Raw genomic sequence first — 55,717 nt, 5'->3', positions numbered from 1 at the left:
ACCTCCCTCCGCTGGCGGTGTTTTTGATTAATGGTTTTAATGTTGGTCCGTGGTGGATAGCCTAAAATATGAAATGTATGATGTAAAATATGAAAATTGTTCCCTCTCCCCCCCCTCCGTATATTCACTTCCCCCCCTCTCTTTCCTTTTCTCCCTTCACCTTATACTCCCCCCTATCTCTCCTATCCCTCCCCCCCTACCCGGGCATTCTCTTCATCCGCACCGTGGTCTTGATAATCAGAGCTGCGATGTTCCTCCACTTTGGCATCACATGCCTGACTCGTACCTTCCAGTCCGCTACAACACACACACAACACCACACACACAACACACACACACACACACACACACACACACACACACACACACACACACACACACACACACACACACACACACACACACACACACACACACACACACACACACAGTTTGTTTTACTATCCTTGTGGGGACCAAACAATTGATTCCTATTTTTCCTAACCCTAACACTTAGCCTAATCCATACCTTAACCCCTAACCTAACCTAACCCTAACTCCTAACCCTAACTGCTAACCCTAGTTCTAACCCTAATTGTAACCCTAAACCTCTTAAGCTTCAAATAGCCTTTTTCCTTGTAGGGACCGACAACATGTCCCCACTTGTCTGAATTTTCCTTATTTTACTATCCTTGTGGGGACTTCTGGTCCCGACAAAGATAGTAAAACCCAACCCAACCAACCCACACACACAGTATCAAATATCTTAGGAAATTCAAGACAATAGCTGAAACACTGTAGTATTGGCATCGGTTTCCAGAGAGAAGTTAAGTTATCCAATGTCATCATGATTTCTGTAATCAGAAGAGAATAAGCTAGGAGGGAATCATCCTACCAGGAATCCTGAAAGTTTCCGGAATTTTGCAACCCTACATTTACCTGAGTATATACAGTGTAGTGTCCACACAACCCTACATTTACCTGAGTATATACAGTGTAGTGTCCATACAACCCTACATTTACCTGAGTATATACAGTGTAGTGTCCACACAACCCTACATTTACCTGAGTATATACAGTGTAGTGTCCATACAACCTACGTTTACCTGAGTATTTGGGCAGCTCTTCAACTGGTCCCGGCCCGACTCCCAGGATTGGTTGACTCTTCCCGGCCGCTCTCGAGTGATTGGCCGCTCTCTAGTACCCCGCCCAGAGGGTAGGTGCTGTGTTTGGAGCCCACCTGGTCTGACGTCTCACACAGCTGCAGGAAGGCTTTCTCCAGGGTCTGCAGTGGGTGGATGGGGCAGTAGAGGAGATAGACAACACAGTCAATTGAACACACAGATAACACAGTCAAGGGTTTATATGATCAGTGGTCAACACAGAACGAACTAAGCACGGACCGACGCAGGCGTCTTTTGGACTTCTTTTTTTGTCCAGACCGGCCTTGATTTCAACGTCCACGGACATTCATTTTTGGTCAGGTTCAGACCGGACCAAATCTGAGCCAATCATAGACATCTATTTTTCACAAGTTTGGATAGAACAGCACAGTACAGTGGAACACAGCAGAGTACATTACAGTACAGTAGAGCACAGCAGAGTACATTACAGTACAGTAGAGCACAGCAGAGTACATTACAGTACAGTAGAGCACACTATATTACAGTACGGTAGAGCTCAGTAGAGTACACAACATTACAGTACAGTAGAGCATAGCAGAGTACAGTACATGAAAGAAAAGTAGACGTATTTTCAATATAATGTTGCCTACTGGGAAGGCAGTCAACAGTCAGACGTCTCACACAGCAGTAGGAAAGCTTTCTCCAGAGTCTACAGTGACTTGGTGGGTGGATGGTAGGAGGCAATAGGGTCAATGTAGTGCTACTGCCTGCAGGGCTGATTGTCTAGTGGTAACACTCCTGTCACATTAAATATACTCTAGTATATACCGCCATTCAATCCCCGCTTCTACTGTACTCCCGCTTGCCTGTCCCCCTGTCTCACCCCCTCTGTTTCCAAATGTCTGAATAAAGTGCGAAATGTACAAAATATTCTTATAAGTAAATTGTATCCACTGTTGTTAGCTACTCACCACAGCACTGTTCTGTTTCATCAAGGTTTCTGGTTCCCCCTCTGCCAACATTCGGCCATTCCTCATCAGACCCACCTGGAGAGATAGAAAACAGCAGTGTCATTCCAAATAATATAATAATAATATAATATATATAATATATAATATAGAGACAGTATAGAGACTGTTATAAAGTATAGACAGTATAGAGCCTGTTATAGAGTATAGAGACAGTATAGAGACTGTTATAGAGTATAGAGACAGTATAGATACTGTTATAGTGTATAGAGACAGTATAGAGACTGTTATAGGTACAGAGACAGTATAGAGACTGTTATAGAGTATAGAGACTGGTATAGAGTAAGAGACAGTATAGCGCTGTATAGAGTATAGAGACAGTATAGAGACTGTTATAGAGTATAGAGACAGTATAGAGACTGTTATAGAGTATAGACGTATAGAGACTGTTATTAGAGTATAGAGACAGTATAGATACTGTTATAGAGTATAGAGACAGTATAGAGACTGTTATAGATATAGAGACTGTTATAGAGTATAGAGACAGTATAGCGGACTGTTATAGAGTATAGAGACAGTATAGAGACTGTTATAGAGTAAGAGACAGTTATAGGACTGTTATAGAGTATAGAGACAGTATAGAGACTGTTATAGAGTATAGAGACAGTATAGATACTGTTATAGAGTATAGAGACAGTATAGAGACTGTTGTAGAGTATAGAGACAGTATAGAGACTGTTGTAGAGCATAGAGACAGTATAGCGACTGTTATAGAGTATAGAGACTGTTGTAGAGCATAGAGACAGTATAGCGACTGTTATAGAGTATAGAGACAGTATAGAGACTGTTATAGAGTATAGAGACAGTATAGATACTGTTATAGAGTATAGAGACAGTATAGAGACTGTTGTAGAGTATAGAGACAGTATAGAGACTGTTGTAGAGCATAGAGACAGTATAGCGACTGTTATAGAGTATAGAGACAGTATAGAGACTGTTATAGAGTATAGACAGTATAGAGACTGTTATAGAGTATAGAGACAGTATAGAGACTGTTATAGAGTATTATAGACAGTATAGAGACTGTTATAGAGTATAGAGACTGTTATAGAGTATAGACAGTATAGAGACTGTTATAGAGTATAGAGACCAGTATAGCGAACTGTTATAGAGTATAGACAGAAATATAGAGACTGTTATAGAGTATAGAGACAGTATAGAGGACTGTTATAGAGTATAGAGACAGTATAGATACTGTTATAGAGGATAGAGACAGTATAGAGACTGTTGTAGAGCATAGAGACAGTATAGCGACTGTTATAGAGTATAGGACAGTATAGAGAATGTTATAGAGTATAGAGACAGTATAGAGACTGTTATAGAGTATAGAGACAGTATAAGATACTGTTACACATTAGCTAAAACACATGATGGTTAAAACCAACAGTCGACGACCCCTTGGTTAAAACACATGTTGGTTAAAAGCAACAGTCGACGACCCTTGGTTAAAACACATGATGGTTAAAAGCAACAGTCGACGACCCCTTGGTTAAAAACACATGTGGTTAAACAACAGTCGACGACCCCTTGGTTTAAAACACATGTTGGTTAAAAGCAACAGTCGACGACCCCTTGGTTAAAACACATGTTGGTTAAAAGCAAACAGTCGACGACCCCTTGGTTAAAACACATGTTGGTTAAAAGCAACAGTCCGACCCCTTGGTTAAAACACATGATGGTTAAAAGCAACAGTCGACGACCCTTGGCTAAAACACATGATGGTTAAAACCAACAGTCGACGACCCCTTGGCTAAAACACATGATGGTTAAAACAACAGTCGACGACCCTTGGCTAAAACACATGTTGGTTAAAAGCAACAGTCGACGACCCCTTGGTTAAAACACATGTTGGTTAAAAGCAACAGTCGACGACCCCTTTCGGCCTTTTCCCCTGCTGCACATACTGTTGATGTTATTTACTGTTACAAACTGCCTTTCTATTTATGCAAATAAACGAAACAAAGTCCAAGGCAGAGCTGTAACGTTACACCGGCTCCAATCACAACCGGTTGGAATCCTACAACACGACAGCTGAACAGAGGTCAACATGACTTCTGAACAGAGGTCAACATGACTTCTGAACAGAGGTCAACAAGACTTCTGAACGGACGGTAAACACTGGACAGCACCACTTTCAAGGCTCTCAAACATGTCAAGGCTGTCTTCAGTAGAAACTGTTCTGTAATCAGTCCATCAGTACGATCCCTTCATGTCAAGGCTGTCTTCAGTAGAAACTGTTCTGTAATCAGTCCATCAGTACGATCCCTTCATGTCAAGGCCGTCTTCAGTAGAAACTGTTCTGTAATCAGTCCATCAGTACGATCCCTTCATGTCAAGGCTGTCTTCAGTAGAAACTGTTCTGTAATCAGTCCATCAGTACGATCCCTTCATGTCAAGGCTGTCTTCAGTAGAAACTGTTCTGTAATCAGTCCGATCCCTTCATGTCAAGGCCGTCTTCAGTAGAAACTGTTCTGTAATCAGTCCATCAGTACGATCCCTTCATGTCAAGGCTGTCTTCAGTAGAAACTGTTCTGTAATCAGTCCGATCCCTTCATGTCAAGGCCGTCTTCAGTAGAAACTGTTCTGTAATCAGTCCATCAGTACGATCCCTTCATGTCAAGGCTGTCTTCAGTAGAAACTGTTCTGTAATCAGTCCATCAGTACGATCCCTTCATGTCAAGGCTGTCTTCAGTAGAAACTGTTCTGTAATCAGTCCATCAGTCCGATCCCTTCATGTCAAGGCTGTCTTCAGTAGAAACTGTTCTGTAATCAGTCCATCAGTACGATCCCTTCATGTCAAGGCTGTCTTCAGTAGAAACTGTTCTGTAATCAGTCCATCAGTACGATCCCTTCATGTCAAGGCTGTCTTCAGTAGAAACTGTTCTGTAATCAGTCCATCAGTCCGATCCCTTCATGTCAAGGCTGTCTTCAGTAGAAACTGTTCTGTAATCAGTCCATCAGTACGATCCCTTCATGTCAAGGCTGTCTTCAGTAGAAACTGTTCTGTAATCAGTACGATCCCTTCATGTCAAGGCTGTCTTCAGTAGAAACTGTTCTGTAATCAGTCCATCAGTACGATCCCTTCATGTCAAGGCTGTCTTCAGTAGAAACTGTTCTGTAATCAGTCCATCAGTACGATCCCTTCATGTCAAGGCTGTCTTCAGTAGAAACTGTTCTGTAATCAGTCCATCAGTACGATCCCTTCATGTCAAGGCTGTCTTCAGTAGAAACTGTTCTGTAATCAGTACGATCCCTTCATGTCAAGGCCGTCTTCAGTAGAAACTGTTCTGTAATCAGTCCGATCCCTTCATGTCAAGGCTGTCTTCAGTAGAAACTGTTCTGTAATCAGTCCATCAGTACGATCCCTTCATGTCAAGGCCGTCTTCAGTAGAAACTGTTCTGTAATCAGTCCGATCCCTTCATGTCAAGGCCGTCTTCAGTAGAAACTGTTCTGTAATCAGTCCGATCCCTTCATGTCAAGGCCGTCTTCAGTAGAAACTGTTCTGTAATCAGTCCATCAGTACGATCCCTTCATGTTAAGAGCGTAGGATCCTTACCCTTTGAAATCCTCCAGAAGTATTTGTCAACATGTTATTGTGAGGTTGTCAGAATAAAGGCAGGTTGTGGGTAGCTAGAGAGGTAGTCTGAATAAAGGCAGGTTGTGGGTAGCCAGATAGTATAAAGACCATCTCCTGCTGAAGTAGAGGTCAAGGAGGGGGAAGAAAAGGCCTGGACAAAAATACGTCTTGAAACCTGACCCACCCTAAATGTGGATGATTTCTGACAGCTGGGAGTTAGGTGGGGTCATGTAGCTCTGTTATAACAGTTAGGTGGGGTCATGTAGCTCTGTTATAACAGTTAGGTGGGGTCATGCAGCTCTGTTATAACAGTTAGGTGGGGTCATGCAGCTCTGTTATAACAGTTAGGTGGGGTCATGCAGCTCTGGTATAACAGTTAGGTGGGGTCATGTAGCTCTGTTATAACAGTTAGGTGGGGTCATGTAGCTCTGTTATAACAGTTAGGTGGGGTCATGTAGCTCTGTTATAACAGTTAGGTGGGGTCATGTAGCTCTGTTATAACAGTTAGGTGGGGTCATGTAGCTCTGTTATAACAGTTAGGTGGGGTCATGCAGCTCTGTTATAACAGCTAGGTGGGGTCATGCAGCTCTGTTATAACAGTTAGGTGGGGTCATGTAGCTCTGTTATAACAGTTAGGTGGGGTCATGTAGCTCTGTTATAACAGTTAGGTGGGGTCATGCAGCTCTGTTATAACAGTTAGGTGGGGTCATGCAGCTCTGTTATAACAGTTAGGTGGGGTCATGCAGCTCTGTGCCACTTAGCTAATGCCGGACCACTGGGACATATAGTAGGTCATATGATTGAGTATAGTCTGGCCCAGGAGTGTGAAGGTGAACGGAAAGGCTCTGGAGCAACGAACCGCCCTTGCTGTCTCTGCCTGGCCGGTTCCCCTCTCTCCACTGGGATTCTCTGCCTCTAACCCTATTACAGGGGCTGAGTCACTGGCTTACTGGTGCTCTTTCATGCTGTCACTTGAGTGGGTTGAGTTACTGTCGTGATCTTCCTGTCTGGGTTGGCGCCCCCCCTTGGTTTGTGCTGTGGTGGAGATCTTTGTGGGCTATACTCGGCCTTGTCTCAGGATTGTAAGTTGGTGGTTGAAGATTTCCCTCTAGTGGTGCGGGGGCTGTGCTTTGGCAAAGTGGGTGGGGTTATATCCTTCCTGTTTGGCCCTGTCCGGGGGTATCATCGGATGGGGCCACAGTGTCTCCTGACCCCTCCTGTCTCAGCCTCCAGTATTTATGCTGCAGTAGTTTATGTGTCGGGGGGCTAGGGTCAGTTGGTTATATCTGGAGTACTTCTCCTGTCTTATCCAGTGTCCTGTGTGAATTTAAGTATGCTCTCTCTAATTCTCTCCTTTTCTCTTTCTTTCTTTCTCTCGGAGGACCTGAGCCCTAGGACCATACGTCAGGACTACCGGGCATGATGACTCCTTGCTGTCCCCAGTCCACCTGGCCTTGCTGCTGTTCCAGTTTCAACTGTTCTGCCTGCGGTTATGGAACCCCTACCTGTCCCAGACCTGCTGTTTTCAACTCTTAATGATCGGCTATGAAAAGCCAACTGACATTTATTCCTGATTATTATTTGACCATGCTTGTCATTTATGAACATTTTGAACATCTTGGCCATGTTCTGTTATAATCTCCACCCGGCACAGCCAGAAGAGGACTGGCCACCCCTCATAGCCTGGTTCCTCTCTAGGTTTCTTCCTAGGTTCTGGCCTTTCTAGGGAGTTTTTCCAAGCCACCGTGCTTCTACACCTGCATTGCTTGCTGTTTGGGGTTTTAGGCTGGGTTTCTGTACAGCACTTCGAGATATTAGCTGATGTACGAAGGGCTATATAAAATAAACTTGATATAGATAGAACACAATAACTTGGGCACTATGCCATCTAAGGCATGTCCAAATACTGTTCACTCTTTCAGAGATCTCCTTCACTCTTTTCCTACTTTAATAATGTCTCCTTAATAATGTTTACATATCCCGCATTACTCATCTCATATGTATATACAGTATTCTATTCTACTGTATCTTATTCTATGTATTACTCATCTCATATATATATACTGTATTCTATTCTACTGTATCTTAGTCTATGCATTACTCATCTCATATGTATATACTGTATTCTATTCTACTGTATCTTAGTCTATGTATTACTCATCTCATATGTATATACTGTATTCTATCCTATTCTACTGTATCTTAGTCTATGTATTACTCATCTCATATGTATATACTGTATTCTATCCTATTCTACTGTATCTTAGTCTATGTATTACTCATCTCATATGAATATACTGTATTCTATCCTATTCTACTGTATCTTAGTCTATGTATTACTCATCTCATATGTATATACTGTATTCTATCCTATTCTACTGTATCTTAGTCTATGTATTACTCATCTCATATGTATATACTGTATTCTATACTATTCTACTGTATCTTAGTCTATGTATTACTCATCTCATATGTATATACTGTATTCTATCCTACTGTATCTTAGTCTATGCATTACTCATCTCATATGTATATACTGTATTCTATCCTATTCTACTGTATCTTAGTCTATGTATTACTCATCTCATATGTATATACTGTATTCTATACTATTCTACTGTATCTTAGTCTATACATTACTCATCTCATATGTATATACTGTATTCTATACTATTCTACTGTATCTTAGTCTATGCCGCTATGACATTGCTCATCCATATATTTATATATTCTTAATTCCTACTTTGTGTGTATTGGGTATATGTTGTGGAAATGTTAGATTACATGTTTGATAATTGCTGCACTGTCGGAGCTAGAAACACAAGCATTTCGCTACACCCGCAATAACATCTGCTAAACACGTGTTGATTTGACAGTGAACTATATCGTGTTATGCTTGACAACAACGGTGAAAACCAGACCCCGGAAACTCACCAGGCATGATGCTGCTACCAGGCTCGTTCTCAGGCAGACAGAGTTCTCCCAGGCCAGAGCGGGGCCCGGACCGTAACTTACTCACCAGGCATGATGCTGCTACCAGGCTCGTTCTCAGGCAGACAGAGTTCTCCCAGGCCAGAGCGGGGCCCGGACCCCAGGAAGCGGATATCGTTGGCGATCTTCATCATACTGACGGCCACCGTGTTCAACGCTCCGCTCAGCTCCACCAGAGCATCGTGGGCCGCCAGAGCCTCAAATTTGTTGGGAGCCGTCACGAAAGGCAGACCTGGAGACAGGATATGACATCATGTAGACAGGTCTTGATAACATTAGAAACAATTCAAGCTTGACAGTGTATGTAATGTATGACTCATGATAACAGCTGGGAGGGTGAACTGTAGCCATAATACCACACTGTAAACCCTCTGACAGAACCAAGTGACTTGGTGTACAGAGAAAACAGGAGAGGACCTAGTACAGAGCCCTGAGGGACACCAGTGGTGAGACATTAAAGAGGACCCAGTACAGAGCCCTGGGGGACACCAGTGGTGAGACATTAAAGAGGACCTAGTGCAGAGCCCTGGGAGACACCAGTGGTGAGACATTAAAGAGGACCTAGTACAGAGCCCTGAGGGACACCAGTAGTGATACATTAAAGAGGACCCAGTACAGAGCCCTGGGGGACACCAGTAGTGAGACATTAAAGAGGACCTAGTACAGAGCCCTGAGGGACACCAGTGGTGAGACATTAAAGAGGACCTAGTGCAGAGCCCTGGGGGACACCAGTGGTGAGACATTAAAGAGGACCTAGTGCAGAGCCCTGGGGGACACCAGTGGTGAGACATTAAAGAGGACCTAGTGCAGAGCCCTGGGGGACACCAGTGGTGAGACATTAAAGAGGACCTAGTGCAGAGCCCTGAGGGACACCAGTGGTGAGACATTAAAGAGGACCTAGTGCAGAGCCCTGAGGGACACCAGTGGTGAGACATTAAAGAGGACCTAGTGCAGAGCCCTGGGGGACACCAGTGGTGAGACATTAAAGAGGACCTAGTACAGAGCCCTGAGGGACACCAGTGGTGAGACATTAAAGAGGACCTAGTGCAGAGCCCTGGCGGACACCAGTAGTGATACATTAAAGAGGACCTAGTACAGAGCCCTGAGGGACACCAGTGGTGAGACATTAAAGAGGACCTAGTGCAGAGCCCTGGCGGACACCAGTAGTGATACATTAAAGAGGACCTAGTACAGAGCCCTGAGGGACACCAGTGGTGAGACATTAAAGAGGACCTAGTGCAGAGCCCTGGGGGACACCAGTAGTGAGACATTAAAGAGGACCTAGTGCAGAGCCCTGAGGGACACCAGTGGTGAGACATTAAAGAGGACCTAGTGCAGAGCCCTGGGGGACACCAGTGGTGAGACATTAAAGAGGACCTAGTGCAGAGCCCTGAGGGACACCAGTGGTGAGACATTAAAGAGGACCTAGTGCAGAGCCCTGAGGGACACCAGTGGTGAGACATTAAAGAGGACCTAGTGCAGAGCCCTGGGGGACACCAGTGGTGAGACATTAAAGAGGACCTAGTACAGAGCCCTGAGGGACACCAGTGGTGAGACATTAAAGAGGACCTAGTGCAGAGCCCTGGCGGACACCAGTAGTGATACATTAAAGAGGACCTAGTACAGAGCCCTGAGGGACACCAGTGGTGAGACATTAAAGAGGACCTAGTGCAGAGCCCTGGCGGACACCAGTAGTGATACATTAAAGAGGACCTAGTACAGAGCCCTGAGGGACACCAGTGGTGAGACATTAAAGAGGACCTAGTGCAGAGCCCTGGGGGACACCAGTAGTGAGACATTAAAGAGGACCTAGTGCAGAGCCCTGAGGGACACCAGTGGTGAGACATTAAAGAGGACCTAGTACAGAGCCCTGAGGGACACCAGTGGTGAGACATTAAAGAGGACCTAGTGCAGAGCCCTGGGGGACACCAGTGGTGAGACATTAAAGAGGACCTAGTGCAGAGCCCTGGGGGACACCAGTGGTGAGACATTAAAGAGGACCTAGTGCAGAGCCCTGGGGGACACCAGTAGTGAGAAAACATGGACCATACATGACCATGATAACCATTATGAAATGTGTGTGTGTGTGTGTGTGTAGCCTCCTGTACCTGTGAGAGACGCGACAGTAGCTGCTACTTTCTCAGCGAAGCCGATGCGTGTGTTGAGGCCTGTGCCCACGGCAGTACCTCCCGCTGCCAGCTCATATATTCTGGGCATGGCCGTCTTCACTCGCACAATACTGTACTTTACCTGCTGCACGTACCCACCGAACTCCTGTAAAACGCAGAGAAACAGGACAGTTAGTTGCCTGGTAGAAATACATTTTAAAACGTCTCATTAGGATAGTTTGACATCTAGCAGACTGGTATGTTACTTGTGTTGCACGTACAGGACACCGAAACATCTGCGCTTTTCCAATACAACACGAAAAACGGGTCGGTACAATTTTATTTTGTAACTTTCGTTTCTTCTATCAAAAATGTGTCTCACGTTTGTAAACCAAGTTAAATGCTTTGAAATTAATTAAATTTGTCCAAGTTTATCATAAAACCATCAACAGTTATTCGTATTCCCTGCAACTTTCTCAAGAGGCAACGGCAAGGGAATGCCCGTCTGCCGGTAGCTGGAAAGGCGATAATGAGGCGATAATGCTAATGACAACCGTCTGCCGGTAGCTGGAAAGGCGATAATGCTAATGACAACCGTCTGCCGGTAGCTGGAAAGGCTAATGAGGCGATAATGCTAATGACAACCGTCTGCCGGTAGCTGGAAAGGCTAATGAGGCGATAATGCTAATGACAACTGTCTGCAGGTAGCTGGAAAGGCTAATGAGGCGATAATGCTAATGAAAACCGTCTGCCGGTAGCTGGAAAGGCTAATGAGGCGATAATGCTAATGACAACCGTCTGCCGGTAGCTGGAAAGGCTAATGAGGCGATAATGCTAATGACAACCGTCTGCTGGTAGCTGGAAAGGCTAATGAGGCGATAATGCTAATGACAACCGTCTGCTGGTAGCTGGAAAGGCTAATGAGGCGATAATGCTAATGACAACCGTCTGCTGGTAGCTGGAAAGGCTAATGAGGCGATAATGCTAATGACAACCGTCTGCTGGTAGCTGGAAAGGCTAATGAGGCGATAATGCTAATGACAACCGTCTGCCGGTAGCTGGAAAGGCTAATGAGGCGATAATGCATCATGATTATTTACATCAATCCAGTGGCCATTTGTTTTGTTAAGCTAAATACAGTGTGACAGAGCGAGAAGCTGCTTTCTCTGCCATGGTATCATTTCTGGTATCGAGTGCGTGTGTGTACTGTACCTGTCCCAGAGACAACGGCACAGCGTCCTGTGTGTGTGTACTGTACCTGTCCCAGAGACAACGGCACAGCGTCCTGTGTGTGTGTGTGTACTGTACCTGTCCCAGAGACAACGGTACAGCGACCTGTGTGTGTGTACTGTACCTGTCCCAGAGACAACGGCACAGCGTCCTGTGTGTGTGTGTGTACTGTACCTGTCCCAGAGACAACGGTACAGCGACCTGTGTGTGTGTACTGTACCTGTCCCAGAGACAACGGTACAGCGACCTGTGTGTGTGTACTGTACCTGTCCCAGAGTCAACGGTACAGCGTCCTGTGTGTGTACTGTACCTGTCCCAGAGACAACGGTACAGCGTCCTGTGTGTGTGTACTGTACCTGTCCCAGAGACAACGGTACAGCGTCCTGTGTGTGTGTACTGTACCTGTCCCAGAGACAACGGTACAGCGTCCTGTGTGTGTGTACTGTACCTGTCCCAGAGACAACGGTACAGCGTCCTGTGTGTGTGTGTACTGTACCTGTCCCAGAGACAACGGTACAGCGTCCTGTGTGTGTGTACTGTACCTGTCCCAGAGACAACGGTACAGCGTCCTGTGTGTGTGTACTGTACCTGTCCCAGAGACAACGGCACAGCGTCCTGTGTGTGTACTGTACCTGTCCCAGAGACAACGGCACAGCGTCCTGTGTGTGTGTGTCCTGTACCTGTCCCAGAGACAACGGCACAGCGTCCTGTGTGTGTGTGTCCTGTACCTGTCCCAGAGACAACGGCACAGCGTCCTGTGTGTGTGTGTCCTGTACCTGTCCCAGAGACAACGGCACAGCGTCCTGTGTGTGTGTGTCCTGTACCTGTCCCAGAGACAACGGCACAGCGTCCTGTGTGTGTGTGTCCTGTACCTGTCCCAGAGACAACGGCACAGCGTCCTGTGTGTGTGTGTCCTGTACCTGTCCCAGAGACAACGGCACAGCGTCCTGTGTGTGTGTACTGTACCTGTCCCAGAGACAACGGTACAGCGTCCTGTGTGTGTGTACTGTACCTGTCCCAGAGACAACGGTACAGCGTCCTGTGTGTGTGTACTGTACCTGTCCCAGAGACAACGGCACAGCGTCCTGTGTGTGTGTGTGTACTGTACCTGTCCCAGAGACAACGCTACAGCGTCCTGTGTGTGTGTGTGTGTGTACTGTACCTGTCCCAGAGACAACGGCACAGCGTCCTGTGTGTGTGTGTACTGTACCTGTCCCAGAGACAACGGCACAGCGTCCTGTGTGTGTGTGTGTACTGTACCTGTCCCAGAGACAACGGCACAGCGTCCTGTGTGTGTGTGTGTACTGTACCTGTCCCAGAGACAACGGTACAGCGTCCTGTGTGTGTGTACTGTACCTGTCCCAGAGACAACGGTACAGCGTCCTGTGTGTGTGTCCTGTACCTGTCCCAGAGACAACGGTACAGCGTCCTGTGTGTGTGTCCTGTACCTGTCCCAGAGACAACGGTACAGCGTCCTGTGTGTGTGTCCTGTACCTGTCCCAGAGACAACGGTACAGCGTCCTGTGTGTGTGTGTACTGTACCTGTCCCAGAGACAACGGTACAGCGTCCTGTGTGTGTGTACTGTACCTGTCCCAGAGACAACGGCACAGCGTCCTGTGTGTGTGTACTGTACCTGTCCCAGAGACAACGGTACAGCGTCCTGTGTGTGTGTGTGTACTGTACCTGTCCCAGAGACAACGGCACAGCGTCCTGTGTGTGTGTGTGTGTGTACTGTACCTGTCCCAGAGACAACGGTACAGCGTCCTGTGTGTGTGTACTGTACCTGTCCCAGAGACAACGGTACAGCGTCCTGTGTGTGTGTACTGTACCTGTCCCAGAGACAACGGTACAGCGTCCTGTGTGTGTGTGTGTACTGTACCTGTCCCAGAGACAACGGTACAGCGTCCTGTGTGTGTGTACTGTACCTGTCCCAGAGACAACGGTACAGCGTCCTGTGTGTGTGTACTGTACCTGTCCCAGAGACAACGGTACAGCGTCCTGTGTGTGTGTACTGTACCTGTCCCAGAGACAACGGTACAGCGTCCTGTGTGTGTGTACTGTACCTGTCCCAGAGACAACGGCACAGCGTCCTGTGTGTGTGTACTGTACCTGTCCCAGAGACAACGGTACAGCGTCCTGTGTGTGTACTGTACCTGTCCCAGAGACAACGGTACAGCGTCCTGTGTGTGTGTCCTGTACCTGTCCCAGAGACAACGGTACAGCGTCCTGTGTGTGTGTCCTGTACCTGTCCCAGAGACAACGGTACAGCGTCCTGTGTGTGTGTCCTGTACCTGTCCCAGAGACAACGGTACAGCGTCCTGTGTGTGTGTGTACTGTACCTGTCCCAGAGACAACGGTACAGCGTCCTGTGTGTGTGTACTGTACCTGTCCCAGAGACAACGGCACAGCGTCCTGTGTGTGTGTACTGTACCTGTCCCAGAGACAACGGTACAGCGTCCTGTGTGTGTGTGTGTGTACTGTACCTGTCCCAGAGACAACGGCACAGCGTCCTGTGTGTGTGTGTACTGTACCTGTCCCAGAGACAACGGTACAGCGTCCTGTGTGTGTGTACTGTACCTGTCCCAGAGACAACGGTACAGCGTCCTGTGTGTGTGTGTGTGTGTACTGTACCTGTCCCAGAGACAACGGTACAGCGTCCTGTGTGTGTGTACTGTACCTGTCCCAGAGACAACGGCACAGCGTCCTGTGTGTGTGTACTGTACCTGTCCCAGAGACAACGGTACAGCGTCCTGTGTGTGTACTGTACCTGTCCCAGAGACAACGGCACAGCGTCCTGTGTGTGTGTGTACTGTACCTGTCCCAGAGACAACGGTACAGCGTCCTGTGTGTGTGTACTGTACCTGTCCCAGAGACAACGGTACAGCGTCCTGTGTGTGTGTGTACTGTACCTGTCCCAGAGACAACGGTACAGCGTCCTGTGTGTGTGTGTACTGTACCTGTCCCAGAGACAACGGTACAGCGTCCTGTGTGTGTACTGTACCTGTCCCAGAGACAACGGTACAGCGTCCTGTGTGTGTACTGTACCTGTCCCAGAGACAACGGTACAGCGTCCTGTGTGTGTACTGTACCTGTCCCAGAGACAACGGTACAGCGTCCTGTGTGTGTGTGTACTGTACCTGTCCCAGAGACAACGGTACAGCGTCCTGTGTGTGTGTGTACTGTACCTGTCCCAGAGACAACGGTACAGCGTCCTGTGTGTGTGTACTGTACCTGTCCCAGAGACAACGGTACAGCGTCCTGTGTGTGTGTACTGTACCTGTCCCAGAGACAACGGTACAGCGTCCTGTGTGTGTGTACTGTACCTGTCCCAGAGACAACGGTACAGCGTCCTGTGTGTGTGTACTGTACCTGTCCCAGAGACAACGGCACAGCGTCCTGTGTGTGTGTACTGTACCTGTCCCAGAGACACCGGTACAGCGTCCTGTGTGTGTGTCCTGTACCTGTCCCAGAGACAACGGTACAGCGTCCTGTGTGTGTGTCCTGTACCTGTCCCAGAGACAACGGTACAGCGTCCTGTGTGTGTACTGTACCTGTCCCAGAGACAACGGTACAGCGTCCTGTGTGTGTGTACTGTACCTGTCCCAGAGACAACGGTACAGCGTCCTGTGTGTGTGTACTGTACCTGTCCCAGAGACAACGGTACAGCGTCCTGTGTGTGTGTCCTGTACCTGTCCCAGAGACAACGGTACAGCGTCCTGTGTGTGTGTCCTGTACCTGTCCCAGAGACAACGGTACAGCGTCCTGTGTGTGTGTCCTGTACCTGTCCCAGAGACAACGGTACAGCGTCCTGTGTGTGTGTACTGTACCTGTCCCAGAGACAACGGTACAGCGTCCTGTGTGTGTGTACTGTACCTGTCCCAGAGACAACGGTACAGCGTCCTGTGTGTGTGTACTGTACCTGTCCCAGAGACAACGGTACAGCGTCCTGTGTGTGTGTGTACTGTACCTGTCCCAGAGACAACGGCACAGCGTCCTGTGTGTGTACTGTACCTGTCCCAGAGACAACGGTACAGCGTCCTGTGTGTGTGTACTGTACCTGTCCCAGAGACAACGGTACAGCGTCCTGTGTGTGTGTACTGTACCTGTCCCAGAGACAACGGCACAGCGTCCTGTGTGTGTGTCCTGTACCTGTCCCAGAGACAACGGCACAGCGTCCTGTGTGTGTGTACTGTACCTGTCCCAGAGACAACGGTACAGCGTCCTGTGTGTGTACTGTACCTGTCCCAGAGACAACGGTACAGCGTCCTGTGTGTGTGTACTGTACCTGTCCCAGAGACAACGGTACAGCGTCCTGTGTGTGTGTACTGTACCTGTCCCAGAGACAACGGTACAGCGTCCTGTGTGTGTGTCCTGTACCTGTCCCAGAGACAACGGTACAGCGTCCTGTGTGTGTGTACTGTACCTGTCCCAGAGACAACGGTACAGCGTCCTGTGTGTGTACTGTACCTGTCCCAGAGACAACGGTACAGCGTCCTGTGTGTGTGTGTACTGTACCTGTCCCAGAGACAACGGTACAGCGTCCTGTGTGTGTGTGTACTGTACCTGTCCGAGACAACGGCACAGCGTCCTGTGTGTGTACTGTACCTGTCCCAGAGACAACGGTACAGCGTCCTGTGTGTGTGTACTGTACCTGTCCCAGAGACAACGGTACAGCGTCCTGTGTGTGTGTACTGTACCTGTCCCAGAGACAACGGTACAGCGTCCTGTGTGTGTGTCCTGTACCTGTCCCAGAGACAACGGTACAGCGTCCTGTGTGTGTGTACTGTACCTGTCCCAGAGACAACGGTACAGCGTCCTGTGTGTGTGTACTGTACCTGTCCCAGAGACAACGGTACAGCGTCCTGTGTGTGTGTACTGTACCTGTCCCAGAGACAACGGCACAGCGTCCTGTGTGTGTACTGTACCTGTCCCAGAGACAACGGTACAGCGTCCTGTGTGTGTGTACTGTACCTGTCCCAGAGACAACGGTACAGCGTCCTGTGTGTGTGTACTGTACCTGTCCCAGAGACAACGGTACAGCGTCCTGTGTGTGTGTACTGTACCTGTCCCAGAGACAACGGTACAGCGTCCTGTGTGTGTGTCCTGTACCTGTCCCAGAGACAACGGTACAGCGTCCTGTGTGTGTGTGTCCTGTACCTGTCCCAGAGACAACGGCACAGCGTCCTGTGTGTGTGTGTACTGTACCTGTCCCAGAGACAACGGTACAGCATCCTGTGTGTGTGTACTGTACCTGTCCCAGAGACAACGGCACAGCATCCTGTGTGTGTGTGCGTCCGATCTTGATGATGTCTTTAAACTCCACAGCCTTGGAGTGCAGGGCGTCGTGGAGGTGTTGTAGACCGGGCAGCAGAACCTCGTGGACCTCTTTGGCTGCTGCGATGTGCATGGCTGTGGGGAACGTATCGTTGGAGCTCTGCAAGACCCAAATACTTACATTAAATACAGATTGATTGATATTTAAAAACTCTTTACCTGAGCTTATCAGATACCAATAAATCAAAACATTTAACTAAACGCTGCCGTCCGTTACCCTTCTGAGGGCAAACGCTGCCGTCCGTTACCCTTCTGAGGGGAAATGCTGCCGTCTGTTACCCTTCTGAGGGCAAACGCTGCCGTCCGTTACCCTTCTGGGGGCAAAGAGAGGTCTGGTACCCTTCTGGGGGCAAAGAGAGGTCTGTTACCCTTCTGGGGGCAAAGAGAGGTCTGTTACCCTTCTGAGGGCAAACGCTGCCGTCCGTTACCCTTCTGAGGACAAAGAGAGGTCTGTTACCCTTCTGAGGGCAAACGCTGCCGTCCGTTACCCTTCTGAGGGCAAAGAGAGGTCTGTTACCCTTCTGAGGGCAAACGCTGCCGTCCGTTACCCTTCTGAGGACAAAGAGAGGTCTGTTACCCTTCTGAGGGCAAACGCTGCCGTCCGTTACCCTTCTGAGGGCAGACGCTGCCGTCCGTTACCCTTCTGAGGGCAAACGCTGCCGTCCGTTACCCTTCTGAGGGCAAACGCTGCCGTCCGTTACCCTTCTGAGGGCAAACGCTGCCGTCCGTTACCCTTCTGAGGGCAAACGCTGCCGTCCGTTACCCTTCTGAGGGCAAACGCTGCCGTCCGTTACCCTTCTGAGGGCAAACGCTGCCGTCCGTTACCCTTCTCAGGGTCCAAATAAAACACTGTCACTTGCTACTTCTATCTTGGTGAAAAACTGTTTATTTCCTTCTTCAACATTTTGTATGAAATGAGAAAGTGTTTCTGAATGGTTAGCCTACCTGGCTTTTGTTGACGTGGTCGTTGGGGTGAACAGGGTCCTTGCTCCCCAGCTTCCCTCCGAGGATCTCGATGGCCCTGTTGCTGATCACCTCGTTAACGTTCATGTTGGACTGAGTTCCTGACCCGGTCTGCCACACCACCAGAGGGAAGTGGTCATCCAGCTTACCAGCTGCCACCTGGTAAAGGAACAGGTACATCAGAACAGAGAGGTCAACATGCCTTAGTCTGGTCCAAGGAACACAGACACCAGACCAGAGAGGTCAACAAGTCTTAGTCTGGTCCAAGGAACATGGACATCAGACCAGAGAGGTCAACATGCCTTAGTCTGGTCCAAGGAACATGGACATCAGACCAGAGAGGTCAACATGCCTTAGTCTGGTCCAAGGAACACGGACACCAGATTGAGAGGTCAACATGCCTTAGTCTGGTCCAAGGAACATGGACATCAGACCAGAGAGGTCAACATGCCTTAGTCTGGTCCAAGGAACATGGACATCAGACCAGAGAGGTCAACATGCCTTAGTCTGGTCCAAGGAACACGGACATCAGACCAGAGAGGTCAACATGCCTTAGTCTGGTCCAACATCTGTTTGTGCCATCTCTAACTCCTATTGTCATTGCGGCGCCATGTTTGGGACCATCTGGGACGAGGCTAAGACTGGCTATAATGTTACATTTAGGTAATTACATTGTTCAGTATTGTACCAAGACCAGTACCAAGGCCGGTACCAAGGCCAAGGCCGGTACCAAGTACCACCTGAGCAGTACCAAGGCCAAGACCGGTACCAAGTACCACCTGAGCAGTATCAAGGCATTAAATCAGTAGAATGAGGGCACCATGGCTAAATGTAACTAGTAGGTCTAATGTAGCTAGCGAATAGCTTGATCCCAGATCTGTTTGTGCCGTCTTGCCAACAACACAAACAGGCCTGGCACCAGGCTAGGTAGCAAGGTGTAAGTGCTCTGCTTTTTGCTCAGTACCGTATCAAAAGCTATAGCTATCCTCTACAGCAGTGTAGCCTAATGTTAGAAGTAGACAGGTACCCAGGCTGACCTGTCTACTCTGTCACAACGCTGACAGTCATGCAACCCTCTCTCGCTCCTGTAGTGGTGTCGCTGTTCACCCTGTATTAGGCACCTCATCAGCAGCCTGCACGATGGCATCAGCCAGCTTCGGGTCCAGTCCGTAGTCCTTGTTGACCTCTACAGCAGTGTAGCCTAATGTTAGAAGTAGACAGGTACCCAGGCTGACCTGTCTACTCTGTCACAACGCTGACAGTCATGCAACCCTCGCTCGCTCCTGTAGTGGTGTCGCTGTTCACCCTGTATTAGGCACCTCATCAGCAGCCTGCACGATGGCATCAGCCAGCTTCGGGTCCAGTCCGTAGTCCTTGTTGACCTCTACAGCAGTGTAGCCTAATGTTAGAAGTAGACAGGTACCCAGGCTGACCTGTCTACTCTGTCACAACGCTGACAGTCATGCAACCCTCTCTCTCTCGCTCCTGTAGTGGTGTCGCTGTTCACCCTGTATTAGGCACCTCATCAGCAGCCTGCACGATGGCATTAGCCAGCTTCGGGTCCAGTCCGTAGTCCTTGTTGACCTCTACAGCAGTGTAGCCTAATGTTAGAAGTAGACAGGTACCCAGGCTGACCTGTCTACTCTGTCACAACGCTGACAGTCATGCAACCCTCTCTCTCTCTCTCCTGTAGTGGTGTCGCTGTTCACCCTGTATTAGGCACCTCATCAGCAGCCTGCACGATGGCATCAGCCAGCTTCGGGTCCAGTCCGTAGTCCTTGTTGACCTCTACAGCAGTGTAGCCTAATGTTAGAAGTAGACAGGTACCCAGGCTGACCTGTCTACTCTGTCACAACGCTGACAGTCATGCAACCCTCTCTCTCTCCTGTAGTGGTGTCGCTGTTCACCCTGTATTAGGCACCTCATCAGCAGCCTGCACGATGGCATCAGCCAGCTTCGGGTCCAGTCCGTAGTCCTTGTTGACCTCTACAGCAGTGTAGCCTAATGTTAGAAGTAGACAGGTACCCAGGCTGACCTGTCTACTCTGTCACAACGCTGACAGTCATGCAACCCTCTCTCTCTCTCTCCTGTAGTGGTGTCGCTGTTCACCCTGTATTAGGCACCTCATCAGCAGCCTGCACGATGGCATCAGCCAGCTTCGGGTCCAGTCCGTAGTCCTTGTTGACCTCTACAGCAGTGTAGCCTAATGTTAGAAGTAGACAGGTACCCAGGCTGACCTGTCTACTCTGTCACAACGCTGACAGTCATGCAACCCTCTCTCGCTCCTGTAGTGGTGTCGCTGTTCACCCTGTATTAGGCACCTCATCAGCAGCCTGCACGATGGCATCAGCCAGCTTCGGGTCCAGTCCGTAGTCCTTGTTGACCTCTGCAGCAGCCCTCTTCAGAATGCCAAAGGCTTTGATCACCTGGATCTGTTGGGACAGAAAGCAGTAGTGAGGACGTGTGGAGCTACGATGGTTTTACTGTTACACAGGGATGCACTGGATACAGGAAGTAACCTTTAGTCTGATCTGAATCTGGGAAAATAGGACAGAAATCTACAGCCATGTCTCAGGGCAAGCTACAATGATTCTCTAAGACGTGGTGGGACTGGTGTCCTACAGCCACAGGAACCCACAGCCATGTCTCAGGACAAGCTACAATGATTCTCTAAGACATGGTGGGACTGGTGTCCTACAGCCACAGGAACCCACAGCCGTGTCTCAGGGCAAGCTACAACTTGACAGATGAAGTAACATTTAGTCTGAACTTACTGGCATTCTCTCCGACGGTCCTCCGATCTTGAAGTTCATGGTGGACCTGACAGTCTGAGCCCCATAATACTTGTCAACTGGCACCTTCAGCTCTCCAAAGGTGTCTGCCTCAATTCTGTACTCTGAAGACTGAACAACAACATGGACACAGTCAAATAGCAAAGATGAAAAGTTAGTCGGGGTTACCTGACGGCGGCTAGCTACACGGTTACTTGACGGCGGCTAGCTACACGGTTACTTGACGGCGGCTAGCTACACGGTTACCTGACGGCGGCTAGCTACACGGTTACCTGACGGCGGCTAGCTACACGGTTACCTGACGGCGGCTAGCTACACGGTTACCTGACGGCGGCTAGCTACACGGTTACCTGACGGCGGCTAGCTACACGGTTACCTGACGGCGGCTAGCTACACGGTTACCTGACGGCGGCTAGCTACACGGTTACTTGACGGCGGCTAGCTACACGGTTACTTGACGGCGGCTAGCTACACGGTTACTTGACGGCGGCTAGCTACATGGTTACTTGACGGTGGCTAGTGTAACGGATGTGAAATGGCTAGCTAGTTAGCGGTGGCGCGAGCTAGCAGCCTTTCAGTCGGTTACGTCACTTGCTCTGAAACCTAGAAGTAGTGGTTCCCCTTGCTCTGCAAGGGCCGTGGCTTTTGTGGAGCGATGGGTAACGATGCTTCGTGGGTGACTGTTGTTGATGTGTGCAGAGGGTCCCTGGTTTGCGCAAGGGTCGGGGCGAGGGGATTCCATAAAGTTATACTGTTACACTAGCTACATGGTTACTTGGTTAGAGAGGAATAATCTAAAAAAAAAAAAGTAGCTAGCTAGCTATTGACTTGCTTTGTTGACATTTGAGAGCTAACCTCTTCCAAGACTGAACAACAAAACGGCTGTTTCTCAGGCTGACCTATCAGGTGTTCAGATACATAACTCCTCGCTAATTGTATAGGTAAAAACATAATTACGCAGCCATTTCCACAGTGCTCTGTGCCAGCGGTAGTGTTGGTATGCAGTTTGCCAAGTACCTCGACTCCTCCACGGAGTTGAGAGTGGACCGTTTTTTAAATGAACCTCTAGGGCTGTGGCGGTCATGAAATGATGGCAGCAAAAGGACGCCGGTCTAACAGTAATTTATCGTTAAATAACATGTTTAGCATCTCCAGGCCTCCAACATACAAGCCGCCGATGCGCGCCTTTGGAACATCTACAGTTTAAAATAGATTTATTACACTATTTAATATATGTAACGGATGTGAAATGGCTAGCTAGTTAGCGGTGGGGCGCGCTAATAGCCTTTCAATCGGTGACGTCACTTGCTCTGAGACCTTGAAGTAGTGGTTCCCCTTGCTCTGACTCATACTTGAGTAAAATTAAAAGATATCTTAAAAGAAAATGACTCGCCCCGTAAAATACTACTTGAGTAAAAGTATAAAACTATTTGATTTTAAAATGTACTTAAGTATCAAAAGTAAAAAATCATTTTAAATTCCTTATATTAAAGCAAAAGACACAATTTTCTTATTTTATTTTAATTTTTTTGTACAATTTTCCTGTCCTGCTCATCATTCAAAATGTACTTTTGGGTGTCAGGCTAGCTACACAGTTACTTGACGGCGGCTAGCTACACGGTTACTTGACGGCGGCTAGCTACATGGTTACTTGACGGCGGCTAGTGTAACGGATGTGAAATGGCTAGCTAGTTAGCGGTGGCGCGAGCTAGCAGCCTTTCAGTCGGTTACGTCACTTGCTCTGAAACCTAGAAGTAGTGGAGTAAAAATTACGGAGGAATTAAGGAGTAAAAATTACATTCTTTTATATAGGAATGTAGTGGAGGAAAATGAAAAGCTGTCAAATATAAATAAAGTAAAGTACAGATACTAAAAAAACTACTTAAGTAGTACTTTCAATTATTTTTTACCTAAGTACTTTACACCACTGAGCTGATGTAACGGATGTGAAATGGCTAGCTAGTTAGCGGTGGTGCGCGCTAATAGCCTTTCAGTCGGTGACGCCACTTGCTCTGAGACCTTGAAGTAGTGGTTCCCCTTGCTCTGCAAGGGCCGCGGCTTTTGTGGAGCGATGGGTAACGATGCTTCGTGGGTGACTGTTGTTGATGTGTGCAGAGGGTCCCTGGTTCGCGCCCGGGTCTGGGCGAGGGGACGGATTAAAGTTAAACTGTTACACATAGGGTAACCAGTCCATCCACTATGCATAATAAAAGTTCATACTCAAAGGCGATTACTCGAATTTATTTAATTTTGGAGTATAGGCAATTATGTACCAAAGACATCTTAAATCCGTTTGGTTTTATGTTTTTCTGCACTTGGTAATATGTGGTAGGCTATGTATTGTATAACGGCACAATCGTTTTTCCTTTCGGCTTGGCCTCATAAGCCTATGGATAAGCATAAGCTCTAATATGTTTATGGTTGTTTTGAATGAATCATCACAGTCCCCAAGTCCAGACTATGGGAGGCGCACAGTACTACATAGACCCATGGCTACATGGAACTCTATTCCACATCAAGTAACTAACAAAAGCTGTAAATTCTGATTTAAGAAACAGATTTTAAAAAATACACATTATTGAACAGTGAGGACTTTAGAGAGTCACACACACATACATACAACACACACGCAGACCTGGATTGTGATGTAGTAGAGTAGTGGCCGAAGGGCACACAATGTATTGTGAAATCTGTTGTAAATTATATTTTAATGTTTAAAAAATGGTATTATAATGTATATTACTGCCTTCATTTTCGCTGGACCACAGGAAGAGTAACGGCTGCCTTGTATGTTGAAATTCAACAGTCTGTGGTGTGACTGTTCACCAAAAGTGAGCCTACATGTTAGAGACGAGAGAGGAGTCTTCCACTCTCGGATTCCTAGGGGCTACTTTTACCCCTAACGTTACCTACTTTCACCAACTACCTCGTACCCCTCTGCACATCGACTCGCTAAGTTACTCCTTGTATAGCCGCGTTATTGCTATTTTAACTATTTGCTTTTTTTATTTAGGACATTTTTCTTACGTTTGCACTCTGTATTGTTGGGAAAGGGCTCGTAAATAAGCATTCCACGGTAAAGTCTACACCTGCTGTATTCGGCGCATGTGACAAATACAATTTGATTTGAACTCCGTGTGAACTTGGCAAGTAAGTTATGCAGTGAAAGTTAGCCAGTTAGCACTCTTGTTAGCTAGCAGATAGTTGTAAACTGACTTTGACCTTCTGCTAGCTTGACAAGATAACATTAGCCAACTGACAAACTAGCTTGCTTGCTACCAGAATATTGCTGTGAATACTTGTTTCTTGTTTGAAAGACTATCTGCGGTTGTCCTAAAAACAGCATTACTACATTCGTGTAAAGCTAGACAGCAAGATGGCTAACTATTCATTCATTTTAGCTAATACCGCTAACTAGCCAGTTAGCTTGGCTAACTAATAAGGTCATTTGCGGGCCTGCGATGGGCTAACAACTGACTCCAATCTCCGAAAAGACCAAACGTACCATTCTGGAGGATGTGAAGATGACTCCTGCTGCAGGACTGTGCTTTGTGTTGGCTAGGTTCCTCTGCAACGCCTGGAGTTGGCCGTTAAATCGCTGGACGTTTCTCAAAGAGCGATACATTGCGCTAACTCAGCTGTCACTTCAGACCAGGGAGCAGAGCGGAACTAAAATGAGCCAACCACAAGCCTGTGTTAGGGGGCGGAAACATATATTTGTAACATTTCTTGTGCATGTGGGGGGGAGATCATTTAAAACAGCACACCGAATCAAAAGCAGTATACAATGTTATACTACATTTGACTGTCTTCGTGCCGTTGAAACATGTGACGTTGTTTGATATTACAGTATTTGTCATTACATTTTAGGCCTTTTGGTTTGTCAAAACTAGTGTTGGTTAATTGCAAATGTGTAAAGAATCATGTAGCCTGTATAGCCGCTAGTGGGCGCTATTTACATATTTTTTGACGGAGTTTAACGTCAAAAGACAGGTAAATAGCGGACACTAGCGGCTTTCCAGGCTAGAAATCATGTAATGTTGAGTCCTAAAATGCTATCTCTAATAACTGATAGGCACAGAGGGATACCAATTTAATTGTCTAAACTTGAATTTATCCTATGGGGATTTTTAGGCTAAGTTGTTTTTAAGCCTTTGTGTGTTTGTTTGTTGGTAAAAAGAGCTTGAGCAGAGTCCCTACAACAGTTTTTCGGAGTTGTCACAAGTCCTGATTTTACTTGGGCAGGAAAATAAAAGTAAGGCATGTAATCCATCAGAAATTGTTTAATGGAATTATAGACAACATAAAATACTGTCAGTAAAAGTGTGCCTCACTTCTGTCATCATGAAGTGCTTTGAGAGGCTCGTTAAGGATCATATCTTACCTGACACCCTAGACCCACTTCAGTTTGCTTACCGCCCCAATAGATCCACGGACCATGCAATCGCCATTGCATTGTACACTGCCCAAACCCATCTGGACAAAAGGAATACCTATGTAAGAATGCTGTTCATTGACTACAGCTCAGCATTCAACACCATAGTACCCTTCAAGCTCATCATTAAGCTCGGGGCTCTGGGTCTGCACCTCGCCATGTGCAATTGGGTCCTGGACTTCCTGACGGGCCGCCCCCCAGGAAACAACACCACTATGCTGATCCTCAACACAGGCGCCCCACAAGAGTGTGTGCCCAGCCCTGTCCTGTACTCCCTGTTCACTCATGACTGCATGGCCACGCACGCCTCCAACTCAATCATCAAGTTTGCAGACAACACAACAGTAGTAGGCCTGATTACCAACAATGACGAGACAGCCTACAGGGAGAAGGTGAGGGCCTTGGCGGAGTGGTGCCAGGAAAATAACCTCTCCCTCAACATCAACAAAATTAAGGAGCTGATCGTGGACTTCAGGAGACAGCAGAGGGAGCACGCCCCTATTCACATCGATTGGACCGCAGTGGAGAAGGTGAAAAGCTTCAAGAGGAACTTGACAATCTGGAATGGTCCACCCACACAGACAGTGTGGTGAAGAAGGCGCGACAGCGCCTCTTCAACCTCAGGAGGCTGAAGAAATGAGTCTTGGCCCCTAAGACCCTCACTTTTACAGATGCACAATTGAGAGCGTCCTGTCGGGCTGTATCACCGCCTGGTACGGCAACTGCACCACCCGCAACCGCAGGGCTCTCCAGAGGGTGGTGTGGTCTGCACAACGCATCACCGGGGGCAAACTACCTGCCCTCCAGGACACCTACACCACCCGATGTCACAGGAAGGCCAAAAAGATCATCAAGCTGGGACAGAGAGACTGGAAAAACAGCTTTTATCTCAAGGCCATCAGACTGTTAAATAGCCATCACTAGCCGCCTACCACCCGCTTACTCAACCCTGCACCTTAGAGGCTGCTGCCCTATGTTCAGTTGAAGTCGGAAGTTTACATAGACTTAGGTTGGAGTCATTAAAACTCGTTTTTCAACCACTCCACAAATTTCTTGTTAACAAACTATAGTTTTGGCAAGTCGGTTAGGACATCTACTTTGTGCATGACACAAGTAACATTTCCAACAATTGTTTACAGACAGATTATTTCACTTATAATTCACTGTATCACAATTCCAGTGAGTCAGAAGTTTACATACATTAAGATGACTGTGCCTTTAAACAGCTTGGAAAATTCCAGAAAATGATGTCATGGCTTTAGAAGCTTCAGATAGGCTAATTGACGTCATTTGAGTCAATTGGAGGTGTACCTGTGGATGTATTTCAAGGCCTACCTTCAATCTCAGTGCCTCTTTGCTTGACATCATGGGAAAATCAAAAAGAAATCAGCCAAGACCTCAGAAAAATTATTGTAGACCTCCACAAGTCTGGTTCATCCTTGGAAGCAATTTCCAAATGCCTGAAGGTACCACGTTCATCTGTACAAACAATAGTACGCAAGTATAAACACCATGGGACCACGCAGTCGTCATACCGCTCAGGAAGGAGACGCGTTCTGTCTCCTAGAGATGAACATACTTTGGTGCGAAAAGTGCAAATCAATCCCAGAACAACAGCAAAGTACCTTGTGAAGATGCTGGAGGAAACAGGTACAAAAGTATCTATATCCACAGTAGAACGAGTCCTATATCGACATAACCTGAAAGGCCACTCAGCAAGGAAGAAGCCACTGCTCCAAAACCGCCATAAAAAAAGCCAGATTACGGTTTGTACATGGGGACAATGATCGTACTTTTTGGAGAAATGTCCTCTGGTCTGATGAAACAAAATAGAACTGTTTGGCCATAATGACCATCGTTATGTTAGGAGGAAAAAGGGGGAGGCTTGCCAGCCGAAGAACACCATCCCAACCGTGAAACACGGGGGTGGCAGCATCATGCTGTGGGTGTGCTTTGCTGCAGGAGGGACTGGTACACTTCACAAAATAGATGGCATCATGAGGCAGTAAAATGATGTGGATATACTGAAGCAACATCTCAAGACATCAGTCAGGAAGTTAAAGCTTGGTCGCAAATGGGTCTTCCAAATGGACAATGAACCCAAGCATACTTCCAAAGTTGTGGCGAAATGGCTTAAGGACAACAAAGTCAAGGTATTGGAGTGGCCATCACAAAGCACTGACCTCAATCCCATAGAACATTTTTGGGCAGAACTGAAAAACTGTGCGTGAGCAAGGAGGCCTACAAACCTGACTCAGTTACACCAGCTCTGTCAGGAGGAATGGGCTAAAATTCACCCAACTTATTGTGGGAAGCATGTGGAAGGCTACCCGAAACGTTTGACCAAAGTTAAACAATTTAAAGGCAATGCTACCAAATACTAATTGAGTGTATGTAAACTTCTGACCCACTGGGAATGTGATGAAAGAAATAAAAGCCAAAATAAATCATTCTCTCTACTATTATTCTGACATTTCACATTCTTAAAATAAAGTGGTGATCCTAACTGACCTAAGACAGGGAATTTTTACTTGGATTAAATGTCAGGAATTGTGAAAAACTGAGTTTAAATGTATTTGGCTAAGGTGTATGTAAACTTCCAACTTCAACTGTACATAGACATGGGAATCACTGGTCACTTCAATAATGGATTACTAGTCACGTTATTAATGTTTACATACTATTTTACTCATCTCATATGTATATACTGTATTCTATTCTACTGTATTTTATGCCACTCCGACATTGCTCATCCTAATATTTATATATTCCTTAATTCCATTCTTTTAGATTTGTGTGTATTGTTGTGAATTGTTAGATACTACTGCACTGTTGGAGCTAGAAACACAAGCATTTAGTTAGATACTACTGCACTGTTGGAGCTAGAAACATAAGCATTTCGCTACATCCTCAATAACATATTTTAAATAGGTGTATGTGACCAATAACATCTGCTAAATATGTGTATGTGACCAATAAAATTATTTGATTCGATTTTTAATTATAGATACAGTTCATATGGGTTTTATACCAAATTTCTGTATAAACAGCCTCTACAATATAGCCTCCTCAGTGTCACCAGCGAAGCACCATCACACCTCCTCCTCCACGCTTCACGGTGGGAACCACACATGCGGAGATCATCCGTTCACCTACTCTGTGTCTCACAAAGACACTGCAGTTGGAACCAAAAATTACAAATTTGAACTCATCAGATCAAAGGACAGATTTCCACCGGTCTAATGTTTCTTGGTCTCTTCTTCTTATTGGTGTCCTTTAGTAGTGGTTTCTTTGCAGCAATTCGACCACGAAGGCCTGATTCACACAGTCTCCTCTGAACAGTTGATGTTGAGATGTGTCTATTACTTGAACTCTGTGAAGCACTTATTTGGGCTGCAATCTGAGGTGCAGTTAATCTCTAATGATCTTATCCTCTGCAGCAGAGGGAACTCTGGGTCTTCATTTTCTGTAGCGGTTCTCATGAGAGCCAGTTTCATCAAAGCGCTTGATGGTTTTTGCGACTGCACTTGAAGAAACTTTAAAAGTTCTTGAAATGTTCCTGATTGACGGACCTTCATGTCTTATAATCATGATACTGTTGTTTCCCTTTGTTTATTTGAGCTGTTCTTACCATAGTATGGACTTGGTCTTTTACCAAATAGGGCTATCTTCTGTATACCAACCCTACCTTGTCACAACACAACTGATTGTCTCAAACGCATTAAGAAGGAAAGAAATTCCACAAATTAACTTTTAAGAAGGCACACCTGTTAATTGAAATTCATTTCAGGTGACTACCTCATGAAGCTGGTTGAGAGAATGCCAAGAGTGTGCAAAGCTGTCATCAAGGCAAAGGGTGGCTACTTAAACAAATCAAAATATACTTTATATTTGAGATTCTTTAAACACTTTTTTTTGGTTACGACATGATTCCATATGTGATATTTCATAGTCTTTCAGGGTTTTGTTTTGATGTCTTCGCTATTATTCTACAATGTAGAAAATAGTAGAAAAAAAAAAAAAAAAACCTTGAATGAGTATGTGTGTCTAAACTTTTGACTGGTACCATGTGTTTTTTTTTTTAAGGCAGTAAATGAGGCTGAATGAACTGTGTCGCTGCCAGACAAGGCTCTGCTGATAACCAGGTGTAACAGTGGTAAGGATTCACTCCATGGTGCTGAAAATAAAGCTCTGCTGTTGGGACAGCTTTAAGTAGGCCCTAACAGTTTGTGGGCACCGTTTGTCACCATTATAGTGCAATTATTGTATTGTTTAGTGTTGTGTTGTGTAGTGGCTTTGCTGGCATGCATTTTTTTTTTAAATGAGTTTGCCATACCAAGATTTACATGCTAATATCGCCACTGATTCTAGTATTCTAATTCCTAATTCTATGGAAAATACTGTATCGTGAAAACCGGAAACATCCGCTTTCAGCCGCTCCCCCTGGAGAGATTTTGGTTGGCTGAGTCATATAGAAAAGGAGGAGATAAGAATCCCAGCAGGAAATGAATAGAGGAACATATAACGCTCCGCCCAGCAGAATATCGACCAATCACGTTCCCGTTATCAGCGGTTGCTAAGCTAATCGTCAAGCAATCCCTTCTAAAAGTCTGGGTATGACTTTAATAGAAACCTCCCTGTTTTCCTCGAAAGTACGTAATGTCCTGATTTCAACGCTTTACGATATTGCAGATGACAAGTTAAGCTTTAGATAACTGTAATATAAAGCGCTATACAAATTAAATGTACAAATTCTCAAATACTGGAAAATATTTAATATGTTGAGCTTCTTGTTCACGTAATTGGTGCTCAGGTTGGATTTTTGTGCTAGCGCCAAATTGACTCCTTGAATGAGAGAGAAGTTTAAAGGAGAGATCAGTTTTAAAACTTCAACCTTTTCTCTCATTTGCATGGCATTTTTTTTTTTGTAGAATTGCAGGAAATTAGCTTTTAAAACGGCATACATTTCTCTACACCACCAAGATGGGGGGCTTTTCTGAAATCCCTGTCACGGCCACCATATCAGCCCATTTTTGACCCAGAAAATAACTGTTGTTTGTTTGTTTTGAATTTAGGCGGGCTTTTCTCGGCTGTTTGTTCACGTGACATTTTGTGAAAATTCGGGATCCGAAGTCTACGCCCCTTTCGTCGGTGATTGGTCAACAGTACTACTCCTAGTAGGAGTGGGAACATGACATGTTTGTTGTTGTCATTCAATAGGAGATGCACCGTTTTTACCCTTCAGAAATAAAAAACTAGTCTGCTCCTATATATCTATCTTCCTGTAGATGGCAGCAATGTTGCTCCTTCTGTTTAGGTGGTCCATAAATCACACAGGCGGGCAGCACTCAATGGGGACAAGTGAAACCATGATAGGGCCACCCTATGTGTTTTTTATCTAACCTTTGTTTAACCTTTATTTAACTAGGCTAGTCAGTTAAGAACAAATTCTTATTTACAATAACGGCCTACAGGGGAACAGTGGGTTAACTGCCTTGTTCAAGGGGCAAAATGACAGATTTTTACCTTGTCAACTCGGGGATTCAATCTAGCAACCTTTCGGTTACTAGTCCAACGCTCTAACCACCAGGCAGCATAAAGCAGGTCGCAAACCATAAGCATTTTAATTGTTGTCCAAAATCTATGATGTTACTTGGTAATCTGGGGGCGGATAAACTATAATTACATGTAGGCAGACTAATCATCATAACGAGTCCTTCATTTTAACACCATAAACCTATCAGGTGATAACACCGTTGAAGACTCACTTTGTATCATTTGTTGAAAACGAATATCCAACTGTGCCATTACAGATTATAGTCCTAAAGCCTGTGACTACACCATTTAACGTTCTCTCACAATTGACTGGATAAAGTAGCCTAGACGGCCTATGGATATTCATGAGATTAGCTTTAATAAAATACCACATATTTAAAATAGAGACAGTTGGGTGTTTGATGATAATTTATTTTATTAAAACCTTTTCTATTAATTGACTCCATTCAATTCAAAACGTCTCTAAAATCGGACATGTGGCGCCAACAACGTCCCTGCCGCTCGACCACATTAGACAGCGATAACCACCCACCCTGCTCTCTGTAAATTATCAGCTGTTGTCGGAACAGGAGTCCGACGCCACTCCGATCAATTCACTGCAATGATTGTCAAACGTCCAAATATTAGCCATCTAGTGATTTGACTTTCATGTGAGGCGATATGTCTCAGCTTCTCTCATGTCAGTGTTTATTCTTTGGGTCTCTTTTATCTAAATTACAACGTTAGAAAGTTTCCACTATTGGAGTGACTCGCTTGTAGAAGAATCGCATCGGCTAATCAGTGGAACTATTGTCAATGGGATTTCAGCTTTGCGGCACAATTTTGCATCAAGACAAAAAATAACTGTTAAAAGAGCTGAAAAGAGCCGAGTTACAAAAATTGCAGCTTCAGTGAATATAGAATACACACCCAAATAGCTGCGAAATATTACACAAAATGTTCAAAATATAGGCTAGGGCCTGCTCGTAGTCATAGGCTCTGTTTTAAACTGGAGAGAGCACAGATGACTTATTATTGATCAAACTGAAACATTAGAGAAGTTTATAACGGAATGTATTCATTACTGTTTAACAGAGAAGAGGAAACGATGCGGGAATAATCCGATAGAGGCCTACTCGGTTAGCTATTTAAAACCACTAACATTCATAATAGGCCACAACACACAACACTATTATAGTGTCTCTCTATTGGCTCACTGATACAGGAATCACCCTCAGTATCATTTTAATCATCCAAATCATGAGTTAATCACCTGTCACAGACACAATTGTATTTTACAATCTGTTGTTGCCGTTTAAATATGTAGTAATAGTCTGTGATAATGTGCTCCAAATATCCTATCCGATTGATCCATTATAATTCACTTTGTACAGATTAGAGATTTTTTTCTACGTTTTACGCACATGGAAAACCACATGAATAGTCTATTTAATCTGGAAAACCACGTGCCTATTGAATCACTTATAAGGAAATGTCTTATTACATGTGCCACACGTCAGGAGATGTTCATACCATCTTTAACAAACACACAGATAACATGTAAAGGCCTATTTTATTAATGAACATAGGCGCTTAAAGGTAAGATAAAGGATAGCCTAATGATTGGATATTATTGAATGATAAAGTGTATTTGCCGAGGGGACCAATCGCAGTGTGTGTGTACCTGCAGGAAGTGGCCTGCTCCGTTATCTCCTCCCTCTAATGCTGAGATATGAAGTAGCTTTAACTGGGGTCACACTCACCAGCGAACAAACCTCAGCTACTCATGGAGAGAGAGAGAGGCAGGCGCCTATAGGTTTCCTACAATTCTTCCTTTGACAGCAGAAGATAATATAGTTGGATAGAGATATTATTCATTACGCAAGGTGATCATGCAGTACCAACACAGTGCGCCTTCAGCCATGGGTGTTCCTCTTTACGCGCCGACCCCTATCCAGCCCGTCCACCCGACTCCTTTCTACATAGAAGACATCCTGGGGAGAAATGAGACCCTGGCCCAGTCTTCAGCGGTGGTCTCCACGCCAAATCTACCGTCACCGAATTCATCCTTCACCAGTTTGGTCTCTCCGTACCGGACCCCCATCTATGAACCGACACCGATCCACCCTGCGTTCTCTCACCACGCCGCGCTGACAGCCACGTATGCCTCGGGGGCTTTCGCTAATTCACTGTATCCATTCCACCGCACTATGGGGGACTATACTCATGCTCTGATCAGGCACGATCCGCTTGGTGAGTTGAAACTCATATCAATCTCTTACTTGTTTGAATGATTTTTCTGCTGAAATTCGTTAAGATACTTTAATGTTGACAACTACTATGCATCTGTAATAACCTGTGTACAATGTGTAGGCGAAAGGAGATTAAACGTTTGTGCGTGTACTTGATTTTGAAACTAGATTCTCATTCCCTGCGTGCTGCAGGTTTCCATCCTAAAGTGGTAGTATGTTTTAGAGGTAAAAATGTATAAGCATTGTATCATGCTTGAACATAGTTGATTTACTTCAGGCATCATTTGCCTATACATCATTTGCCTAAATACATTAAGTAATCTGTTTAATTTGCTAATTGTTAAAGTGTTTGGGCCACTTAATAAATCAACAACCTTGAGTTTTTTTTGTGTTGCAAAATCCGTTATTGTTTCAAACATCTGATGCATCCTGCGACTAAAACATCCTCTATATCACTTGTTATTTCAGCATGAAAGTGTCGCCCTGGGGTGAACTGCCTCTCTGCTCAGCAAGCCTGACCCTTTCCGTTCATACAGGAAGTCTTGAGCTCTCGATAGGAGTAAATCTGCTTTCAGAAGCTGTTGAATGTTTTCCTGGCGGCCTCGAGCTGCCTCTTCCCCGGGAGTCGTGCATGATGCTGATTATTTTATCGACATCCTCAATACAGACACATTCAGGAAACACTCGACTTCTGATAGCCGGGATCCGTTTGTCTGATATTGTTCATTTCCTTTGTGGTGAATTGTGACTTTATGGTTGCTAAAATAATCAAACTGCAATCATGAAATAGGCCTATGCACTGACTGACGCAATTTAAAATCTTTAGGGTGACTTTGAATTTATTAGAATTTCACTATTTTATCCAATTTATTTCATTTATTAAATAATTCAATTCATGCCTATAAGAAAAATCTGGGTTTGATCATTGTGCCACAAAACCAAAATATTTTTGGGGGTATAATGAATCATATAACCTTTTAAAAAGCGATTATTTATTTCTTGCCTTTTGGAAGATATGTATGTATGTGTGTATATGTATATATATATATTTTTTTTTTAAGATTTAATTGTTATGGTGATTATTATTGTATTCTTATGAGGTTATGGTTATAGTTAAATGAGATAAGCTGATTAAAACATATTTCAATTTTAAATAGCATCACTTGCAGTATGTTGACGGAAAGGTCGTTAGTAATGAGAGAAACTGGTAAGGCAACAGGAAACACCGGACGGATATTTTGCCATAGTTTTACTCTCTCCACTCAGCTTCAAGTTTCATCTCACGGCCTTCCTTAAAAACGGAGGTGAAACGGATGCCTGCAAAAACGGACAAGAAAGATTACAATAGCTGTAAATATTTGCATAGAAACATTTAGGCCTCTGCTGGAGGAGAAACGAATCAAGTTAACGAAAACAATTTTGATTTATTTTCACATTTTTTCCCGGGGGGGCTACTTTAAAGGTGTAACATTAACCACATAATTCTGCCCCGTTTGTATAAACATGTTTTTAAAATATGAAATCATTATTTTTTGTTATTTTTTTGTCTTCAAAGGTAAACAACTTCTATGGAGCCCGTTCATTCAGCGTCCACTGCACAAGAGAAAAGGTGGACAAGTCCGATTCTCCAACGACCAGACGATAGAGTTGGAGAAGAAGTTTGAGACACAGAAGTACCTTTCACCGCCAGAACGAAAACGACTGGCGAAAATGTTGCAACTGAGTGAACGACAGGTCAGCAGTATGTTTTATTAGGGTCCACGTCCAGTCTCTATTCATGTCAGGTTACCTTCGGTAAATCAGTTGGCTTTTATCCGTTTCATCCGTATCATCAATTACATGTTTCGTTCAACTGATTTCCACATAGGCCTTTAGTCGAAGGTAAATGATCTGACACAGAATCTAGTAGCCTGACATTTTAAAACATTTCTCGTTGACATTGTTTTCCAGGTGAAGACGTGGTTCCAAAATCGAAGAGCCAAGTGGAGGCGACTGAAGCAGGTATGAATAAATTAGGACTGGGTTTATTCATGTACTTTTCGATTAAAGTTGCCATTTATGAATAGAGTAAAGACTATTTATATCTAATTTCAAGCTAAAAAATGAAATGTATTATAGATTTCGTGCTTGAGTAGCCTGTGCGTAAAATTCATGCACAATGCCAATGGCGTACCCAATGTGAAATGTTCGTTGTGGCTGATTGGTCACCGTTGTTGTTATTTCCCCCAGGAGAACCCTACCGGCAGTAAGACAGATCTGGAGGACGAGAGCACCGGGAGAAACTGCGAGGAGGGACCGGAGTCCGGTGTGAGCCTCAGCCCGGGCCGGGACCAGAGATGTAGGGCTACAGAGATGACGCACACTCACAGTCGGTTGCAGTGTTCCACATCGCCTCTATCACAAGGACAAATAGAGTCAGACATGTCAGATGATACAGACCAAGAGCTGGACATAGAGGATGACATGGAGTTCCCACTGAATCCACAGATATGAGATCATCAGATGACTGTTTACAGGTCAATCTGGATGTTGTCCCACTGGGTGACTGACGGCCCGGGAAGAGGACCAACGTCAGTAAACATTTGTTGTAGCATCTTTCTGGGACATTGATTTGTTTTTGTATATAATTACCTGTATATTTTGTGATGTTGTTTTAATGTCATTATGAGTTGAAAAAAAATAAAAATAATTGAGCAAAAAATTAGCGTCGGAAACGGTTAGGCCTACGAACGACATGTTTTGATCTAGGACGCCCACAAACCTCTCTGGACGGGAACGTAAACATTTCACGGTATTCGGCTCATGTGACATATACAATTTGATTTGATTTGAAGGAAGCCTCGTACCGGTTAAAAACATGAATGGAATTATGTGGAAGTAGTTTAGTGCCGTTTATTGTTTTGTTAAATATGGGTACAAATATGAAAATAAAATCCTGATCGTTCTTATACCCCTCAGATATCGGACAGACACTTTAAAACAAACTTCCTTTTGATACATTGTTTTTGTGACTAAATCAAAAAGCGAAATGATTCTTGGTATGACCATCTTCAAACAATTCCATATGTTAGTTTAGTAGAACCCTTGGCAGAGACTCTTAATTAAGCTAGCGATATCTGGGCTGCGTCTCAGTATGCCACATCCGTGTCTGTGGTGGAAGGTGTTTTCCACAGGGTTTTGTAGATGGGATGTAGTTTATGTCAGAATTGACTTTTCAGGGTTTTGTAGATGGGATGTAGTTTATGTCAGAACTGACTTTTCAGGGTTTTGTAGATGGGATGTAGTTTATGTCAGAATTGACTTTTCAGGGTTTTGTAGATGGGATGTAGTTTATGTCAGAACTGACTTTTCAGGGTTTTGTAGATGGGATGTAGTTTATGTCAGAATTGACTTTTCAGGGTTTTGTAGATGGGATGTAGTTTATGTCAGAATTGACTTTTCGTAGCAGGTGTGTTTGTCAGAATATGGTGTGACATCCCGAAAATCTGTCTTCTCAGGAAAATGTCTGCAGAGTCTAAACAGTTTTGTTTTGATCTACCACGCCCACAACACTGACTGAAGGTAACCCAGTACTGACTGAAGGTACCCCAGTACTGACTGAAGGTAACCCAGTACTGACTGTCTGAAGGTACCCCAGTACTGACTGAAGGTAACCCAGTACTGACTGAAGGTAACCCAGTACTGACTGAAGGTAACCCAGTACTGACTGTCTGAAGGTAACCCAGTACTGACTGCCTGAAGGTAACCCAGTACTGACTGAAGGTAACCCAGTACTGACTGAAGGTAACCCAGTACTGACTGAAGGTAACCCAGTACTGACTGTCTGAAGGTAACCCAGTACTGACTGAAGGTAACCCAGTACTGTCTGAAGGTAACCCAGTACTGACTGACTGAAGGTAACCCAGTACTGACTGTCTGAAGGTAACCCAGTACTGACTGTCTGAAGGTAACCCAGTACTGACTGAAGGTAACCCAGTACTGACTGTCTGAAGGTAACCCAGTACTGACTGTCTGAAGGTAACCCAGTACTGACTGAAGGTACCCCAGTACTGACTGAAGGTACCCCAGTACTGACTGAAGGTACCCCAGTACTGACTGTCTGAAGGTACCCCAGTACTGACTGAAGGTACCCCAGTACTGACTGAAGGTAACCCAGTACTGACTGTCTGAAGGTAACCCAGTACTGACTGAAGGTACCCCAGTACTGACTGTCTGAAGGTACCCCAGTACTGACTGTCTGAAGGTAACCCAGTACTGACTGAAGGTAACCCAGTACTGACTGACTGAAGGTAACCCAGTACTGACTGTCTGAAGGTAACCCAGTACTGACTGTCTGAAGGTAACCCAGTACTGACTGAAGGTAACCCAGTACTGACTGTCTGAAGGTAACCCAGTACTGACTGTCTGAAGGTAACCCAGTACTGACTGAAGGTAACCCAGTACTGACTGTCTGAAGGTAACCCAGTACTGACTGAAGGTAACCCAGTACTGACTGAAGGTAACCCAGTACTGACTGACTGAAGGTAACCCAGTACTGACTGCCTGAAGGTACCCCAGTACTGACTGAAGGTAACCCAGTACTGTCTGAAGGTAACCCAGTACTGACTGAAGGTAACCCAGTACTGACTGAAGGTAACCCAGTACTGACTGAAGGTAACCCAGTACTGACTGAAGGTAACCCAGTACTGACTGAAGGTAACCCAGTACTGACTGTCTGAAGGTAACCCAGTACTGACTGTCTGAAGGTACCCCAGTACTGTCTGAAGGTACCCCAGTACTGTCTGAAGGTACCCCAGTACTGTCTGAAGGTACCCCAGTACTGACTGAAGGTAACCCAGTACTGACTGAAGGTAACCCAGTACTGTCTGAAGGTAACCCAGTACTGACTGAAGGTAACCCAGTACTGACTGTCTGAAGGTAACCCAGTACTGACTGAAGGTAACCCAGTACTGACTGTCTGAAGGTAACGCAGTACTGACTGTCTGAAGGTAACCCAGTACTGACTGTCTGAAGGTAACCCAGTACTGACTGTCTGAAGGTAACCCAGTACTGACTGCCTGAAGGTACCCCAGTACTGACTGAAGGTAACCCAGTACTGTCTGAAGGTAACCCAGTACTGACTGTCTGAAGGTAACCCAGTACTGACTGTCTGAAGGTAACCCAGTACTGACTGTCTGAAGGTACCCCAGTACTGACTGAAGGTAACCCAGTACTGTCTGAAGGTAACCCAGTACTGACTGTCTGAAGGTAACCCAGTACTGACTGTCTGAAGGTAACCCAGTACTGACTGAAGGTAACCCAGTACTGACTGAAGGTAACCCAGTACTGACTGTCTGAAGGTAACCCAGTACTGACTGAAGGTAACCCAGTACTGACTGAAGGTAACCCAGTACTGACTGTCTGAAGGTAACCCAGTACTGACTGTCTGAAGGTAACCCAGTACTGACTGTCTGAAGGTAACCCAGTACTGACTGTCTGAAGGTAACCCAGTACTGACTGTCTGAAGGTAACCCAGTACTGACTGTCTGAAGGTAACCCAGTACTGACTGTCTGAAGGTAACCCAGTACTGACTGAAGGTAACCCAGTACTGACTGTCTGAAGGTAACCCAGTACTGACTGTCTGAAGGTAACCCAGTACTGACTGTCTGAAGGTAACCCAGTACTGACTGTCTGAAGGTAACCCAGTACTGACTGTCTGAAGGTAACCCAGTACTGACTGTCTGAAGGTAACCCAGTACTGACTGAAGGTAACCCAGTACTGACTGACTGAAGGTAACCCAGTACTGACTGTCTGAAGGTAACCCAGTACTGACTGTCTGAAGGTAACCCAGTACTGACTGAAGGTAACCCAGTACTGACTGACTGAAGGTAACCCAGTACTGACTGACTGAAGGTAACCCAGTACTGACTGTCTGAAGGTAACCCAGTACTGACTGAAGGTAACCCAGTACTGACTGACTGAAGGTAACCCAGTACTGACTGTCTGAAGGTAACCCAGTACTGACTGCCTGAAGGTAACCCAGTACTGACTGCCTGAAGGTAACCCAGTACTGACTGCCTGAAGGTACCCCAGTACTGACTGTCTGAAGGTAACCCAGTACTGACTGTCTGAAGGTAACCCAGTACTGACTGCCTGAAGGTAACCCAGTACTGACTGTCTGAAGGTAACCCAGTACTGACTGTCTGAAGGTAACCCAGTACTGACTGAAGGTAACCCAGTACTGACTGTCTGAAGGTAACCCAGTACTGACTGAAGGTAACCCAGTACTGACTGTCTGAAGGTAACCCAGTACTGACTGTCTGAAGGTAACCCAGTACTGACTGCCTGAAGGTAACCCAGTACTGACTGTCTGAAGGTAACCCAGTACTGACTGTCTGAAGGTAACCCAGTACTGACTGAAGGTAACCCAGTACTGACTGTCTGAAGGTAACCCAGTACTGACTGAAGGTAACCCAGTACTGACTGAAGGTAACCCAGTACTGACTGTCTGAAGGTACCCCAGTACTGACTGTCTGAAGGTAACCCAGTACTGACTGTCTGAAGGTAACCCAGTACTGACTGTCTGAAGGTAACCCAGTACTGACTGACTGAAGGTAACCCAGTACTGACTGTCTGAAGGTAACCCAGTACTGACTGTCTGAAGGTAACCCAGTACTGACTGTCTGAAGGTAACCCAGTACTGACTGTCTGAAGGTAACCCAGTACTGACTGTCTGAAGGTAACCCAGTACTGACTGTCTGAAGGTAACCCAGTACTGACTGCCTGAAGGTAACCCAGTACTGACTGTCTGAAGGTAACCCAGTACTGACTGTCTGAAGGTAACCCAGTACTGACTGTCTGAAGGTAACCCAGTACTGACTGTCTGAAGGTACCCCAGTACCGACTGTCTGAAGGTAACCCAGTACTGACTGTCTGAAGGTAACCCAGTACTGACTGTCTGAAGGTAACCCAGTACTGACTGTCTGAAGGTAACCCAGTACTGACTGTCTGAAGGTAACCCAGTACTGACTGTCTGAAGGTAACCCAGTACTGACTGTCTGAAGGTAACCCAGTACTGACTGTCTGAAGGTAACCCAGTACTGACTGTCTGAAGGTAACCCAGTACTGACTGTCTGAAGGTAACCCAGTACTGACTGTCTGAATGTAACCCAGTACTGACTGTCTGAAGGTAACCCAGTACTGCCTGTCTGAAGGTAACCCAGTACTGACTGTCTGAAGGTAACCCAGTACTGCCTGTCTGAAGGTAACCCAGTACTGACTGTCTGAAGGTAACCCAGTACTGACTGTCTGAATGTAACCCAGTACTGACTGTCTGAAGGTACCCCAGTACTGACTGTCTGAAGGTAACCCAGTACTGACTGTCTGAAGGTAACCCAGTACTGACTGTCTGAAGGTAACCCAGTACTGACTGTCTGAAGGTAACCCAGTACTGACTGTCTGAAGGTAACCCAGTACTGACTGTCTGAAGGTAACCCAGTACTGACTGTCTGAAGGTAACCCAGTACCGACTGTCTGAAGGTAACCCAGTACTGACTGTCTGAAGGTAACCCAGTACTGACTGTCTGAAGGTAACCCAGTACTGACTGTCTGAAGGTACCCCAGTACTGACTGAAGGTAACCCAGTACTGACTGTCTGAAGGTAACCCAGTACTGACTGTCTGAAGGTAACCCAGTACTGACTGTCTGAAGGTAACCCAGTACTGACTGACTGAAGGTAACCCAGTACTGACTGACTGAAGGTAACCCAGTACTGACTGTCTGAAGGTAACCCAGTACTGACTGTCTGAAGGTAACCCAGTACTGACTGTCTGAAGGTAACCCAGTACTGACTGTCTGAAGGTAACCCAGTACTGACTGTCTGAAGGTAACCCAGTACTGACTGTCTGAAGGTAACCCAGTACTGACTGTCTGAAGGTAACCCAGTACTGACTGTCTGAAGGTAACCCAGTACTGACTGCCTGAATGTAACACAGTACTGACTGTCTGAAGGTAACCCAGTACCGACTGTCTGAAGGTAACCCAGTACTGACTGTCTGAAGGTAACCCAGTACTGACTGTCTGAAGGTAACCCAGTACTGACTGTCTGAAGGTAACCCAGTACTGACTGTCTGAAGGTAACCCAGTACTGTCTGAAGGTAACCCAGTACTGACTGTCTGAAGGTAACCCAGTACTGTCTGAAGGTAACCCAGTACTGACTGTCTGAAGGTACCCCAGTACTGACTGAAGGTAACCCAGTACTGACTGTCTGAAGGTAACCCAGTACTGACTGTCTGAATGTAACCCAGTACTGACTGTCTGAAGGTAACCCAGTACTGACTGAAGGTAACCCAGTACTGACTGTCTGAAGGTAACCCAGTACTGACTGTCTGAAGGTAACCCAGTACTGACTGACTGAAGGTAACCCAGTACTGACTGTCTGAAGGTAACCCAGTACCGACTGTCTGAAGGTAACCCAGTACCGACTGTCTGAAGGTAACCCAGTACTGACTGTCTGAAGGTAACCCAGTACTGACTGTCTGAAGGTAACCCAGTACTGACTGTCTGAAGGTAACCCAGTACTGACTGTCTGAAGGTAACCCAGTACTGACTGTCTGAAGGTACCCCAGTACTGACTGTCTGAAGGTAACCCAGTACTGACTGTCTGAAGGTAACCCAGTACTGACTGCCTGAAGGTAACCCAGTACTGACTGTCTGAAGGTAACCCAGTACTGACTGTCTGAAGGTAACCCAGTACTGACTGTCTGAAGGTAACCCAGTTCTGACTGAAGGTAACCCAGTACCGACTGTCTGAAGGTAACCCAGTACTGACTGTCTGAAGGTAACCCAGTACTGACTGTCTGAAGGTAACCCAGTACTGACTGTCTGAAGGTAACCCAGTACTGACTGTCTGAAGGTACCCCAGTACTGACTGTCTGAAGGTAACGCAGTACTGACTGTCTGAAGGTAACCCAGTACCGACTGTCTGAAGGTAACCCAGTACCGACTGTCTGAAGGTAACCCAGTACTGACTGTCTGAAGGTAACCCAGTACCGACTGTCTGAAGGTAACCCAGTACTGACTGTCTGAATGTAACCCAGTACTGACTGAAGGTAACCCAGTACTGACTGTCTGAAGGTAACCCAGTACTGACTGTCTGAAGGTAACCCAGTACTGACTGTCTGAAGGTAAGCCAGTACTGACTGTCTGAAGGTAACCCAGTACTGACTGTCTGAAGGTAACCCAGTACTGACTGACTGAAGGTAACCCAGTACTGACTGACTGAAGGTAACCCAGTACTGACTGTCTGAAGGTAACCCAGTACTGACTGTCTGAAGGTAACCCAGTACTGACTGTCTGAAGGTAACCCAGTACTGACTGTCTGAAGGTAACCCAGTACTGACTGTCTGAAGGTAACCCAGTACTGACTGTCTGAAGGTAACCCAGTACTGACTGTCTGAAGGTAACCCAGTACTGACTGTCTGAAGGTAACCCAGTACTGACTGCCTGAATGTAACACAGTACTGACTGTCTGAAGGTAACCCAGTACCGACTGTCTGAAGGTAACCCAGTACTGACTGTCTGAAGGTAACCCAGTACTGACTGTCTGAAGGTAACCCAGTACTGACTGTCTGAAGGTAACCCAGTACTGACTGTCTGAAGGTAACCCAGTACTGTCTGAAGGTAACCCAGTACTGACTGTCTGAAGGTAACCCAGTACTGTCTGAAGGTAACCCAGTACTGACTGTCTGAAGGTACCCCAGTACTGACTGAAGGTAACCCAGTACTGACTGTCTGAAGGTAACCCAGTACTGACTGTCTGAATGTAACCCAGTACTGACTGTCTGAAGGTAACCCAGTACTGACTGAAGGTAACCCAGTACTGACTGTCTGAAGGTAACCCAGTACTGACTGTCTGAAGGTAACCCAGTACTGACTGACTGAAGGTAACCCAGTACTGACTGTCTGAAGGTAACCCAGTACCGACTGTCTGAAGGTAACCCAGTACCGACTGTCTGAAGGTAACCCAGTACTGACTGTCTGAAGGTAACCCAGTACTGACTGTCTGAAGGTAACCCAGTACTGACTGTCTGAAGGTAACCCAGTACTGACTGTCTGAAGGTAACCCAGTACTGACTGTCTGAAGGTACCCCAGTACTGACTGTCTGAAGGTAACCCAGTACTGACTGTCTGAAGGTAACCCAGTACTGACTGCCTGAAGGTAACCCAGTACTGACTGTCTGAAGGTAACCCAGTACTGACTGTCTGAAGGTAACCCAGTACTGACTGTCTGAAGGTAACCCAGTTCTGACTGAAGGTAACCCAGTACCGACTGTCTGAAGGTAACCCAGTACTGACTGTCTGAAGGTAACCCAGTACTGACTGTCTGAAGGTAACCCAGTACTGACTGTCTGAAGGTAACCCAGTACTGACTGTCTGAAGGTACCCCAGTACTGACTGTCTGAAGGTAACGCAGTACTGACTGTCTGAAGGTAACCCAGTACCGACTGTCTGAAGGTAACCCAGTACCGACTGTCTGAAGGTAACCCAGTACTGACTGTCTGAAGGTAACCCAGTACCGACTGTCTGAAGGTAACCCAGTACTGACTGTCTGAATGTAACCCAGTACTGACTGAAGGTAACCCAGTACTGACTGTCTGAAGGTAACCCAGTACTGACTGTCTGAAGGTAACCCAGTACTGACTGTCTGAAGGTAACCCAGTACTGACTGTCTGAAGGTACCCCAGTACTGACTGTCTGAAGGTAACCCAGTACTGACTGTCTGAAGGTACCCCAGTACTGACTGTCTGAAGGTAACCCAGTACTGACTGTCTGAAGGTAACCCAGTACTGACTGTCTGAAGGTACCCCAGTACTGACTGTCTGAAGGTAACCCAGTACTGACTGTCTGTAGGTAACCCAGTACCGACTGCCTGAAGGTAACCCAGTACCGACTGTCTGAAGGTAACCCAGTACTGACTGTCTGAAGGTAACCCAGTACTGACTGTCTGAAGGTAACCCAGTACTGACTGTCTGAAGGTAACCCAGTACTGACTGTCTGAAGGTAACCCAGTACTGACTGTCTGAAGGTAACCCAGTACTGACTGTCTGAAGGTAACCCAGTACTGACTGTCTGAAGGTAACCCAGTACCGACTGTCTGAAGGTAACCCAGTACTGACTGTCTGAAGGTAACCCAGTACTGACTGTCTGAAGGTAACCCAGTACTGACTGTCTGAAGGTAACCCAGTACTGACTGTCTGAAGGTACCCCAGTACTGACTGAAGGTAACCCAGTACTGACTGTCTGAAGGTAACCCAGTACTGACTGTCTGAAGGTAACCCAGTACTGACTGTCTGAAGGTAACCCAGTACTGACTGACTGAAGGTAACCCAGTACTGACTGACTGAAGGTAACCCAGTACTGACTGTCTGAAGGTAACCCAGTACTGACTGTCTGAAGGTAACCCAGTACTGACTGTCTGAAGGTAACCCAGTACTGACTGTCTGAAGGTAACCCAGTACTGACTGTCTGAAGGTAACCCAGTACTGACTGTCTGAAGGTAACCCAGTACTGACTGTCTGAAGGTAACCCAGTACTGACTGTCTGAAGGTAACCCAGTACTGACTGCCTGAATGTAACCCAGTACTGACTGTCTGAAGGTAACCCAGTACCGACTGTCTGAAGGTAACCCAGTACTGACTGTCTGAAGGTAACCCAGTACTGACTGTCTGAAGGTAACCCAGTACTGACTGTCTGAAGGTAACCCAGTACTGACTGTCTGAAGGTAACCCAGTACTGACTGTCTGAAGGTAACCCAGTACTGTCTGAAGGTAACCCAGTACTGACTGTCTGAAGGTAACCCAGTACTGTCTGAAGGTAACCCAGTACTGACTGTCTGAAGGTACCCCAGTACTGACTGAAGGTAACCCAGTACTGACTGTCTGAAGGTAACCCAGTACTGACTGTCTGAATGTAACCCAGTACTGACTGTCTGAAGGTAACCCAGTACTGACTGAAGGTAACCCAGTACTGACTGTCTGAAGGTAACCCAGTACTGACTGTCTGAAGGTAACCCAGTACTGACTGACTGAAGGTAACCCAGTACTGACTGTCTGAAGGTAACCCAGTACCGACTGTCTGAAGGTAACCCAGTACCGACTGTCTGAAGGTAACCCAGTACTGACTGTCTGAAGGTAACCCAGTACTGACTGTCTGAAGGTAACCCAGTACTGACTGTCTGAAGGTAACCCAGTACTGACTGTCTGAAGGTAACCCAGTACTGACTGTCTGAAGGTACCCCAGTACTGACTGTCTGAAGGTAACCCAGTATTGACTGTCTGAAGGTAACCCAGTACTGACTGTCTGAAGGTAACCCAGTACTGACTGTCTGAAGGTAAGCCAGTACTGACTGTCTGAAGGTAACCCAGTACTGACTGTCTGAAGGTAACCCAGTACTGACTGACTGAAGGTAACCCAGTACTGACTGTCTGAAGGTACCCCAGTACTGACTGTCTGAAGGTACCCCAGTACTGACTGTCTGAAGGTAACCCAGTACTGACTGACTGAAGGTAACCCAGTACTGACTGTCTGAAGGTACCCCAGTACTGACTGACTGAAGGTAACCCAGTACTGACTGTCTGAAGGTACCCCAGTACTGACTGACTGAAGGTAACCCAGTACTGACTGACTGAAGGTAACCCAGTACTGACTGTCTGAAGGTACCCCAGTACTGACTGACTGAAGGTAACCCAGTACTGACTGTCTGAAGGTACCCCAGTACTGACTGACTGAAGGTAACCCAGTACTGACTGTCTGAAGGTACCCCAGTACTGACTGTCTGAAGGTAACCCAGTACTGACTGTCTGAAGGTACCCCAGTACTGACTGTCTGAAGGTAACCCAGTACTGACTGACTGAAGGTAACCCAGTACTGACTGTCTGAAGGTACCCCAGTACTGACTGACTGAAGGTAACCCAGTACTGACTGTCTGAAGGTACCCCAGTACTGACTGTCTGAAGGTAACCCAGTACTGACTGCCTGAAGGTAACCCAGTACTGACTGCCTGAAGGTAACCCAGTACTGACTGACTGAAGGTAACCCAGTACTGACTGTCTGAAGGTACCCCAGTACTGACTGTCTGAAGGTAACCCAGTACTGACTGCCTGAATGTAACCCAGTACTGACTGTCTGAAGGTAACCCAGTACTGACTGCCTGAAGGTAACCCAGTACTGACTGCCTGAAGGTAACCCAGTACTGACTGACTGAAGGTAACCCAGTACTGACTGTCTGAAGGTAACCCAGTACTGACTGTCTGAAGGTAACCCAGTACTGACTGTCTGAAGGTACCCCAGTACTGACTGTCTGAAGGTAACCCAGTACTGACTGTCTGAAGGTAACCCAGTACTGACTGTCTGAAGGTAACCCAGTACTGACTGTCTGAAGGTAACCCAGTACTAACTGCCTGAATGTAACCCAGTACTGACTGTCTGAAGGTAACCCAGTACTGACTGCCTGAAGGTAACCCAGTACTGACTGTCTGAAGGTAACCCAGTACTGACTGTCTGAAGGTAACCCAGTACTGACTGTCTGAAGGTACCCCAGTACTGACTGTCTGAATGTAACCCAGTACTGACTGACTGAAGGTAACCCAGTACTGACTGTCTGAAGGTAACCCAGTACTGACTGTCTGAAGGTAACCCAGTACTGACTGTCTGAAGGTAACCCAGTACTGACTGTCTGAAGGTAACCCAGTACTGACTGTCTGAAGGTAACCCAGTACCGACTGTCTGGAGGTAACCCAGTACTGACTGCCTGAAGGTAACCCAGTACTGACTGTCTGAAGGTAACCCAGTACTGACTGTCTGAAGGTAACCCAGTAGTGTCTGAAGGTAACCCAGTACTGACTGTCTGAAGGTAACCCAGTACTGACTGTCTGAAGGTAACCCAGTACTGACTGTCTGAAGGTAACCCAGTACTGACTGAAGGTAACCCAGTACTGACTGAAGGTAACCCAGTACTGACTGACTGAAGGTAACCCAGTACTGACTGTCTGAAGGTAACCCAGTACCGACTGTCTGAAGGTAACCCAGTACTGACTGTCTGAAGGTAACCCAGTACTGACTGTCTGAAGGTAACCCAGTACTGACTGTCTGAAGGTAACCCAGTACTGACTGTCTGAAGGTAACCCAGTACTGACTGTCTGAAGGTAACCCAGTACTGACTGTCTGAAGGTAACCCAGTACTGACTGTCTGAAGGTAACCCAGTACTGACTGTCTGAAGGTACCCCAGTACTGACTGTCTGAATGTAACCCAGTACTGACTGTCTGAAGGTAACCCAGTACTGACTGTCTGAAGGTAACCCAGTACTGTCTGAAGGTAAGCCAGTACTGACTGAAGGTAACCCAGTACTGTCTGAAGGTAACCCAGTACTGACTGTCTGAAGGTAACCCAGTACTGACTGTCTGAAGGTAACCCAGTACTGACTGAAGGTAACCCAGTACTGACTGAAGGTAACCCAGTACTGACTGTCTGAAGGTAACCCAGTACTGACTGTCTGAAGGTAACCCAGTAGTGTCTGAAGGTAACCCAGTACTGACTGTCTGAAGGTACCCCAGTACTGACTGTCTGAAGGTAACCCAGTACTGACTGTCTGAAGGTAACCCAGTACTGACTGTCTGAAGGTAACCCAGTACTGACTGCCTGAAGGTAACCCAGTACTGACTGTCTGAAGGTAACCCAGTACTGACTGTCTGAAGGTAACCCAGTACTGACTGTCTGAAGGTAACCCAGTACTGACTGAAGGTAACCCAGTACTGACTGTCTGAAGGTAACCCAGTACTGACTGTCTGAAGGAAACCCAGTACTGACTGTCTGAAGGTAACCCAGTACTGACTGTCTGAAGGTACCCCAGTACTGACTGACTGAAGGTAACCCAGTACTGACTGTCTGAAGGTAACCCAGTACTGACTGTCTGAAGGTAACCCAGTACTGACTGTCTGAAGGTAACCCAGTACTGACTGTCTGAAGGTAACCCAGTACTGACTGTCTGAAGGTAACCCAGTACTGACTGAAGGTAACCCAGTACTGACTGCCTGAAGGTAACCCAGTACTGACTGTCTGAAGGTAACCCAGTACTGACTGTCTGAAGGTAACCCAGTACTGACTGTCTGAAGCTAACCCAGTACTGACTGTCTGAAAGTAACCCAGTACTGACTGTCTGAAGGTAACCCAGTACTGACTGTCTGAAGGTAACCCAGTACTGACTGTCTGAAGGTAACCCAGTACTGACTGAAGGTAACCCAGTACTGACTGTCTGAAGTTAACCCAGTACTGACTGTCTGAAGGTAACCCAGTACTGACTGTCTGAAGGTAACCAGGTACTGACTGTCTGAAGGTAACCCAGTACTGACTGTCTGAAGGTAACCCAGTACTGACTGTCTGAAGGTAACCCAGTACTGACTGTCTGAAGGTAACCCAGTACTGACTGCCTGAAGGTAACCCAGTACTGACTGTCTGAAGGTAACCCAGTACTGACTGTCTGAAGGTAACCCAGTACTGACTGTCTGAAGGTAACCCAGTACTGACTGTCTGAAGGTAACCCAGTACTGACTGTCTGAAGGTAACCCAGTACTGACTGTCTGAAGGTAACCCAGTACTGACTGTCTGAAGGTAACCCAGTACTGACTGTCTGAAGGTAACCCAGTACTGACTGTCTGAAGGGTAAATTAATGGAAGTGAACAGGTCAAAGGGTCATTCCACTGTAAAACAATTATAAATAAATCCTGAGCTTTCTTATAGCGCTCAGATATAAGACAGACACCTCAGATATTAGACAGACACCTCAGATATAAGACAGACACCTCAGATATAAGACAGACACCTCAGATATAAGACAGACACCTCAGATATAAGACAGACACCTCAGATATAAGACAGACACCTCAAAACATACTTTTGTTGACTATCTGTTTTACCATGTTTAGCCACATCTCAGAATGTCCACTCCTTTTGGTTGTGGTTAAAAAGGCCTGGTTGGTTTGTTGGATTTTCTCCGTCGAATGGAAAGCATTTAGAAATGTATTCTAAACTCAGTGTATTTTTTATTGATTACTAATAAACAGTATTTAGTGATAAGAAATGTTCATTAATCTGAATGCTCTATCCTCACGATAAGGGACCATGCCTGACCAACAGGTGACTCATTGGAGGGGAGAAAAGTCAATGACACAGTCATGACACCTCAGTGATAAAGGCGTGTTGTCATCAGATATTCACCTGGACGTTTTAACAGCTTCTGTGCGTCATCACTTGGTTGCTGAGAAAAGACGAGGGATGTGTCAGGTGTCTTTATCATGTCTTCAGTTCAATACCACTTCCTGGATCCCCTTAGTTACCAATATACATCATGTTAGAAGCAAGGCTTCCAAAACGGTTGTTCGGCTGTCCCCGTACCAGAACCCTGTTGGGTTCCAGGTGGAACCCTCTGTAGAAAGGGTTCTACATGGAACCCACCTGCAACCAAAGACGGTTAATCAAAGGGTTCTCCTATGGGGACAGCTGAAGACCCCTTAAAGGGTTCACCTATGGGGACAGCTGAATAACCCTTAATTAAAGGGTTCTCCTATGGGGACAGCTGAAGACCCCTTAAAGGGTTCTCCTATGTGGACAGCTGAAGACCCCTTAAAGGGTTCTCCTATGGGGACAGCTGAAGACCCCTTAAAGGGTTCTCCTATGTGGACAGCTGAAGACCCCTTAAAGGGTTCTCCTATGGGGACAGCTGAAGACCCCTTAAAGGGTTCTCCTATGGGGACAGCTGAAGACCCCTTAAAGGGTTCTCCTATGTGGACAGCTGAAGACCCCTTAAAGGGTTCTCCTATGGGGACAGCTGAAGACCCCTTAAAGGGTTCTCCTATGGGGACAGCTGAAGACCCCTTAATTAAAGGGTTCTCCTATGTGGACAGCTGAAGACCCCTTAAAGGGTTCTCCTATGGGGACAACTGAAGACCCCTTAAAGGGTTCTCCTATGGGCACAGCTGAAGACCCCTTAAAGGGTTCTCCTATGTGGACAACTGAAGACCCCTTAAAGGGTTCTCCTATGGGGACAGCTGAAGACCCCTTAAAGGGTTCTCCTATGGGGACAGCTGAAGACCCCTTAAAGGGTTCTCCTATGGGGACAACTGAAGACCCCTTAATTAAAGGGTTCTCCTTTGGGGACAACTGAAGACCCCTTAATTAAAGGGTTCTCCTATGGGGACAGCTGAATAACCCTTAATTAAAGGGTTCTCCTATGTGGACAGCTGAAGACCCCTTAAAGGGTTCTCCTATGGGGACGGCCGAAGACCCCTTAAAGGGTTCTCCTATGGGAACAGCTGAAGACCCCTTAATTAAAGGGTTCTCCTATGGGGACAGCTGAATAACCCTTAATTAAAGGGTTCTCCTATGGGGACAGCTGAATACCCCTTAATTAAAGGGTTATCCTATGGGGACAGCTGAATAACCCTTAATTAAAGGGTTCTCCTATGGGGACGGCTGAAGACCCCTTAAAGGGTTCTCCTATGGGAACAGCTGAAGACCCCTTAATTAAAGGGTTCTCCTATGGGGACAGCTGAATACCCCTTAATTAAAGGGTTCTCCTATGGGGACAGCTGAATAACCCTTAATTAAAGGGTTCTCCTATGGGGACAGCTGAATAACCCTTAATTAAAGGGTTCTCCTATGTGGACAGCTGAAGACCCCTTAAAGGGTTCTCCTATGGGGACAGCTGAAGACCCCTTAAAGGGTTCTCCTATGGGGACAGCTGAAGACCCCTTAAAGGGTTCTCCTATGGGGACAGCTGAATAACCCTTAATTAAAGGGTTCTCCTATGGGGACAGCTGAATAACCCTTAATTAAAGGGTTCTCCTATGGGGACAGCTGAATACCCCTTAATTAAAGGGTTCTCCTATGGGGACAGCTGAATAGCCCTTAATTAAAGGGTTCTCCTATGGGGACAGCTGAATAACCCTTAATTAAAGGGTTCTCCTATGGGGACAGCTGAAGACCCCTTAATTAAAGGGTTATCCTATGGGGACAGCTGATGACCCCTTAATTAAAGGGTTCTCCTATGGGGACAGCTGAATAGCCCTTAATTAAAGGGTTCTCCTATGGGGACAGCTGAAGACCCCTTAAAGGTTCTAGATAGCACATGTTCTGTCTAAAAGTGTATCTTCCTTTTTAAGTTAAAAATTAATTTCCTTGTAAATGAACTCAATGGTTTCTACTGTATTCCTATAGGTTATTGACTAAATCCATGTTATGAGTGTGAATACAGGACATGCATTCCATTTCCAAGAAGCCTATTTCCTGTTGAATCACCAGGATGTAGACCTGGTACATTGTCCAACACAGCTCTGTTGAATCACCAGGATGTAGACCTGGTACATTGTCCAACACAGCCCTGTTGAATCACCAGGATGTAGACCTGTTACATTGTCCATCACAGCCCTGTTGAATCACCAGGATGTAGACCTGGTACATTGTCCAACACAGCCCTGTTGAATCACCAGGATGTAGGTCTGGTACATTGTCCATCACAGCTCTGTTGAATCACCAGGATGTAGACCTGGTACATTGTCCATCACAGCCCTGTTGAATCACCAGGATGTAGACCTGGTACATTGTCCAACACAGCCCTGTTGAATCACCAGGATGTAGGTCTGGTACATTGTCCATCACAGCTCTGTTGAATCACCAGGATGTAGACCTGGTACATTGTCCATCACAGCTCTGTTGAATCACCAGCATGTAGACCTGGTACATTGTCCATCACAGCTCTGTTGAATCACCAGCATGTAGACCTGGTACATTGTCCATCACAGCTCTGTTGAATCACCAGGATGTAGACCTGTTACATTGTCCATCACAGCTCTGTTGAATCACCAGGATGTAGGTCTGGTACATTGTCCAACACAGCTCTGTTGAATCACCAGGATGTAGGTCTGGTACATTGTCCAACACAGCCCTGCTCTTCATCCACTCCTCTACCAGCAGATTGAACATTAAATAGCTTATCATTCAGCAGAAAGACAAAACCCCCCGACAGAGTTTACATGAAGCAATATGACCTGCAATGAACTAAGCTCTGAGAGTGTGTGATAAATATTTAAACTGTATGCACCTACATGAATACTCATCGGGTTCAATGGCCCGTAGATCACCTAGACCATCCCAAAACCAATAGAATGTACATCGATTTTCACCTGTATTGTGTAATGGTTCACAAATTGTGCTCAATAGAGTCAACAGTGGAGAAAGAACACACAGTTTGGTCTGTGGATATTAGGTGAAACATTGAGTGGATTGCTTCAGGCTCCAAAGGCCCCGTCAGATAGACATATAAATAAATAGAGTCCCTCGCATCTGTCTGTTTGAATGAGGTGAGGTGCACCAATGTCATGTCCCTCTGTGTCCTTCTGTCTCTGTGTTCCTCTGTGTCTGTATCTGTGTCCATTTGTCTCTCTGTCACTCTGTGTCTGTCTCTGTGTCCCTTTGTCTCTCTGTCCCTCTGTGTCTGTCTCTGAGAGACAAATGGCAGAGGGACAGAGAGACAAAGGGATACAGACACAGAGGGACAGAGAGACAAATGGACATACAGGGGGTCCCGGTACAGAGTCAATGTGGAGACTATATACAGGGGGTACCGGTACAGAGTCAATGTGGAGACTATATACAGGGGGTATCGGTACAGAGTCAATGTGGAGGCTATATACAGGGGGTATCGGTACAGAGTCAATGTGGAGGCTATATACAGGGGCTACCGGAACAGAGTCAATGTGCGGGGGCACCGGTTAGTCGAGGTAATATGTACATGTAGGTAGAATTAGTAAAGTGACTATGAATAGATGATAACAAGAGAGAGTAGCAGTGGTGTGTAAAAGGGGGGGGGCAATGCAAATAGTCTGGGTAGCCATTTGATTAGATGTTCAGGAGTCTTATGGCTTGGGGGTAGAAGCTGTTTAGAAACCTCTTGGACCTAGACGTGGCGCTCCGGTACCGCTTGCCGTGCGGTAGCTGGGAGAACAGTCTCTGACTAGGGTGGCTGGAGTCTTTGACAATTTTTAGGGCCTTCCTCTGACACCGCCTGGTATAGAGGTCCTGGATGGCAGGAAGCTTGGCCCAGTGATGTATTGGGCCGTACGCACTACCCTCTGTAGTGCCTTGCGGTCGGAGGCCGAGCAGTTGCAATACCAGGCAGTGATGCAACCAGTCAGGATGCTCTCGATGGTGCAGCTGTAGAACCTTTTGAGGACCCATGCCAAATCTTTTCAGTCTTCTGAGGGGGAATAGGCGTTGTCGTGCTGTCACGATCGTCTTGAGGACAATGAGTGGACCAAGGCGCAGCGTGTGAAAAATACATCTTCTTTTATTTGGAAGACGAAAACGAACAAAAACAAAACAACAAACAGACGAACGTGAAGCTATAAAAGACTAAGTGCTAACATGCAACATAGACATAGACAACTACCCACAAAAGCCTACTGCCTATGGCTGCCTTAAATATGGCTCCCAATCAGAGACAATGAATGACAGCTGTCTCTGATTGAGAACCATTCAGGCAACCATAGACATACCTAGACACCTACACTCAAACACAAACCCATCTACTCTACCTAAACCCCCTATACCATACAACCACCCAAGACGAGACAAAAACACACAAACATCCCCCCTGTCACACCCTGACCTAACCAAACTATTACAGAAAACAAAGATAACAAAGGCCAGGGCATGACACGTGCCCTCTTCACGACTGTCTTGGTGTGTCTGGACCCTGATAGTTTGTTGGTGATGTGGACACCAAGGAACTTCAAGCTCTCAACCTGCTCCACTACAGCCCCGTCGATGAGAATGGGGGCGTGCTCAGTCCTCTTTGTCCTGTAGTCCACAATCATCTCCTTTGTCTTGATCATGTTGAGTGAGAGGTTGTTGTCCTGGCACCACACGGCCAGGTCTCTGACCTCCTCCCTATAGGCTGTCTCGTCGTTGTCGGTGATCAGGCCTACCACTGTTGTGTCGTCTGCAAACTTAATGATGGTGTTGGAGTCGTGTTTGGCCACGCAGTCGTAGGTGAACAGGGAGTACAGGAGGGGACTGAGCACGCACCCCTGGGGGGCCCCTGTGTTGAGGATCAGCGTGGCAGACGTGTTGTTGCCTACCCTCACCACCTGGGGGCGGCCCATCAGGAAGTCCAGGATCCAGTTGCAGAGGGAGGTGTTTAGTCCCAGAGTCCTTAGCTTAGTGATGAGCTTTGAGGGTACTATGGTGTTGAACGCTGAGCTGTAGTCAATGAATAGCATTCTCACATAGGTGTTCTTTTTGTCCAGCTGGGAAAGGGCAGTGTGGAGTGCAATCATGCATCATCTGTGGATCTGTTGTATGCAAATTGGAGTGGGTCTAAGGTTTCTGGGATAATGGTGTTGATGTGAGCCATGACCAGCATTTCAAAGCATTACGCGTCGGTAGTCATTTAGGCAGGTTACCTTGGTTACCTTAGTGTTCTTGGGCACAGGGATTATGGTGGTCTGCGTAAAACATGTTGGTTTTACAGACTCAGACAGGGAGAGGTTGAACATATCAGTGAAGACACTTGCCAGTTGGTCAGCGCATGCCCGGAGCACACGTCCTGGTAATCCGTCTGGCCCTGCGGCCTTGTGAATGTTGACCTGCCCGGAGTACACGTCCTGGTAATCCGTCTGGCCCTGCGGCCTTGTGAATGTTGACCTGTTTAAAGGACTCACAACGGCTGCGGAGAGCATGATCACATCGTCCAGAACAGCTGGTGCTCTCATGCATGTTTCAGTGTTATTTGCCTCGAAGCGAGCATAGAAGTAGTTTAGTTCATGTGGTAGACTCGTGTCACTGGGCAGCTCTCGTCTGTACTTCCCTTTGTAGTCTGTAATGGTTTGCAAGCCCTGCCACATCCGACGAGCGTCAGAGCCGTTGTAGTACAATTCGATCTTAGTCCTGTATTGACGCTTTGCCTGTTTGATGGTTCGTCGGAGGGCATTGCAGGATTTCTTATAAGCTTCCGGGTTATTGTCCCGCTCCTTGAAAGCGGCAGCTCTAGCCTTTAGCTCAGTGCGGATGTTGCCAGTAATCCATGTCTTCTGGTTGGGGTACTTACGTGCGGTCACTGTGGGGACGACGTCATCGATGCACTTATTGATGAAGCCAATGACTGATGTGGTGTACTGTACTCCTCAATGCCATCGGAGGAATCCTGGGAACATGTTCCAGTCTGTGCTATCAAAACAGTCCTGTAGTTTATCATCTGCTTCATCTGACCACTTTTTATTTATCGCGTCACTGGTGCTTCCTGCTTTCATTTTTTCTTGTCAGCAGGAATC

General features: G+C 46.3%; 2 protein-coding genes across 2 annotated transcripts; one reads left to right on the top strand and one right to left on the bottom strand.

Moving 5' to 3' along the window:
- Nucleotides 1–8,709: 8,709 nt before the first annotated feature.
- LOC120017969 (fumarate hydratase, mitochondrial-like) lies at nt 8,710–24,802 on the bottom strand. Its single transcript, XM_038960929.1, has 7 exons — nt 24,634–24,802; nt 21,111–21,239; nt 20,658–20,768; nt 18,319–18,495; nt 17,291–17,473; nt 10,809–10,974; nt 8,710–8,932 (listed from the first exon to the last, which is right to left on the bottom strand). Exons 1-7 carry the CDS (start codon nt 24,751–24,753, stop codon nt 8,721–8,723), a joined length of 1,098 nt encoding a protein of 365 aa, XP_038816857.1. The 5' UTR covers nt 24,754–24,802; the 3' UTR covers nt 8,710–8,720.
- Nucleotides 24,803–32,822: 8,020 nt separating this feature from the next.
- On the top strand, nt 32,823–36,307 carry LOC120017768 (hematopoietically-expressed homeobox protein hhex-like). The gene is made up of 4 exons (XM_038960741.1): nt 32,823–33,351; nt 34,906–35,084; nt 35,301–35,351; nt 35,580–36,307. The coding sequence occupies exons 1-4, from the start codon at nt 32,991–32,993 to the stop codon at nt 35,841–35,843; spliced, it is 855 nt and encodes a 284-aa protein (XP_038816669.1). The 5' UTR covers nt 32,823–32,990; the 3' UTR covers nt 35,844–36,307.
- Nucleotides 36,308–55,717: the final 19,410 nt, after the last annotated feature.

The sequence above is a fragment of the Salvelinus namaycush genome, chromosome 22 (assembly GCF_016432855.1).
Source record: "Salvelinus namaycush isolate Seneca chromosome 22, SaNama_1.0, whole genome shotgun sequence".
Classification (NCBI taxonomy): domain Eukaryota; kingdom Metazoa; phylum Chordata; class Actinopteri; order Salmoniformes; family Salmonidae; genus Salvelinus; species Salvelinus namaycush.
This window is presented reverse-complemented; position numbering and strand designations above follow the sequence as displayed.

What these genes read in the sequence shown, in the direction of transcription:
- LOC120017768 (XM_038960741.1), top strand. Translation starts at nt 32,991, where the DNA reads ATGCAGTACCAACACAGTGCGCCTTCAGCCATGGGTGTTCCTCTTTAC. An exon ending in TGCAACTGAGTGAACGACAG is followed by an intron (nt 35,085 to 35,300) that starts GTCAGCAGTATG and finishes ATTGTTTTCCAG; the next exon opens with GTGAAGACGTGGTTCCAAAA. An exon ending in AGTGGAGGCGACTGAAGCAG is followed by an intron (nt 35,352 to 35,579) that starts GTATGAATAAAT and finishes TATTTCCCCCAG; the next exon opens with GAGAACCCTACCGGCAGTAA.
- LOC120017969 (XM_038960929.1), bottom strand. Translation starts at nt 24,753, where the DNA reads ATGTATCGCTCTTTGAGAAACGTCCAGCGATTTAACGGCCAACTCCAG. An exon ending in GACCGTCGGAGAGAATGCCA is followed by an intron (nt 20,769 to 21,110) that starts GTAAGTTCAGAC and finishes CTGTCCCAACAG; the next exon opens with ATCCAGGTGATCAAAGCCTT. An exon ending in ACCACGTCAACAAAAGCCAG is followed by an intron (nt 17,474 to 18,318) that starts GTAGGCTAACCA and finishes TGGGTCTTGCAG; the next exon opens with AGCTCCAACGATACGTTCCC.